Below are 71,103 nucleotides of genomic sequence, written 5' to 3' on the forward strand. Positions count from 1 at the left end.
GAGGAGGAAAAAAAGGGGGGTGGGTTGGAGACTTCACTGTGTGATTGTAACAACACTGGTGAAGCTCAATATACCAAAGGAAGTGTCAAACAATTAAGCGAGGTAGCAAGCCATGCAGGCCTAGGGGAAGAGCATTCCAAGAAGGAGAACGGCAGTTACAAGTCTTTGGATCGAGAAGAAATGGAATTTGCTTGAGGAAAAGCAAGGCCAGTGTGTCAAAAATAGTGCACCAGTGGGGAAAATGGCAGAGTAGCACGACAGAGAATGGAAGAGAGGAGGTAGTCAGGGGCCATATCACCAGAACCTTAGTTGGCAATAAATAACAACTTGTACTCCTTAGGAGCATACTTTAGAGCAAACAACAGTAACAGGGTTGATAACACTGAGCAACCACAAACACAAAGAACTAAAACATTTCATATTTTTACCACAGAAACAGAATAAGGGAGATAAGTATGCAAAAGTCTGCACATCTATTTATATATAGAAGTTTCCACCTGAGACCAGAACACACACACACACACACACACACACACACACACACACTCTTTCTACACCTAAAGAAAGGGGTTCAAGCTGAAATTTTACCAAAGTGCTTTGGCCCAAGCAAACTAACTGGAAAGGCCTAGTAAAATATTCAAAGTGCAAATCAATCAATCAAGCATTGAGCAAATAAATACAACAGAATCTACACTCAGGAAATTAAAATATGGATGATATACTCACAACAACTTTGTTATCTGTAGTCCTTCCTCCTCAATTCTAAGAGGGATGCTAACCCCTTGATGATTATACCTTTCCAGCATTTTGTGAAGGCTTAGAAAATTTAACTAGATTGAGGAGGGGGCAAAAGGAGTGGGGAGAGAGAAAGTACCTTTAAAGAGGAGAAAGCAACAGAAAAAGGGAGAGATTTCTCCTGGAACAGGTCTACAGCCAGGATCCCAGATTCCTTGAGTGGTGCACAGAGGCTGCTAGGTACCTGGGCTGGAGGTGGAGCGAGAAGGGATGGCACTAAAACATGCCTAGAGAGACTCAACTCCAGGAGCCCACAGAGGTAACCAAGGCTGCTGATGTTCAGGAACCAATACTTAGAGGGTACCCCAGTTCTGTGAAAGAGCCCTTGGAGATGGCAAGGAAAAAGGTTCCGGCAAGTATAATCACAGATTAGACAGCTGATAGATCAAATGAAGGATAATAACCCTATGACCTGATAATTACTGAAATAAATGAGACATTTCTGGCACATTGGAGTGTGTCAAGTAAGACCCAAACTCAGTATTAGTTTGAAAAAATGGGAAATTATACAAAGAATTAACTGTTAACTGTAATACATTCATGTCCAAGGCAAGATACAAAATTGCAAACTTCACATGTTCAATTAGGGTAAGACATATGTAATTGGAAATGTTAGGAAAAGTCCTATAATGGGTTTAGTCACTCTTAACTATTTTTATCCACTATTCCTACTTTTCTTGGACAACCCCATTCCAGCTTAAGGGTAAGAGAACTAAACTTAGCTCAATTCATAAACTGGACAGATTCCATGTGTTTGGCCCTTTTCAGTTAAAACTATGGGTCCAGTACAGATCAAACTATGGATGTCAGGGATATTTTTCCTTGGGAACCTTAACTTGCTTTACTGCTGTGACTGAGAGAGGTATGGCTAGTTCATTCCGACTAAAGGCCAGCCAGATGGGAGAGGTGAGAGAACAAATTCCCCTTTTGATCAGTCAAAAGGAGGTCCCCTGGCACCAGGTCCCATTCTATTAATTATCTCTACTTCCCCATCTGAAGCCAATGATACACAGTACCTGCTTGATGCCTGCAGGGGCCCCTCACTAAACATAGGCATTTTATTTTAATGGTTTGGCTTCGTTGGATGTCCTTGGGCTAGGTAAAGACAGTCCAAGACAGTGTTCCTTCTGCCTTGGCTCCAAGCCTGGAGTGAATGTGTGCCCCTTCCTCAACTGGGACAAGGAGCCACTGCTCTCCACTGACTGAATTCCCTGTTTCTGGTCCCCATTCACACCACAGGGTCTCCGTCAACTTCTCCACACCAAGGCTTTCAGAGCCAGGTTATTTTAGATCAGCACGACAGAGGCACTTCTGAGAGTTCAGCAGCAAACGGGACCATGCCATAACAAAGCCATTTCAGTCTGGCTATAGTTAATATTGAAATATTCAAGGCATGGAAAAAGTTGAAAATAAAATTAAGTTGTTAAAAAATTCTACAGATTATATGTATAGCAGAGCTTTCAAACTTACAAATAACACGAAATACAATAATAGAGGTTTTCACTTTTCTCTTTCTCTCTTCCCCCCCATTCACACACACACACACACACACACACACACACACACACACACACACACACCTTTTATGTGTTAAGCCAGATAGTTATATGAAAATCAGGTAATATATTTTTTAATAATATCTCAAAATTCAGATCAAACAATATTGTACTTCATGAGTTTTTAGAAAAACCTCATAAATGATCCATTGGTCTCACTATATTTGATGTTATTGAATAATGTTATGATTTGGATTTTTTGTTTTTAGTGGGGTTTTTAACTTTGAAGTATTTGCTTCAGATTTACTGAAAGTAGAATTAATGGGGTTTTTTTGAAATTCTACTTTTAGACCTGGGGGGTGAAGGTTCAGAATCAGATGTGTTCACAGTAATGGATGCTAATTCCACTGATCCTGGTTTAAGAGGTCCCAGTGACACTTGGATAACAACTTTCGTTTCAGGAGGCAATCCTTCCAGTTGCTTAGGCTTCTTAAACATTTGATGACACTGGGTCTTGTGCTCCATTTTCTCCTTGAAAGTTAAAAACTGTAGCCGGCATTTGGAACACTGGTGAACATTCTTTTCCCAGTGTCCTCTATAATGACACATGTATGGTGTTGCAGTTTTGAAAATTTTAAGACAAAATGGGCAAAGCAAATTCTTAGTGTTTTCGTGGTATGTTCTGAAATGTGTTTCTACATCAGCAAAGGCTGACGATCTGTAATTGCAGACCTGGCACACGTAGGGCATTTCACCAGGCTTATGATTGTCCTTCATGTGCTGTAAGAGAACCTGATCTGTTTCAAAAGACAACTCACAGATTTTACAGACTGCAGAGGGCTCCTGGAAAGTATGGACACTTTCAATGTGACACTGCAGCTGGAAGGGAGTGGGAAATTGGCGGTGGCAGTGCTGGCAGGTAGTATGGTTTTTCCAGCTGTCACTCCTCTGCTTTTCAAGTTCCAAATGGTGCTTCATGTGATTCATAAACTTGACATTTTTTAGAACTTTCAAGCAGCTGAGGCATTTAAAGGCTGTGTGAGTCTTCTGTTCTGGCTGCCCATCTCCTGTATGCTGTCCATAGTAAAAGTCACGAAGTAACACGATCAGATTTCCTTTCGTGGGATCAACAGTCTTGTTTTGACTTGTTAGACTCGAAAAGTCTGTTTTTGCCAGTCCGTTTTCCCCAAAAGGACTTACAGGCTTGCAATGAACACTGTCCTTTGGAAAAGCTGTTGGACAAGGTTCTCCATTCTGAACATGGCTTAATGAGGTATGAACACTGTCTGAGGGTGTGCTTTGCTGAGCTGTCATTGTATGAAAGATACCTGAAGGGGCCAGAGCTAAAGAGTGTCCCCCTAAGATTCCATTACTGAGTTTAGGCCTTTGGGGATTTGTGCTATTTGTTTCAGAAGTGGAAAGTCGTTTTGTTACACGAGGACTTTTATTCATACCTCCTATAGAAAGTGCTGCTCCTACTGGATGCTGCAATGAACTTGTGAAGGTAATCAAAGGAGGAGAACATAACTCTGAAGAGCTAATAGGCACGACTTGTAGTAAATTATTTTTATAATCAGGTTTAGACAAAGGCTCAATAATAATAGGACTATCTGTTGATCTTGACTCAGAGTCAGAAACTGGTAAGACAGTCATTGCTTCTGATGTAGGCATCACATGACTTACAGGCCGCAATTTGTGAGCATTATCTTTTCTGACGTGACCAGACTGTCTTCTCCTTGAACACGAACCTGGGGTAACTCTGTTCAATATGTTTGAAACGACTGGTTTTGAATTTGAGGTCATCCCAACAAAGATCAGCTCAGCATCTTCATTTACATGTTCCACCCCAACGAAGATCAGTTCAGCATCTTCATCGTCTACTTGTTTGGTTTCTTCTGTGCTTTTCTGTGGTTCTGACTCTTGTTCTTCACATAACATACATGGTGGTTCCATTTTCTAAATTTTTTTATTCTTGAAGGGTGTGGCCACAGGTCCCAGTGCTTCCTTTATATAAACTGCCACCTAAGTATAAACATACTACACATCAGTTAAGTACAGAAAAATACGTTATTTATTTCTCTCCAAAACTCTAGGGTATTTATAAACATCCTTATTTTACAGATAAGGACACTGAGAGTTAAAGAGGATAAATGACAGCTTAAAAACCTATGATTACAAGTCTGTACGACTCTAGAATCATAGCTTTGCCCTATGCTGATTCTGATTCTCTCCTATTAAAAAAAGAAAACCCAAAACTCCAACAACTGATCACTAGGTGAAATCACATGTAAAGTATGAGTATTTTTACAAAAGCACCATTGTGCAGTGTTTAGAAACATGGGGTCCGGAGTCAAAGAAGATTAAGCTGGAATTCTAACCAGCTACATCTTTTTTTTTTTTTTTTTTTTTTTTGTGGTATACGGGCCTCTCACTGTTGTGGCCTCTCCCGTTGCGGAGCACAGGCTCTGGACGCGCAGGCTCAGCGGCCATGGCTCACGGGCCCAGCAGCTCCGTGGCACGTAGGATCTTCCCGGACCGGGGCACGAACCCGTGTCCCCTGCATCGGCAGGCGGACACTCAACCACTGTGCCACCAGGGAAGCCCAGCTACATCTTTTTTGGAAAATTTATAACTTTTAAATGTGTTTCTGTATCTTAAAGGCAAAAATCCTTATTTCTCAGACTTAAAGTAACAGCTCTTTTTAAAAAGCATCGGGACTTCCCTGGTGGCGCAGTGGTTAAGAATCTGCCTGCCAACGCAGGGGACAAGGGTTCAAGCCCTGGTCCGGGAAGATCCCACGTGCCGCGGAGCAACTAAGCCCGTGCGCCACAACTACTGAGCCTGTGCTCTAGAGCCCGCGAGCCACAACTACTGAGCCCACGTGTCACAACTACTGAAGCCCATGTGCCTAGAGCCCATGCTCTGCAACAAGAGAAGTTACCGCATTGAGAAGCCTGCACACCGCAACAAAGAGTAGCCCCCCTTGATGCAACTAGAGAAAGCCGCGCAACAACAAAGACCCAACGTAGCCAAAAAATAAATAAATAAATAAATTTTTAAAAAAGAAAAAGCATCAAATATTCAATGGCATCTTGTTTTGTACTAGAATTGGAAGAAAATTTATATTAAATGCACATACATAAATTGATTCACACATACTGATTTCATATATGTTAATATAGAAAAGAAGTGTCAACTTCAAAGAATAGAATAAGAGTATCTACATATGGTCAACAAATAGCATAATTCAATGTCAAGCGCTTAGCACAGGCCTAGCAAATTGGGAATGAACTCTCTTGATAATCTCACCCCAACTCAACACTGATGTCTCCTAAATTTCTCCCTCTAATCCTGACTTCCCTACTAAACTTAAATCCAACAGTGCTTTGTGCCTCACTCCACCTGTCTCTTCACATAGCAGGCAAAGTAATGCTGTTCAAACAAATTAGACTGCATCACTGCTCAGCTCAAAACCTTCCAATGCCTTTCTGGTTCACTCAGTACAAGGCCAAGTCCTTCCAATGCCTATAAGACCACACTTCCAACCCTACATACTGTCCCCTGCAATTATCTCATACTCCTCTCCCCCATCCACTTCACTTTAACCACACTAACCTCCTTGCTATTTCTTGAACAAACTAAACACTTTACCTTACTTAGAGTCTTTATATTTGTTGTCCCTCTAATATGAATGCTCATCATTCAGATACCTACATGGCTGGCCCCTCACCACCTTCAGGGCTCTGTTCCAAGCCTTCTTCTCAGAGAGGTTCTCAAATACTCCAACCAACCTCTAATTCACATTCCCAATTTCTCTTCCCTTCTCTTCCACCTATAAGCATTTATCACCACCTAATATATTATAAACATTATTTATCTTGATTATTTTCTATTGTCTATCCAGTAAAATGTAAACTCCAAAGGGCAGGAATTGTCTTTTGTTGACTGCTGGATCACCAGCACAAAGAACATTGCCTAGCATAGTATGGGAGCTCAACAAATACAGAATTTGTTAAATGAATTAATAAATAGTAACTCTCATCAATATGAACCTTTATTTGTAGAGCAGAGTGTGCTCCATTAATTCCATGTTTTCTATCAATTTACTCTGAGAACCTTGTCTGAATCAGAAATTCACATGTTGAAGCCCTAACCCCCAATGTGATGGTATTTGAAGATGGGGTCTTTGAGGGATAATTAGGTTTAGATAAGGTTATGAGGGCCCTCATGACTGGATTAGTGCCAAGAAGAGACATCACAGAGCTTGCTTCCTCTCTATTTCCCCCAACACCCCCCCAAATGTGAAGACACAGGAAGGTGAAAGAGAGCCCTCAGTGGGGAACCAAATCAGCCAGCACCTTGATCTTGGACTTTCCAGCCTTCAAAACTGTGGGAATAAATTTGTTGTTTTTAAAAAATAAAAATAAACTGGGTTCCAATAACATTGCTGAACTTTCACCTAACTGATCTTCGCAGAATTTTTAGCTGTTGACCATACTGATTAACTTTTCATCCAACTAATCATCCGAGATGAAAAGTTAATTAAGAGTGGAGAAAGAATGATACATAAAACAAATAAGTTAATGAATTCGTTCATTTAGAACAAGAGTAACAACAGACCATGGGAATTTTCTTATCACTTCTCCTTATTTTCTACAATTACCAGAAACTTGAGAATTCGGGGTAGAGAGGTTGGACATGCCAAGACCTGCTAGATCTAAGGGATGAGTCCTCAAAAATCACTTCATTTCCCCCATCAACAAAGTTGCCAAGGGCTGTGCAAGGAGCCAATGAGAGGTTTCACTCCAAAAATAGCTGAGAGAACAGTGGGTGATGACCCACCTCCCAGGTTATTCCTGTGCATTTCAACAACGGCCCTTTAAATGGGTTTTGTTATAGCCACACAACAGATTTTTTCAGGCATCAGTCCCTCTTAAGTAACTTCCTGAGATTACACCACTAGGACTCCTCTGGTACCTACCCTCACCATCTTCCCTTGCCCGTGACTCTTTTCACCCATTACTGCTCCTCCAGATTCTTGTCCCAACCCTGTCACTCTCCACCACAGCACTCAAGTCCCTTCTCCACCACTCCTTCTTCCTGCTACTCCATTAACCCCACACAGTTGCTGCCTTAGAATTTAACATCCATTAAACACAGACCCTTGGGGGAAATGGGGGTTTCACAGGATCCTTAAAACTGCCATAAACATTTGGATTCTATCTTAGGGCAACTGAGCAAAACAAAAGTAATTTTTTCATAAATATTTTTTAACAAATATTTTTTCACAAATAAGCTCAGGATGATAAAGGAACGCAAAAATAGAGTCTAATCTAGCCTGGGAGTCTAGGAGGAGAACAACTATTAAGCCAAGGTTGTTCATGGTCAAAAAAATAAGACTATTTCTATAGAATGGACTGAGAGAAAAAGTAAGGATTTACAGACCCTCACCACCACTTCCACTCTTCTTTTTTTACTTTATTTTTGAGGTCGCCCTGACATAAACCCCTTCCTTCGCCTGAGGGCGTCTCTCTTTCAAAAATTTTATTTATTTATGGCTGTGTTGGGTCTTCATTGCTGCACACAGGCTTTCTCTAGTTGCCGTGAGCGGGGGCTACTCTTCGTTGCGGTGCACGTGCTCTTCATTGCGGTGGCTTCTCTTGTTGCGGAGCATGGGCTCTAGGAGCACGGGCTTCAGTAGTTGTGGCATGCGGGCTCAGTAGCCGTGGCTCGCGGGCTCTACAGCACAGGTTCAGTAGTTGTGGCGCACAGGCTTAGTTGCTCCGTGGCATGTGGGATCTTCCTGAACCAGGGTTCGAACCCATGTCCCCTGCATCGGCAGGTGGATTACTTAACCATTGTGCCACCAGGAAAGTCCCACCATTTCCACTCTTGCTACCTCTCTGACCTCTCCTCTCTCTACTCTAACATTCATTCACTCCAATCCAGCTACAGTGGCTTCCTTGCTGCTCTCTTCAAAGTCTCCACCTGAAATTCTTGTCTTCCAGACATCCCCATGGCTAACACTTCTACCTCCTTCAAGTCCATGTCCAAACCTACCTATTCCAAGAGACTTACTCTGACCACCTTATCTAAAATCACAACACTCCTACCTACCCAACATTAAATCCTATGACCCTACTCTATTATATTTTTCCTAATTTCATAACATCACCTTTTATTTCACAAGAGAATGTACATATTTATAATACTATCTTTCTTCTTCCACTGAACTGTTAGTTCCTTCCACGGGAGAAATTCTGTTTTGTTTTTTAGTTTGTTTTTGTCTGGTTTGTTCACTGATTTCTCCCAAGGGCCAAAAGCAGTCCTGGCATACAATAAGCACTCAAATATTCATTAAAAGAAAATAATTATCTAGAAGGGGATAAAAATAATTCAACAAAAGAAGGTAGGGTGAGGGAAAAGGTAGGAAATGTTCAAACTTGGGATATAACCAATTTTCTTCAAGTCTGGGAGCCACTGAGGTGCACTGTTACACCAAATGTGAGAGCCCTGCAATCCTGGGATTCAGGAGGATGACTATGGCCAGATCTCATCATGGGGACCAACAGTTTGGGGAAGGCTTTTCTTAGAACAGTATGGTTAGAGTACTACATTTCACCCAGGCAGGCAGGAGAGAAATTCAGCCACTTTCCCTTTTCCTTCCTTTCCTCCCAAGAGCAGCATCTTAGAAGAATCCACAAAGGAGATATGAGCAGGGTAGGAGTTCAACCTAAAAGTGGCCTGTTAGTTCTGAGGCAATTCCTTTCACTAAGACTAAGAATTTGGAAAGGGTTTGGAAGTATCAGGTGAGTGGAGAATGATTTAAAGAGAGGGGCTGTGGAGGACCACAAAAAAGACACCTTAAAAAAAAAATGGGGCTTCCCTGGTGGCGCAGTGGTTGACAGTCCGCCTGCCGATGCAGGGGACACGGGTTCGTGCCCCAGTCCAGGAAGATCCCACATGCCGCGGAGCGGCTAGGCCCATGAGCCATGGCCGCTGAGCCTGCACGTCCGGAGCCTGTGCTCCACAACGGGAGAGGCCACGGCAGTGAGAGGCCCGCGTACCGAAAAAAAAAAAAAAAAAAGACACCTGCCTGCAGAAAAAGCATTTGACTAAATCTAGCACCTTTTCATGATGAAAAACAAACAAACAAACAAAAAACCCTCAACAATTAGGAACAGAAGAGAACTTTCTCAAGCAAAGGGTACCTGTAAAACACCCACAGCTAGCATCATACTTAGTCGTGAAAGACTGAAAGCTTTTCCTCTAAGATTGGGAACAAGACAAGGATGTCTACTACTGCACTTTGAATCAATATTATACCTCAAGTTCTATAACCAGGACAATCAGGCAAGAAAAAGGAGTTAAAAAAAAAAAAAAGAAGTAGCAGCATTCAGAATGGAAAAGGAGATGACATGATTTTGTATATACAAAATCCTGAGGAATCCACATAACAAGTATTAGAATTAAAAGGTTGCAGAATACAAGATCAATATAAAAGAATCAATTATGTTTCTATATAGTAGCAATAAATGTTCTGAAAATGAATGTAAATAAACACTTCCATTTACACCGTTACAAAGAATACTTATCAGAAAGAGAAAGACAAATATCATTATGATATCACTTATATGTGGAATCTAAAATAAGACACAATTGAACTTATCTATGAAACAGAAACAGACTCACAGACACAGAAAACAGACTTGTGGTTGCCAAGGATTGTGGGGAGGGATGGATTGGGAGTTTGGGATTAGCAGATGCAAACTATTACATATAGAACGGATAAACAACAAGATCCTACTGTATAGCACAGGGAACTATATTCAATATCTTGTGATAAACCATAATGGAAAAGAATATGAAAAAGAATGTATATGTACAACTGAATCACTCTGCTGTACAGAGGAAATTAACACAACACTGTAGATCAACTATACTTCAATAAAATAAATTTTTGAAAAAAAGAATACTTAGGAATAAATTTAATAGAAATGCAGCGCTTTTTTATTCTGAAAACACTGAATTATACTAAATACATTGCTGAAGCAATTAAAGACCTAAATAAATGTAAAGACATCCCACATTCATGGATCAGAAGATTTAATATTGTTAAAATGGCAAGACTCCCACAACTGATCTATCAAAATCTTGGCTAGCCTTCTCACAGAATTGAAACTCATATGAAAATTCAAGGAACTCAGAATAACCAAAACAATCTTGAAAAAGAAAAAACTGAAAGATTCAGACTTTCTGATTTCAAAACTTACTACAAAGCTATAGTAATCAAGAAATGTGGCACTGGCATAAGGATAGAAACAGATCAATGGAATAGAATTCAAGAGTCCAGAAAAAAACCCATGCATTAATGGTGAACTGATTTTCAGCAAGATTACCAAAATAATCAGTGGGGAACAGATAAATCTTTTCAACAAATGTTGATGGAACAACTGGACATCCATATGTGAAAGAATGAATGAAGTTGGGCCCCTGCTCACACCATATATATAAAAAATAACTCAAAATGGATTGTGAAACTAAAAGTAGAGCTAAAACTAAAAAAACTCTTTAAAGAAAATTGGAGTAAATGGTTTCTTAGAGAAGACACCAAAAGAATAAATGACAAAGGAAAAAATAACAGGACTTCATCAAATTGACAACTTTTGGACTTCAAAGGACACCGTCATGAAAGTAAAAAGATAACCCACAGAATGGGAGAAAAATATCTGTAAATCATATATGTGACTAGGAACACATATATATGTGATACATATACATTGATATCTTATAAGGGACACATATAGATACTAACATATGTGATAAAAGAATATATAAAGATCTTTTATAACAGAAAAATAAAAAAACAACTCAATTAAAAAATCAGCAGAGGACCTGAATAGATAATTCTCCAAAGATGATATAAAATGGCTAGCAAGTATATGAAAAGATGCTCAACATACTAATCATCAGAGAAATGTGAATGTAAACCACAGTGAAAGATCACCTAACACCCATCAGGATGGCTACTATAAGGAAGGAAGGAAGGAAGGAAGAAAGGGAGGGAGGGAGGGAAGGAAGGCAGGAGAAAGGAAGGGGAGGGGAGGGGAGGGAAACTGTTGGCAAGCATGTACACAAACTGTATCCTTGTGTGCTATGGATGGATTGTAAATAGTGCAAATGCTGTGGAAAACAGTATAAATGCTCCTCAAAAAGTTAAAAATAGAACTACCATATGATCCAGCAATTCCACTTTTGGATATAGATCCAAAAGAAATGAAAGTGGGGTCTCTAAGAGATATTTGCACATCCATGCTCACAGCAGCACTATTCACAATAATTAAGAGGTGGAAGCAACCTAAATGTCCATCAACTGATGAATGAACTTTTAAAATGTGATATACACATACAATGGAACATTATTCAGCCATAAAAAAGAAATTCTGCCACATGCTACAACATGCATGATCCTTGAAGACATCATACATCATGCTAAATGAAATAGCCAGTCATAAAGATAAGGTCATGAGGTCCCTCATGACTGGATTAGTGCCAAGAAGAGACATCACAGAGCTTGCTTACATACAAATACTGCATGCTTCCACTTATGTGAAGTATCCAAAGTAGTCAAAGCAATAGAAAAGAAACAGAAAGGAGGACGGTGGATACTATGGTCTAGCAGGAGAGGGAAAAGTTTGTTGTTTAATGGGATGGGTAGTTTCAATTTTGCAAGATGAAAAAGTCTAGAGATCTGTTTCAAAACAATGTAAATGGGGAATTCTCTGGCGGTCCAGTTGTTAGGCGCTTTTACTGCAGGGAGCCTGGGTTCGATCCCTGGTCGGGAACTATCCTGCAAGCCGTGCAGCGTGGCAAAAACAAAAAAACAAAAAAGAAAAAAACAATGTGAATATACTTAACACTTAAAAATGGTTAAGATGGGGCTTCCCTGGTGGTGCAGTGGCTAAGAATCTGCTTGCCAATACAGAAAACACAGTTCGAGCCCTGATCCGGGAAGATCCCACATGCCGCAGAGCAACTAAGCCCGTGTGCCACAGCTACTGAGCCTGCGCTCTAAAGCCCGTGAGCCACAACTACTGAAGTCCACGTGCCTAGAGCCCGTGCTCCGCAGCAAGAGAAGCCACTGCAATGAGAAGCCCACACACCACAACAAAGAGTAGCCCCATTAGCTGCAACTAGAGAAAGCATGTGCCCAGCAACAAAGACCCAACGCAGCCAAAAATAAAATAAATCAATTTTAAAAAAATGGTTAAGATGGTAAAATTTATGTTATATGTTTTTTACAACAATAAAAAAAACCTTTTTTAAACAGGCAAAGGATTCGAAGAGACATTTCACCAAAGAAGACGCTATACAAATGGCCAATAAGCACAGGAAATACTGCTTAACATGATTAGGAAAATGTAAATCAATCACAATGAGATACTCCTTCACATCCACTAGATTGGCTATAATCAAAAAGAGAAACAATAACCAGTGCTGCAGAGGATGTGGAGAAATTGGAATCCTCATATATTGCTGGTGCAATTGCTACAAAGTGTTACAACCACTTTGGAAAACAGTTTGGCAATACCTCAAAAATTAAATATAGAGTTACCATATGATCCAGCAACTTCACTCTTAGATATATATCCATAAAAATTGAAAACATTAAGTCCACGCAAAAACAATGTTAACAGCAGCATTCCTCACAATAGCCACAAAGAGCACACAATCCAAATGTCCACTAACTGATGAATGGATAAACAAAACTGTGGTATATGCTTACAATGGAATACTATTCAGCCATAAAAACAAAGCACTGCTGTGTATCTATGACACGGATGAACCTGAAAACATGCTAATTGAATAAAGCCAGACACCAAAGGTCACATATTGTATGTGAGAGAATTGTATGTAGAGGAGAATCAAGAAAGAGAAGCATCCTGTAATCTAAATGAAAATTTTTTTCAGGGAGGAGGAAATGAACTACTTTGATAAATGCTGCCAATAAATCAAATAAAATAAAAACTAAAAATTGACCATTGAGTTAAACATTGCGGAATTCATTAGTGACCTTGACAAGAGTGGATTTAAAAGAAAACAAGAGACTTGGAGATAACAAGTATGGCCAACTCTGTAGAAGTTTTCCTATAACTAGCAAATATGAAATAAAACAAGCAGAAGGGGCATGTGCCATCAAAAGATGGATTTTTAAATGAGAGATGACATTATAATCAGCCTGTTTGCTGATGGGAACCATCCAGGTAAACAGAAAACTTAATCCGAAGAAGAGACTTGCTAGAATATCCTTGAACAAACAGGAATTGACTGGATCTAGTATACAAGAAGTGTACACAAGCCAAATAATTCACTCATAGTAACAGACCTGAGACCATATGAAGAAAGGCTGGCATGGTGGATTAATGAGTATGGTAGCCAGCCTCCAAGATGGCCCCAAATGAATCCCACCTCCTGGTATTCCCAATCCTGTGTAGCTCTCCCTCGCACTATCACAGGGTTGACTGTGAGACTAAGCAAAGACAGAAGTGAAGGTGTGTAACTTCTGAAAAAGACTGCACTTCATCTTGGGTGCAAATTCTCTCCTGAATCACTCGCTCTGGGGGAAGCCAGCAGCCATGACATGAGCAGCCCCATGGAGAGACTCAGAGAGGGAGGAACTGAGGCCCCTTGCTAACAGCCAAGTGAGTGAAGTTAGATTCAACAAAAGTCATGGAGAGACCCTGAGGCAAAACCACCCAGCTAAGCCACTCCTGGATTCTAGACCATGAGATAATATGTTTTTTCAAGCTATTAAGTTGTGAGATAATGTGTACAACACAGATATTTCAAGTTACCATATCACTCACATGTCGTACTTGCAACTCTGAACTGTCATACACAGAATAGCTCTCCTATAAGTACAGCAAAATTTAAAAAACAAGCAAACAAAAAAAACAAAACGGGAATTCCCTGGCAGTCCAGTGGTTAGGACTTAGCACTCTGACTGTTGGCGCCCCAGGTTCAATCCCTGGTTGGGGAACTAAAATCCCATAAGCCACGCGGCGCAGCCAAAACAAAACAAAACATGGCAAAATTGACATGCCATGAAGCTTGTATAGTCAAATCAAACTTGTATAGTCAAGCCAAGGACTCAAAGTTGTACCAGCGACAGATAAGTAACTGTACAACAGAGCTGTATGCACAAGTTGCTGGGCATAAAAACTTGTTTACTGCCATGAAGTGAACGCAGATACCCCGCCCATCCAGTCACATTCAATTGCTTCATGAAATAAAACCCTTAAGGAAAAGGGTACAGAAATGAACAAACTAATCCCATGGAATCATGTTAAATCACAACACATTTACTCCGAATGAACCACTTTATTTATTTATTTATTTGGCCGTGCCACGTGGCTTGTGGGATCCCAGTTCCTCCAACAGGGACTGAACCCGGGCTACTGCAGTGAACGTCCAGAATCCTAACCCGGAGGCCACCAGGGGGCTCCCATCACTTTATTATTTTAATACATTAGCTGAAACCTTAGGCCACGTGCATCAGCCCACATTAGCCTCACTGCGTGGTAGAAGTCAGCCTTACACAGCTTAAAAATCCATGGTGCTCTTACTTTTTTCCCTTTCAAAACAGCAGGTGAAAGCCGGCCCCCAGCCCCCTGCCCCTTTTTAAGGCCGCAACTTAGAGGGCTCCAGAATGAGCTGAACCAATGAGTGCCCTGAAGTCGTCACACATATTCTGGGTCGGCGCCCACCCACGCAGGAGAACGCTCTCTGGGCAGCAACGTGTTTTCCCGGGAGAGAACAAGAAAAACGCTAAGGGTAAAAAAGATACCACTCTGGGGGCCTCTCTGGTGGTGCAGTGGTTAAGAATCCGCTTGCCAATGCAGGAGACACGGGTTCGAGCCCTGATCCAGGAAGATCCCACATGCCACGGAGCAACTATGCCCGTGCGCCACAGCTACTGAATCTGTGCTCTAGAGCCCGAGAGCCACAGCTACTGAGCCCGAGCGCTGCAACTACTGAAGCCCGTGCACCCTAGAGCCCGTGCTCCACAACGAGAGGCCACCGCAATGAGAAGCCCGCGCACCACAACGAAGAGTAGCCCCCGCTCGCCACAACAAGAGAAAGCCCATGTGCAGCAACAAAGACCCAACACAGCCATAAATAGATAGATAGATAGATAGATAGCACTCAGGTTCTCATTAGAAAGACGTCTGTCACCTTACCTCAGGCGCGCACTGAAAACCTGGGGGCTTGAGATTTTCCAGGCAGGAGCAGGTCGCATCCTAGAGACCAGCAGAGAAAAGGGTCCGTGAGTCACGTGTTACGGGAACATCCTATCCCCCAGGCCCTAGCTGGTCCTGCCCTGAGCATGTTTACCAGGCGTCTCACACTGAACCAGAGAACAGAATCTCGAACAAGCCTCTTCCTCCAACATCCCCTCTCTCAGTAAAAACCACCTCATCTGCCACCTGCCCAAACCAAAAGCCTGGACCTCGGGCGCCCAGGGGGGCTCCCACAGGGGGCGGGGGCGGGCCGAGGCCCAGTCAACAAGAAAATAGCCCAGGCGCAGCGGCAGGGGAGAAGCCACTAGATCGATTTGTTTTTCGGGTTTTTTTTTTTTTAGCTGCGCCCTCCTGACAGCGCCTGGGCCCACGGCTCTCCAGAACCCCGCCGGGCCTGCGTCACAGAACTGCCCTGACATTGTGTTGTAATGTATTAGGAGACCTCGGCGGGGGCCGGGGGCCTGATACGCCCTTCCCCCGAGGCCAGCTCGGCCCACCCCTGGGGGAGGGAGGCTGACGGAGAGCGGAGCCCGCCCAGATTGGGGAAGGGAGAGCGTGAAAGGGATGCCAGGGCCTGGGCCTCACCCTCCCTCCTGAGGGCCCGCGGCCCCACACAGGCCGCCAGGGCCGTGCCAGGCCCGGCGCTCGTGGGGACCCGAGAAACCCTCCCCTCGGCCCTCAGGGACCGCTCCGGCCGCGCCACGGTCCCCGTCGATGGCGGGGCCAGAACGTCCGGCGGCTCACCGGCCCCGAGGCGCTCCCCTGGCGAAGCCTGAGGCGACTACGCCGCCTCAGGCCCCGGGCGCCGCAGACGCCGCCAACGCCCACGCCCCAGCTCGCGCGCCCGCTGTCACCTGTGATTGGCTGCCAGGTGCCGGCGCGAGGTCGGGCGCTGTGGTCTGATTGGCAGCGAGTCCGGGTGGGCGCATGCGCGCTCTCTAGCGCCCCAGCAGTTGCAACCGTTGGGAGCGGGGTCAGGGTGAACCTGTGTCTCAAAGGTCTTGGGCTGGCAAGACGCCAGAGTTCGCCAGGGCTCAGGGTAAAGAGCGGGCTCCCAGTCCCTCAGGGGAGTCCAGCTCTTGCAATCCTCAGGTGCGATCCCTCTCCCATAAAAGCACTATCTGCCGGCCCCTTGCTTAAGGAACTTTGCAACTGGGTGTTGAAGCCCGTCCTCTTGGACTTGCATTTGGGGCCAATCCAGTGCAGCCTGCCACCTGTTTTTGTACAGCCTGCAGCGAGCTAAAAAAAGAGCTTTACAATAAAAAAAAGTTCTTTTTATTTTAGAGCTTTACATTTTTTAATGGCTGGGGAAAACCACAAAGAGAATATTATTTTGTGACAAGTGAAAATTATATGAAATTCAATTATCAGAGTCCTTAAAGTTGGAACAGGGACTTGCTTGTTCCTTTAGTTATCATCTATGGCTGCAAAGTAGATTAATTGCCAGAGATCATATTCGCAAGCCTAAAGTATTATTCGGTCCTTTACAGAATCTTTTTTTTTTTAAATTAATTTATCTATGGCTGTATTGGGTCTTCGTTTCTGTGCGAGGGCTTTCTCTAGTTGTGGCAAGCGGGGGCCAGTCTTCATCGCGGTGCGCGGGCCTCTCACTATCGCGGCCTCTCTTGTTGCGGAGCACAGGCTCCAGACGCGCAGGCTCAGTAATTGTGGCTCACGGGCCCAGTTGCTCCGCGGCATATGGGATCTTCCCAGACCAGGGCTCGAACCCGTGTCCACTGCATTGGCAGAGCAGATTCTCAACTGTGCCACCAGGGAAGCCCCTACAGAATCTTTTTTAAGTGCCCTGTTCTGCTTGAATCTCCTAGTAATCGTTTGAAAAAAAAAAAAGTTTTTGGTTTAATCTATAATGCTATTTTCTTCTCTATTATATTCATTTTCCATTCTTTATTATTTCCTTCCTTCTTATTACTATAGGTTTGTTCTGTTGCTCTCCTTTACAACTTTTTGAGATAAATGCCTAACTCATTTATTTGTAACTCTGATTTCTCTTGTATGTAATGCTATAAATTTACCTTAATTTACTAAAGTACAGATTTAACTGTGTCCCACAATTTTTGCTTAATAATGTGTTCATTATCATTCACTTCCAAGTGTATCCTAATTTCCATGTATATCCTAATATCCTAATATTCTCTTCTTAAAACAAGGGTTATGTATTATATACTAATATATTTATTTTCCAAATCTATGGGATTTTAAAAGCTGTTTCTTTATGAATTTCTCATTTTGTTGCAGTATGGTCAGATCACACAGTCTAAATATTATTGATCCTTTGAAGATTTCCATTCAGTGAAGTATACCATAGTCAAAATGAAGAGGATGTAATGTAGAGAAAATATTTGCAATGTCTAAAATGTGTATATGTGAAATGACCTCCTTTAGGCCTCACAATTACTCCAATACCTTTCAGTAAGCTACCATCAACTAAGCTCCAGGCTTTATTCAAATTTCACTAGTTTTCCCACAAATGTCCTTTTTCTGTTCCAGATTGCCATATAGGATACCGAATCACATTTAATTGTAGCACCTCCTTAGCTTACTCTGGTCTATGGCAGTTTCTTAAACTTTCCTTGCTTTTCATGACTTTTGACAATTTTCAGGAATCCTTAAGTGTCGGGTATTTTGCCAAATGACTCTCGGTTTGAGTTTGATGTGTTTCTCCCGGTTACACGGGTTTATACGTTTTTAGAACTATACCGCAGAGGTGAGGTATCCTTCTCATCACTTCCCATCAGGAATACATACTATCAATATGACTTACCACTAGTTTCTCCACTGTAAAGTTACTTTTCTCCCCCAGCCATATTCTATTCATTAGAAACAAGTCACTAAATCCAAACTACACCTAGGGAGGGGCAAGGAATCTCATTGAGGGGAAACATCTATGAGAAACACAAACCATCAAGTACACAAATTAATTGGAACTCATTTTTAAGGAAGATCTGTTTCTTCTAGCTTTACCTTTTAATTTTAAATTAATCAAATTAAATAAAATTAAAAATTTAATATCTCAGTCACACTAGCTACATTTCACCAGCTCCGTAGTCACATGTGGCATATTGGACAGAGCAGATACAGAACATTTCCATCTGAAATTTCCAGTGGTTAGGACTCCACACTTCCACTGCAGTTAGTACAGATTTGATCCCTGGTCAGGGAGCTAAGATCCCACAAGCCTCGCAGCATGGCCAAAAAGAAAATTCTACAAGATGAATACTCCAACCAAAAAATGGGCAAATGATATGAACAGGTCACCTCACAGAAGAGAAAAATACACATTTATACATGTGAAAAGCTGATCATCCTTATTAGGAAATAAATGTTACATTACATTTTAGGAAATAAATGTAACAATAACATTAAAAAAAATTCCATCAGAATTTTCCATCAGAAAAATTCCGCAGAAACTTCTGTGGACAGCACTGACTTAGATCATTCTTCTTTTAAAACATAATGCACTTAAACATATGAATTTCTTCTAAGAACTGCTTTAGCTCTGTCCCATAAATTTTGCTGTTTTCAATATCATTCAATTCAAATATTTTCATTTTTTCCATAGTGATTTCTCATAGGAGCTACAAGTTATTTAGAATCAGAACCAGGACTAGGGTGAGCCTCAGACCACAACATTAAAGAGGCTTGTGAAACACAGGCATGGCACGTTTGCGCTTTGGGCTCCTAGCAACACTTACTCTGGCCCCAGCCCTGTTTGCTTCATTATATTGCTTCATTTCAAAATTTTGGGATTTTTTTCCTTAATTATCTTTCTGGTTGGTTTTTTTGTTTGTTGTTTTGTTTTGGTTTTGGCCATGCCTCAAGACTTGTGGGATCTTAGTTCCCTGACCAGGGATTGAACCCTAGCCCTCAGCAGTGAAAGAGCCAAGTCCTAACCACTGGACTGCCAGGAATTCCCATATCTTTCTGTTATTGATTTGCAGCTCAATCTTCCTGCAGTCAGTGGGTAGTTACAAAAAGCCCTATAACTCATGTCACAATTGATGAACTACAGTACACGATGAACTACAGTGTCTTGAGAACAAGATAAGAATGTTCACTATAACCACTGCAGTACAACAAAACACCTGGAATAGCCAAGATAATTTCAACACCAAAGCTGGAGAACTTAAACTCCCAGATATCTGTGTTAGGGTTCTCCAGAGAAACGCAACCAATAGGATATATACATGAGGAGGTATGTTATGGGAATTGGCTTATGTTAAGTCCCACCATATGCTACCTGCAAACTGGAGAACCAGGAAAGCCAGTGATATAACTCAGTCCCAATCTGAAAGCCCAAGAACCAGGAGCCTTGATGTCCAAAGGAGAGATGGATGTCCCTTCCTTCCCCTTTGTTCTCTTAGCAATGAACCCACATCCCATCTTAGGGATCATCCACATTCTCCTGGATGATGCCAACCCACATTGCTGAGGATTTATATTTTTACTCATTCTACTGATTCAAATGCTAATCTCTTCTGAAAACACCTCACAGATATACCCAGAAATAATGTTTCACTAGCTATCTGAGCATCCCTTAGCCCAATCAAGTCGATAAAAAAAATTAACCATCACACAAACTTAGGCAGAACCTCAGTAATTAAGAGCTATAATAATTGTGGCATTAGCACAAGACCAGAGCACTGGACAAATGGAATGGAGTCCAGAAATACATATACAGCCATCTCCCTGATTTACACAGAGCTTCCACTGCAATACAGTGGCATGGTCTTTTTAGTAAATGGTGGTTGATTTGAATACACATATGAAAAAACTAACGTTGATACCTTGATTTATCACACCATAAATAAAAAAAAAATACATTTGAGCTAGATCAGACCTAACTGTGAAAAGCTATACCGTAAAATTTCCAGAAGAAAACATGAGAGGAATATGTCCTTGGCAGACAATTTCTTAAACAGAACATTCCATGAAGCACCACTCTTTGTACATATGTACACCCATGAAATCACCATCGAGGCCAAAATAAGGGACGTTTTCATGGTCCCAGAAGTTCCCTAATGCCCTTCCCAGTTGACAGTCTATAGTTTTGTTTTGTTTTTTAAGAGGAGGAGCAAGACTTGAATAGGCACTTAAAAAAAGAGAGTAATATTCGAGTGGCCAATAAGCATGTGAAAAAAATTCTCAAAATCATTACTCATCAGGGAAATGCAGATGAAACTACAATGCGATACCACTACAACGTCAAGAGAAGAGCACTAATTGTTACTGAACAAAACTTGAGTCTGCTAGCCCGAGCACAGTAAAGCAAATCTACTAACACCATGTTGTGATGAAGGAAAGTACTGTGTTTATTGCAAGCCATCCAAAATGGGACCCAGCAAGAACAGGCAGCTCATGCTCAAAAGACCCATACTCTGGGATGGCTTTCAGGGAAGGGTTTTTAAATACAACGTGAGGGAGAGGGTGGCAGGGTGTGTGATCGGCTCATGCACAATTATTATGACCATTGGTTGGTGGTGAGGTGACCAAGGTTGTATTTCAGGAGTCAACATCATCAACCTTCTGGTTCCAGCTGGTCTGGGGTCTACATGCTGGTGGGCAGCATACAGTTAACTTCTTCTGTCTTCTGGGGGTTTTAGTTTCTGCAAAACAACTCAAGGATATGGCTCAGGATATTATCTGTAGCCCCTGAGGAGAAATTAAAGATCCTTGACTTTGTTTTATGGCTAAACTATTGTTTTGTCTTGCTTGATTGTTTTCTTTTGTTTCTGCATTTTCTCACTTCTCTAGTTAAATTCGCTTTTTGGAACATGGGGAAGGCCTAGGACCTAAAGCTTTTCTACAAATAAGAGGCAGGGACATGGGGGTGGGGGGGGTCTGTCCCTGGGAAGGCCCTGCAGGGTCCTGCTCAGTTATATACTGAAAAGGACTGACAGTACCAAGTGTTGGAGCTGTAGAAATGGAATTCACAGTATTGTTGGTGGAAATACACATTGTTTCAATCACTTTGAAAAAGTGTTTGGCCAGAAAGCTAAATCTATGCAGCTTCAAAACTTCTCATATCTATATTTAGATGTATAGATATAGATATCCTAAAGAAATTACTATGAAAGACAGACACACGCTCATAGCAGCTTTATGCAAAATAGCAAAATTATGAGCCTCAAAGTTCAGGAACAATAAAATGGATACATAAACTGTGCCATATTCATTCAAGGGAATTCTACTCGGCAATGAAAAACAATGTGCCACAGCAACACACAACAAGAATGTATCTCACTTATTTAAAAGAAAACAAAGACCAGACCAAAAAGAATCTATTGTGTGATTCTATTTACTTAAAGTTTAGAAACAGGAAAAACTAATCCCTGGTGGTTGAAGTCAGAAAAGTGGTTACTTTGGGAAGGAGAGGGTGGCTGGGAAGGAGCATGGAGACTTCGAGTTACTTGACAGTGGAGAGATGAAGCAGGTACAACCTCAGTCACTGTAAAGCCAGACAGGCGCTGACACTGCTTGCTGGCATCTACGAGCCACTACGTACAGCTGGCCTAGCCTCAATTCAGCTTTTTGGGATTTCTGGAGGTGGGTAGAACATAATTTTTAGCCAGAACCCCTGATGCAATATGTCTGGAATATCTCGTGTTCATAGCCATCCTCTTGGTAGTTTTTTCAGGTGACACTCGGGATTCAGTGCTGGTCACAATCATGGATGCTGCCTCTCTTGGTCCTGGTTGAACTGAAGTTTGGATCTTGACCTCTGTTTCAGGAGGCAGCCCTTCCAGTTGCTCTGGTTTTTTAAATGGTTGATGATTCTTGGTTTGGTGCTCCATTTTCTCCTTCAAAGTCAAAAACTGTAGCCGGCACTTGGAACATTGAAAGACCCTCTTGTTCCAGTGCCTCCAAGCATGATTTATGTAGGATGTCGCCACTTTGAAAATTTTGAGGCAAAACAGACAAAGCAAACTGTTCGTGTTTTCATGCCATGTTCTGAAATGTGCTTCCACATCAGCAAAGGCTGACGATCTGTAATTGCAAACCTGGCACACGTAGGGCATTTCGCCAGGTTTATGATTGACCTTCATGTGCTGTAAGAGAACCTGATCTGTTTCGAAGGACAATTCACAGATTTTACAGACCACAGAGGGCTCCTGGGAAGTGTGGACACTTTCAATGTGACACTGCAGCTGGAAGGGGGTGGGAAACTGGCGGTGGCAGTGCCGGCAGGTGGTGTGGATTTCCCAGCCGTCATCCCTCTGCTTCTCAAATTCCAAATGGTTCTTCACGTGGGTCATAAACTTGATATTTTTTAGGACTTTCAAGCAGCTGAGGCATTTGAAGGCTGTGTGGGTCTTCCATTCTGGCTGCCTGTCTCCTGGATGCCGTCCGTAGTAAAAATCATCAAGCAACATGATCAGATTTCCTTTCTTGGGATCAACAGTCTTGTTTTGAGTTGCTAGACTCGAATAGTCTGTTTTTGCCAGCCTTTCCAAGCTACATGCTCCATCTGGATCCATAACATGGTAACGTGCCTGGTTATATGCATGAGCCCATGGAAATGATGCCCCATTGTGAACATGGCTTGACGAGGTCGGGACGCCTTCCGGGGTCATACTCATGTTCTTTGTAGGAAGGATACCTGGAGAGGCCACAGCTAAGGCCTGTCCCCCTGGGATTCCATGGCTGACTTTAGGTCTTTTGGGATTCCCACTGTATATATCCATATCTGAAGTGGGACGTCGCTTTGAATCACGAGGACTTTTATCCTTGCCTCCTACCGAGAATGCAGCTCCGGGGAGACAATGAGGCCATGGAGAGAGCAACTCTGAGGAATTGTGAAGCACGACTTGCAGAGAGCTCATTTTATAATCAGGTTTAGACGAAGGCTCAAAAATAATAGGACTATCTGTGTCTCCCCATTCAGATTGAAAAGCCGGTGAAATGGCTGCTGCCTTTGACATCAGGGTCCTGCAATTTGCAGGCTGCAATGTGTAAGTCGTATCTTGACTCACGTGACCCTTCTTTCTTGTTGAGGATGAGTCCCTGGTCACTCTGTTCAAAATGTTAGAAATGACCGGCTTTGAATTTGAAATCACTCTGACAAAGAGGGTTTCAGCATCTTCATTGACATGCTCCACTCCAACAAAGATCACCTCAGCACTGTCATCGTCCTCGTCTCTGGGTCTGGACCCTCCCATCTTCTTCTCTGGTCGTTCGGGTGCTTGTGCTTCCTCACACAGAAAGGCGTGTGCCATTTTACAACCGCTTTTTGCTTGAAGTGGTCCCTTCTTCTACTGCTTTCTTTTGGCAAACTCCCACCTAAAGGCAACCACATGACACGGTCAGTACAGTTGTCCCCCCCAGATCCGAGTTTTCGCTCTCTGGGGTTTCAGTGAACTCTCGGTTGTTAACTGAAAATATTAAATGGAAAATTCCAGAAATAAATAACTCATAAGTTTTAAATTGCACACCATTCTGAGGAGTGTGATGGGAGTCTCGCACCGTCCTGCTTCCTCCCACCTGGGACACTCGGTTATCAGATTGATTGTCAAGGTATCACAGTGCTCGTGTCCAAGTCATGCTTATCTTACTTAATAATGGCCCCAAAGCACAAGCAGAGTGATGCTGGCAATTCAAATATGACAGAGAGAATCCATAAAATGCTACCTTTAGGTAAAAAGGCAAAAGTTCTCAGTTTGATTAAAAAAAAAGAAGAAAAAATTGTACGCTGATGTTGCTAAGGTCTATGGTAAGAATGAATCTTCTATCTGTGAAATTGTGAAGAAGGAAACGAATCTATGCTCGTATTGCTGTCACATTTCAAACTGCAAAAGTTATGGCCTCAGTGCATGGTAAGTGCTTAGCTGAGATGGAAGAAACATCAAACTAGTACAATAATATTTTTGACACAGAGACCACATTCACAAAACTTTTATAACAGTGTATTGTTATAATTGTTCTATTTTATTCTTAGTTACTGTTGTCAATCTCTTACTGTGCTTTATTCATTTATTTTTTTTGCAGTACGCGGCCCTCTCACTGCTGTGGCCTCTCCCGCCGTGGAGCACAGGCTCCGGACGCGCAGGCTCAGCGGCCATGGCTCACGGGCCCAGCCGCTCGGCGGCACGTGGGATCCTCCCGGACCGGGGCACGAACCCGTGTCCCCTGCATCGGCAGGCGGACTCCCAACCACCGCGCCACCAGGGAAGCCCTCTTACTGTGCTTTTATAAATTAAACTGCATCGTAGGTACGTTTGCATAGGAAAAAACATTGTGTATGTAGGGTTTGATACTATCCATGGTAGCAGACATCCACTGAGGGTCTTGGAACGCATCCCCCCCTCCCCATCGTGGATAAGGGGGGACTATTGTATTTATTTCAAAAGACAAAATTGGTGCCTTATTTAATCATCAGCTGAAACATTGAGATAACTATTAACACCCTTATTTTATACGTGAGGAAACAGGCTCAAACCCAGTTAAGTAACATGATAATTTTAAACTTACCTCTCTGGCCCCCACCCCCCACTTTTGCCTTATCTCCCCAGGGCGGCCCCAATGCTCCCATTAAACTCTGCAGGAGAGCTGGCATGCACCCTTTTGCTTATAGATCTCCAACCTCACTCAGAAATGCCAACCAACGTGAAAGGTCCAAGAGAGCCCTAGGCTATCGCCCGGGATGCCCCTCCCTCCCTCCACTCTGTGAGTCTGGAAGGCACCAGATCCTGTACACCGATCAAAAAAAAATTTTTATTTTGGTTGCACTGCGTGGCATGCCGGATCTTAGTTCACCGACCAGGGATGGAACCCTCGTCTCCTGCAGTGGAAGTCTTAACCATTGGACCGTCAGAGAAGGCCCCGGATCAAATTTTTTTTTTAAATTCCAGGAAGATCTTAAAAGCAAAACTTGAAGTTGCCTTGTGCTGGCAACTATATATATAGCATTACACTGTACTTAGAACTATTTACACAGCATCAACATTGTATTAGGTATTATAATGAATCCAGAGAAGATTTAAAGCATATGGGAGGATCTACTCAGTTTATATGCAAATACTACACCATTTTATATAAGGGACTCGGGCATCCATGGCTTTTGGTATCTTCGGGGTGGGGAGTCCTGGATCCAATCTCCCACGGATACCGAGGAAGGATGGTACTTTCTCAGGACTTCTGTTGCTCCCCCTGCTTTGGACGCTCTTTCTCAGGTACCCACATCCCAGCTCCTGACCTGCTTCAGGTCCATAGCTTCTCTGCAAGACTTCCCTGACCACACTTTCAAAAATCACAAACTCCCCCAACTCACATGCTATATTCAACTCCGAAGCTATTTTCCAACAGCGTTTATCACCTGCCTAACACAAAAGTATAAAATACATCTTGCTTCTTTTCTGTCTCCACCCACTAGACTATGAGCTACATACACGAGGGCAGGGAGTTGTGTTTTGTTCACTGCTGTATTCTTTGTTTCTAGAGCAACATCTGGCATGCTGTCAATGCTACATGTTTGCTACATAAATATAAAGTAACTGTTAGTAATATGATCATTTACCTGTACAACACGCCCAAACCCACTAATTCCATGCTCCCCAAGCACTTACACTTGATCTTAGCCAAAAGGCTGAGAAGTGATTTTCCAAGCATTTAATTAAATCCAAATCCTAATGATTTAACAGCATCATACAAGGGAGGAAATCAGCCTGTATGTAGTTGGGTGTGGGGAGGGGTGACTATTGAAATAAAAGTTTTGTAACGTAGTTCTCTCCCTACAATAGATTTGCTGATAGCTTCCATGCCATTAACACGTTCATTGACACTAAGGGACATTCTAATGTTGACATTTGACCATTTCTGTTATCTTGCATTTCATCAGTAGCACTTCATAAGTTTGTTTGGCTGTATATATATACACATATATATATATATATATTTTATAGTGGTATCAGAAATAATGTATCTTACAGTTGATGGCATCTTAGATTCAATGAAAAATTCTATTTCTTTTCATAAGCTGAATCCAGCCTACTAAATTGACTTCACAAGTCACTAATGGGATGCTAGCTGCATTCTATAGGCAAATGGTTTAAACAGGGATTGGCAAATTGGCTTGCCCCCTGTTTTTGTTTTTGTTTTTTTATTGCCCAGCCACCAAGCTAAGAATGTTCTTTATATTTTTTAAGGTTTTTTTTTTAACTTTTAAGACTATATTTAATTTTTTTTTTAATTTGGGGGAAAAAAACAAAGGAATATTTTGTGACATGTGAAAATTACATGATATTCAAATTTCAGTGTCCACAAATAAAGTTTACTGGAACACAGCCACGATCACTTGCTGTTGCTGGAGGCTGTTTTGCACTACTAGGGCAGAGTCAAGCCACTGCAAGAGACCACATGGCCCTTAATGCCTAGTTACTATCTAGCCCTTTACAGAGAAAGTTTGCAGACTCATGGCTTCAGAGAACAAAATGGAGCATACCAAACTCCGTAGCTCACCAGCTCCTGAAGTCTAGATGATTCAGTGAACTCTGAGCCCCAGCGAAGGGTGAAGCTGGAACGTCCTGGTCTCCATATCCAGGAGAGATTTCTCTCAAGTTCAGCAGCGCTACTTCCTGAGTCCTCTGTCCGTGGAACTCCTACCTGGCTCTCTTCAGTGACGCTGAATCAGAAGATTCCATGCCTTTTAAAGCCCATTATAATCCAATCCCTAGCATCCAAACAGGGCTCCAATCATGTTCCTGAACCAGTTTATCCTGATTGGATATTCAGCTAGAAACCTTTCATCCAAATTGCCAGTGAAAGGAAAGAATGTGGGTGGGGCTTCAGGGCCAGGCCCAGAAGCTGCCTTCCTGATCCCCATGGCAGGAGTCCCCACTCCTCTCTCTGGCGTCCACAGGGTCACCACCTCATCTCTAATTTACCTGCATTTTAAGCTATTGGGGGTCAGCAGGGGCAAGGGAATGTGGTCCACACAGATATTCCAACAGAACGCAGGCTGAGGTCAGGAACCTGAAAGGACAGAGGTCCTTTTCCAACGCCAGAAAATTCTCCATCTGCAGAGAGCAAAACCCTGCTCTCCTCCTGTCCCTGGGGGATCCAGGGGGCAGGGCTCACTCCCAAGTGGTCTGCACTTGAAGACTCAGCACCCATGGGACTCCCGGGGTCCTCATTGTAGGTCTTCAGGCTGAAGCCCAGGAGCTTTTTCTAAGCAAGGGCTCATTCTTAAACCAGTTCCAGGGGTGACAGCTCATACCCTGGTCTCCCTCTCTCTCCCCTCCTCCCTCCCTCCTCCTCCTTCACTCTCCCTTCCCTCCTCACCACCTAGATTATATATGAAAATTTCCCTCCCACTGCCCTTACAGCCCTCTGCATACAGATTCTTGGAGATAGGGAGGGCTTCTAACAACTCCTCACTGGCAAGAATTATTTGTATTTCCACTCGTAATGCAACAGAGTCACTGAATTAGAACAAAAATGTTCACTAATGAAAGCATACTAAAGTGCCATAACCTGATATAACATCAAAAATACCTTTCTGGGACTTCTGGCAGTCCAGTGGTTAAGACCTCGTGCTTCCACTTCAGGGGGTGCGTGTTTGATCCCTGGTTGGGGAACTAAGATCCCACATGTCATGCAGAGCAGCAAAACAAACAAACAAAAACCACACACAAAACAAAACAAAACAAAACAAAACCTTTCTTATCAAATCAACATGCTGTTCACCTTAAATTCACACCATATATGTCAATTATATCTCTCTGAAGCTGGAAAAATAAGTATAAATGATCTGACCATTAGAAAGAGCTCATTTTATACTTTTTAAAACGGATGGTGGTGAGTATCAAAACCCTATGCTATTTACATTCTTTTGGATACGTTTAAAAGCATGATAGTAACAGTTTTATTTCCTTTTTTTTTTGGCCACGCTGCGCGGCTTCCCGTAGGATCTTATTTCCCTGACCAGGGATTGAACCCCGGCCCTTGGCAGTGAAATCGCCACCAGTTTTATTTACTTAAAGGGCCTATTTTTATTATACGCCAGAAGCTACATCCTTTGCAGTGTTTACACTTATGATGAAAACATTGTTTTTTTTTTTTTCCCAGTACGCGGGCCTCTCACTGCTGTGGCCTCTCCCGTTGCGGAGCACAGGATCCGGACGCGCAGGCTCAGCGGCCATGGCTCACGGGCCCAGCCGCTCCACGGCATGTGGGATCCTCCGGGACCGGGGCACGAACCCGTGTCCCCTGCACCGGCAGGCGGACTCTCAACAACTGCACCACCAGGGAAGCCTTGATGAAAACATTTTTGATGTCAACTTTAAAATGTTTGCAAAAACTTAAGGGAAAAGAAGGAAAACTTTGACTATTTGATACGTTTATAAAGATTGCTCAAACCTCAGAATCACCTGGGACATTGTGAAACATACAGATTCCAGGGCTGCATCTCACACCTGGGAAACTCAAATTACCAGGGCAGGGGCCTGGGAATCTGAATGTTCAATATTTGCCCCATTTGATTCTGAAGTGAAGGGTGGCCCAAGGTGTAAAACCCTCCAATACTTTGGGAAACACTGGTCTCTCCTATGATTAAAATGCCCACGAGTCCACTCCTTCAAGGGAGCCTGAGGATGGGTTGAGGGTCAGGAATTCATTTCTCTTTCATTTGACACACTGAGCACCTGCCTTGGGATGAGCATTTTATTGGTGACTCAACAAACCAATCAGGGACTTCCGTGGTGGCCCAGCAGTTAAGACTCCACACTCCGAATGCAGGGGGCCCGGGTTCGATCCCTGGTCAGGCAACTAGATCCCGCATGCCGAAACAAAAAAATAAAATAAAATAAGAAACATCCCGCATGCTGCAAATAAGACCCGGCACAGCCAAGTAAATGAATGAATGAATATTAAAAATATATAAAAAATAAACCAATCAGAGGCTGGAGCTTGAGCTGGGTGCCTCCCCCTCCCCCTCAGAGATTCTAGGACCCCCACCTGGGATATGTAAGCAAAGTCCAGAGATCAGGATTCAGTTCGGGCTGCACTTTTGAATCACCTGGATTGTGCTTCTTAACCCTCAGTGAATCTAAGGAGTCACCTACACGGTGTTGTGAAAATGTACATTCTGGTCCAGCAGTTCTGGGTAGAGCCTAAGAGTCTGAGTTTCTCACAAGCTCCAGGTGATGCCCAGGCCACTTGGCCAAGGACGAAATATTAACCAGTAAATACTAGGGAGCTATTGCAAAGTACTTATGTCCTGGTTGATTCTGCCCATCTTACTCCAAGCCAACAGAATCATATCTTCAGAAATGGGGCCAGGGAGTCTGTATTATGAAAGGGCCCAGGTCTTTGTAAGGAGCAGGTGGGGTACAAATGCCCTGCTCCAGATGATGACAGCACCTGTGCAGCACTCACCAGGTGAATCACCCCTACCATCACCCCCTGTTTTGGGCTTCATTGTGTCCTGCAAAATTCATATGTTGAAGTCCTAACCCCCAGCACTTCAGAATGTAACCGTATTTGGAGATAATACTCTTAAAGAGGTGATTAAGTTAAAACGAGGTTATTAGGGTGGCCCCTAATCCGATCTGATGGGTCTCTGCATAAAAAGAGGGAGGGGAATTCCCTGGCGGTCCAGTGGTTAGGGCTCCATGCTTTCACTGCCGAGGACCTCGGTTCAATCCCTGGTTGGGGAACCAAGATCCCAGAAGCCACGCAGTGTGGCAAAAAGGGAATTGGGACACACAAGACATCAGGGATGCTTGGACATAGAGGAACACAGGGACACAACAAGAACACTCTCTCCATCTGCACGCCAAGGAGAGAGGCCTCAGGAGAAGCCACACTGCCAACACCTTGATCTTGGACTTCTAGCCTCCAGAACTGGGAGAAAATAATTTCCTGTTGTTTAAGCTCTCCCCCACCCCCAGTCTGTGGTATTTGTTATGGCCGCCCTAGCACTCTTACACACTCTTTAGATCAGGAGCCCATGGAGAGGGCTCACCTCAGGTATAGGTAGGGGGTATGCAGGTGATAGCTCAGCTCCCAGGTGACTGCCAGCCATCAACAAATGCCCAACCACCCTGAGTTTCCAGGAAGCAGTCTGTTCTTCTTGTGGATTACTTCCTGAAGACCACTGCTGCTAGGGGCCCCACTCAATTCTCTTTCTGGCCCCAACTCTCTTACTTCTCACTCTAGACTGTGATGGACAGAACCCTGAGGACAGAGCGAGTCCCATTCTCATACCTTCCTGAATGTGAGGGGAAGTATCTGTTTTGGCCAAGAAAAGGAAGAAAAACAAACCACAGCTGTATAACAGAATACTCTGGGACATCCCTGGCGGTCCAGTGGTTAAGACTCCACGCTTCCACAGCAGGGGACGTGGGTTCGATCCCTGGTCCAGGAACTAATATCCCACATGCTGCGTGGCCGGGCAGAAAAAAAAAAAAAAAGGAAATGACCTGTTCTAACCTTTCCTTCCATGGACAGCCCCATGGCCAAGTCCAGCCCAGGCCCAGTGCTGTGGAGACAGCTCCCTGGGACTTGTGGTCATGATAGTGGAGTGATACGTGGTCAGCCTGATTATCTACCAACAGGGCTGGGCATCTCACACCATCTTAGAACTTGTACCCAGGAGGAGATCAGGCCCTCAGGACCACAGGCTGTCCTCCTGACATGCAGACCAGAGCTGTGTGAAAAGTGGACTCTACTTTACAATGTGGCCCAGGAAGCACACCTGTTCCTGAGGACGCTAATCCAGATGGCCAGCCTCTACCCCTTCCTCCGCCTCCAGGGGAGAGCTTGGCTCTACCATTGTTCTCCAAGCTTTTTCCTCTTCCACTCTCCCTGGGAGAGCTTTATCTCAAGAGATTAGGGCTTTCATAATCAGTGGCAGAGCCTTCAGCTTCCTGCTGCTTCTGAGCTCAGCTCTCAGCTCTGAGTTAAATGTAAGCGTGTGGCAGAGAGGGACCAAAAGGCAAGGGACCAGGACACACTGAAAAATTCAATCAGTGATGACTTATACCACCTGCTTACCCAAAGCAAGGTGATGTTAATTTCCAGGGCATTCCTAGAGGAAAATTTCCGTGGCCCATGCTAGCCACAAAAAGGGTTTAGTGGGAGCCCCCAACTCTAACGGGTACCCCTAAGGAAGGGGACTTGGTCACAGAAAAGTGCTCTGATGGGCAAGGGGAATTAGTTAAAACCTTAGCTCTGCCAGGTTGGCAGAGAACCAGAATTCGGGGGAAATTCTGTCTTTACCACATGGATTAAGGTAAAAACTCCAAATTACAGATGAATCATGCCAAGGAGAAAAAGGTCAAGTTACATCTAACGCTGAAATCCTGAAATCAGATGTGACTCTTTTTTTTTTTTTGACAATTGAGAATGGATTTTGGTCAGCCTTTGAATAACAATCATGTACAAGTTTTTATTCATTTAAAAACAAAACAAAATAAAACCTGTGGGGATATTAGTGGCATAAAAGCACAGTTAGACAGTGGATCCAGGGATAACGTATTGTCCCTTAGAAACTCCTTTTCTTTTGGCCTAGCTCTGTGGCTTGAAGGATCTTAGTTCCCCAACCAGGGATTGAACCCCTGCCCCCTGCAGTGGAAGCTCAAAATCCTAACCACTGGGACACCAGGGAATTCTCAGAAACTACTTTTCAATTAAAAATCATACTTATGCAGAGTTAACAATAAAACCTAACCACGCAAAAGAGCATTCACCCAGTGTACAGCAAGTCTCACTCCTGCCCCAGACCACAGTATCTGTCTCTGTTCCCAAAATAAACTGTTGCTGAGAATTTCTCAAGTGTCCTTCCTTGCATGTCTTCCTCATCCACAAGCACACACCCCTCTTCCCCTGCTTTTATGTAAATGGTGGATATTATTTGCATACTCCGCAAATTTAAGTTGTGTTTTATTAACATAATTTTACTGAGTGATTTTAACTGGGATGGGGAGAAATCGATCAGGGAGTTGGATGATTATTCTCATTTGCTTTCAAATGATCAGAAGCAAACAAGAATGCATCTTCTGTGGAGGATGTGAGGGAAGGACCACAAAGGGAGGCATGAGATGCTTCGTGAACACAAAGGCATGGGCGTCCCAAATTCAAAGTCGAAGCAACTTACAGATAAATGTCAGAGTGCTCTTTGGACATATCTGTGTTTTCTGGTTGTATGTTTCTACTAGAAAAGATCCCAAGCCTTTTCCAATGGTGGCTTAAAATGCCACTAGGTCTTATCTTTACCCTGAAAACGACTGAGTCACTGAAAACCTCATCGGAAGCGGGAGATATTGTTGGGAATAATAATACCAATAACAGCAATTAATGTTTATTTAGCACTGACGATGAGCCAGCCCCTGTTCCTGGATCTCTGTTTTTTATTCCATTTAATCAAAGTTATGGGACTTCCCTGGTGGCATACTGGTTAAGAATCTGCCTGCCAATGTAGGGGACACCGGTTCGATCCCTGGTCTGGGAAGATCCCACATGCCGCGCCACAACTACTGAGTCTGCGCTCTAGAGCCCACAAGCCACAAGTACTAAGCCCGAACGCCTAGAGCCCGTGCTCCACAACAAGAGAAGCCTCCACAATGAGAAGCCTGCGCACTGCATTGAAGAGTAGCTCCAACTAAAGAAAGCCCGCGTGCAGCAACGAAGATGCAACGAATCCAAAAATTAATTAATTAATTAAAAAAACCAAAGTTATGAGAAGGTATGTATATATTATTATTATATCTAATTATTATAATATGATATACTATAGTACAGATTTTTTTTTCATGGAAAGTCATTTTCTTTTAAATACTGCTGTGTGTACATGTCAATTCCAAACTCCCAATCTATCCCTCCCCCCAATCTTCCCCCCCCCCGTAACCATAAGCTCGTTCTCCAAGTCTGTGGGTCTCTTTCTGTTTTGTAAATAAGTGCATTTGTATCTTTTTTTTTTTAGATTCTGCATATAAGCGATATCATATGATATTTGTCTTTCTCTGTCTGACTTATTTCACTTAGTATCATAATCTCCAGGTCCATCCATATTGCTGCAAATGGCATTATTTTATTCTTTTTAATGGCCGAGTAATATTTCATTGTATATATGTACTACATCTTCTTTATCCACTTCTCTGTTGATGGACTTTTAAGTTGTTTGCATGTCTTGGCTATTGTAAACAGCACTGCAATAAACATTAGGGTGCATGTATCCTTTAGAACCATGTTTTTCACTGGATATATGCCCAAGAATGGGATTGCTGGATCGTAAGGTAGCTCTATTTTTAGGTTTTGGGGTTTTTTTTAGCATCTTTATTGGAGTATAATTGCTTTACAATGTTGTGTTAGTTTCTGCTGTATAACAAAGTGAATCAGCTATATGTATACATATATCCCCATATCCCCTCCCTCTTGAGCCTCCCTCCCACCCTCCCTATCCCACCCCTCTAGGTGGTCACAAAGCACGGAGCTGATCTCTCAGTGCTATGCAGCTGCTTCCCACTAGCTAGCTATTTTACATTTGGTAGTGTATATATGTCCATGCTGCTTTCTCGCTTCATCCCAGCTTACCCTTCTCCCTCCCCGTGTCCTAATGTCCATTCTCTATGTCTGTGTCTTTATTCCTGTCCTGCCCCTAGGTTCATCAGAACCATTTTTTTTAGATTTCATATATACGTGTTAGAATGCGGTATTTGTTTTACTCTTTCTGACTTACTTCACTCTGTATGACAGACTCTAGTTCCATCCACCTCACTACAAATAACTCAGTTTTGTTTCTTTTTATGGCTGAGTAATCTTCCATTGTATATATGTGCCACATTTTCTTTATCCATTCATCTGTCAGTGGACACTTAGGTTGCTTCCATGTCCTGGCTATTGTAAATAGAGCTGCAATGAACATTGTGGTACATGACTCTTTTTAAATTATGGTTTTCTCAGGGTATATGCCCAGTAGTGGGATTGCTGGGTCCTATGGTAGTTCTATTTTTAGATTTGTAAGGACATCCATACTGTTCTCCATAGTGGCTGTATTAATTTACATTCCCACCAACAGTGCAAGAGGGTTCCCTTTTCTCCACACCCTCTCCAGCATGTATTGTTTTGCAGATCTTTTGATGATGGCCATTCTGACTGGTGTGAGGTGATACCTCATCGTAGTTTTGATTTGCATTTCTCTAACAATTAGTGATATTGAGCATCTTTTCATGTGCCTCTTGGCCATCTGAGATATTAAGAAACTTGCTCACTATCCCAAAATAAATCGCACCCCAGGCCTGGACCTTGGCAATGGGTCTATAGAGCCTGAGCTCTTAATCCCTCACGTGCATCTCTCTTTCAATAAAGTCTCAAGTGTCCGGGGTCTGCCAGACATGACGCCAGGTTCTGGAGCACAGAAGTAAATGGTAACTCCCTCCCTGGATCGTTATGACTATTAAATAAAATAATGCCTGCAAATAATTTTGTACTATTGTGAAACCCAGCCTTCAAGATGGCCCTCGGTGATCCCTGCACCCTGGTCTTCACACCCTTGTATCGTGACCTCTCACAAGGAGCAGGGCACCAGCAGGATACTGTGGAGTGCTGGTGTGTGATTTCCAAGATTAGATCACAATGGACATTCTGCCTTGCTCTCTTGAATCACCCGCTCTGGCGGAAGCCAGCCAGCAGCCATGTCATGGGAACACTCCGGCAGCCCTCTGGGGAAGTCCACGTGGGGAGGCACTGAGGCCTCCAGCCAAAAGCCAAGGGAGACAGCCATCCTGGGGGAGGATTCTCCAGCACAAGTCATGTCTGTCAAGTCTTCAGACGAATAAGCCGATTAAGCCAGTATTTTGAGTCGACCCTCACAAGAGACTCTGAGCCAGAAACACCCGGCTAAGCCACAGTAACTGTGCAACAGGAAACGGTTATTGTTTTAAGCCCCTACGTTTTGGGATCATTTATTTTGTAGCCACATCATTGGCCATATGGGGGGTAAACTGAACCCCCAGCCCCTCTCTCCTCCCTGGAGGTCATCGGGCTGGGACTGATAGTTTCAACCCTCTAATCACAGGATTGGCCCCACTGACAACCACCCCCCAGCCTTAGGCACTTTCCTGAAGTCACCTCATTAACAAAAGACACCTTGACCACTCTCATCACTTAGGTAATGCCAAAGGTTTTAGGAGGCAGTCGGGTTTCATCTCTGTCCTGAACCGTTTTGGTCCATTTAAGGGATTGCCTGGAAGCACTTCTCTGTCAACTAAAACACTGGGGGAACTGAGCTGGAAGAAAGAAGCAAGTGGAGCTGGATCTTCACCAACGAGTTAAGTGAGGAAAATATGGGTCCATCTCCTCAAAGGAAGATAAGATATTGAATATCCTGTGGACAAGAACAAAGCCATGCAGGTGCCCAACGGGGCCATGAGCGTGGGGAGTATGTAGAGGTCGGACCCCGGGCCCCACAGGGCACTTGTGCTTCTCACACAAACCCCACTCTGGCACTTTTGGGTCCACATGGCACCCACCACCGCATTTCTGCAGTTCAAAGTATCCCACGACACAGACTCAGCGTCTCCAACTCCCCTCCAACTTTGTGTCAGCTGCAGAGTCTAGGCTATTTCTCTCGGAACCTAGCTGTATAAGCCCCCTTATTAGTACCCCAGTGCAGTTTTGATTTGCATTTCTCTAATAATTAGTGATGTTGGGCATCTTTTCATGTACCTATCTGCCATCTGGATGTCTTCTTTGGAGAAATGTCTATTTAGCTCTTCTGCCCATTTTTCAATTGGGTTTTTTTTTGGTTAGTGAATTGTAGGAGCTGTTTGTATATTTGGGAAATTAATCCCTTGTTGTTCGCATCGTTTGCAAATATTTTCTCCCAGTCCGTAGGCTGTCTTTTCATTTTGTTTACGGTTTCCTTTGCTGTGCAAAAGTTTTGCTATGCAGTAACTTTGATTAGGTCCCATTTGTTTTTGTTTTTATTTCTATTGCTTTGGGAGACTGGCCTAAGAAAACACTGGTACGAGACTTATGTCAGAGAATGTTTTGTGTGGCCTTTTTTTTTTTGGCCGAGCTGAACAGTTTGCAGGATCTTAGTTCCCAGACAGGGATGGAATCCAGGCCAAGGCAGTGAAAGTGCCGAGTCCTAATCACTGGACTGCCAGGGAACTCCCATGTCAGGCCTGCTTTTGGTCTTGTTTCTGCCCGTGGCTATTTCCCTGTGTTAGATTGCTCTCTGGCTCTTTCCTATTCAGCTTCACCCCTCTCACATCCTACCCCTCAGCTGCCCTAACCCTCCTGCCTGGTCGACGTGCAGCTGGGGCTGCTCCTGGGTAAATGGTTACTTCCAATCATCCCACCCTATGTGCCATACTCTCCCTGCCTGCTTCCCAACAGCTGGAGACCCCGCTCCCCCCTGCCCACACACACCCAGGGCCTCCATCCACATGGCCCCCGGGCCCCTGGGCCCCCAGCAGTCACTACCTCCCCATGCCCCATCCTTACGGATGAGCTTCCTCTCCAGCCAAACTTGACTTTGAGAACCTCACTGCATTGATAGCATATGCCTCTTTGAACATGTTGATGACAAAATCTAAATTCTGAACAAAGACTCTTGTAAGATTTCTTTCTCAAGTGTGGTCTCTGGGCCAAATAAAGTCCCAAGTGCAGGGCACCCTGCTTGAGAAGCAAGAGGCAGTGTTCACTTTTGTTTTTCTTCCTTTACTTGCATCGGGCAGCTAATAATCACCACTGTCCTATATGGGGCCATCCATGACCGGGGCAAGTGGCTTCCATAGGTTAGCCCTGTGAGCGACCTCACTGCAATGTCATGAGGCCAGTGTGATTATCTGTTTTGCGGCTGAGGAATCTGGCACTAAGATCACACGATCTCTGCCTCTGTTCTTCTTCGTGGAGAACCTGCTCGTCCTGTATACTTTTCCTCATATCCCAGAGGTGCCAGTTCCCGTTCCGGAAAATATGCTCTGTAACTTAGGGATGCTTGGGGATGCTGAGACTGGGTGCACACTGGGGAAAAGTAAGAGAGATCTTTTTCTGACTCCCTTCTTCCCAGCACACCATCACTTATACAGATTTCTGCATTCTCTCTTCTTTCAGAAATGGCAAAGCATGTCCACAAGCCGAGGGGTCCATTTCTTGTTCTTTCTTACAGGGGCATAGGGTAGGAGGCTGGAAAGGGTGGGGCAGAAGAAAAGAGGGTGCCTGCTAGGGGAAGAAGATAGAGAAGGGCCAGTGGCTGTGCGGCAGGATAAGGGATTGCTGACAGTTGGCCACACCAGATAGACGGTGGAGGATGGCTCATGGTCAGGGACATGCAGACGAGCCCTGCCCCAGCCTTGGTGTGTGGCCTTCTCCCCAGGTCGTGTGTGGGAAGCCAGGTAAGGCAGCCCAGGGACACAGGGCGGACTCCACTGTATGACATGTCCCTTTTTTTTTTTTTTTTTTGTAAATTTATTTATTTACTTATTTTTGGCTGCGTTGGATCTTTGTTGCTGCGCGCGGACTCTCTAGTTGCGGCGAGCGGGGGCTGCTCTTCATTGTGGTATACGGGCTTCTCACTGCGGTGGCTTCTCTGCTTCGGGGCATGGGCTCTTGGCACGCAGGCATCAGTAGCTGTAGCGTGCAGGCTCAGTAGTTGTGGCGCACGGGCTTAGTTGCTCTGCGGCATGCAGGATCTTCCCGGACCAGGGCTCGAACCCGTGTCCCCTGCATTGGTAGGTGGATTCTTAACCATTGCGCCCCCAGGGAAGCTCGTGTCCCTTTCATTTGGATGGGCTGTCTTGGGGGGTTCAAAGGGTGGCCCCACCCCACCCCCAAACCAAATCTGACGTTCACCTGCTCTATCTGAGTGCTACCAAGACCAGGCGTGGGTTTGTTCTCTCTTGGGACCCAGAATCCAGGGCATCAGAGCTGGCTTATCACCTCCTTGACAGGGAAGAAGGAGGGTCTTCCCGGAAGAAGGGCATTCTCACCCTGGTGTGACCTACCTCCGCACAAAACGATGAACTCTTTTCAATGTGGGAAACGAATAGTAAACAAATGTTATTTGTCTATGTGAGCTTACTAGAATTTTGCTAGCAGGAATTAGGATGTTTTTACAGGACACAACTAACTGAATTCAAGGGGCTGGACGCAGTGGGAAGGCGGGTATGCGCTGGTGAGTCCCAGAGGCTCCAGATGGTCTGTGGGTGGATTTTGCCCCCAGGACTCGGGGCCTGACTTTGCACATTGAAGCCCTATCCTGGCACCACCCAGGGCCAGGGATGGAGGCTCTGTATCTGCTGGATCCACTGGGGAGGGTGCTAGAGTCCAGGGCCTGGATGGAGTTGGCAGCGAGGGTCCCTTGGAAGAATGTTCCCTCCAGTGGTGCTCACTATTGGACACTTAGTACATTCCAGGCCCTGAGGACGCACCTTGTGTGCGATGATAGACTGAACGGCCACAGAAGAAAGTGAGGAGCTAACAGATGATCCAGAAACAAGACCAAAGGGAGGGAGAAATGGTGCTGTTAACTCTTGGGGCCGAACCTTGTCCAGCCTAGGGTGCCTGCGCCTCACACATGCTGGCTTCTTATTTAGTCACTAACAGGAGATTACTGAGGTTTAAACGGGAGAATCACGGTCACAGATCACAGCGAACACCAGGTGAATGACACTGAGGTTCTCTTTATTTCTGACCATTTCTTTATAACTATCCACGTAGGGATAACGCCCCCATCTACTTCTCAAGCCTGAATCCCCCTCTAGAAATTTAGATTCACATTTCTAACTCTACAAGATGCATCTCCCCGAAGATCCCATCAACCCCCCAAGTCACCATCCCCCCCGCCCAGCTCTGAATCACCTTTCCTTTTCCCGCTAACAATGAACAACTGTCCGAAACTATAGCTTGTGTTTCTTCGAGATGCTCTGACGTCTGAGCGGCAGTGTCCGCGTGCCCGCGACAAAGCCTGCGGCTCGTTCGTTGGGCTAGGCGGCCATGTAACAGGGGCACAGGATGGGCTCGGGGCTGTAGAAGGTCCTGTCGCCACAGTGCGGACAGGGGTTGCCGCTGAACCAGACCATACTGGGAAGCCCCAACTCCTGTAGCACCTGCTTGAGCCGGGCGTGCAGGTGCGCCAGGCGGCCCAGGTGGACGGTGCCGTGCACGTCCTCGTAGCTCTCCAAGGGCGCGGGGTACAGCACGTGGCTCAGCTTGCTCAGCCCCACGGTGTGGCGCAGCAGGCTCTCCAGCACAGCCATCGAGATGGGGTTGCCGCAGAAGCTGAAGGTGGTGAGCTGGGAGCAGTGGCTCAGGGCGGGCAGGAGGGCGCTGAACTGGGAGTCCATGATGCCACACTCGTCCAGGTCCAGGTCCTGGAGGGTGGCCGAGGCCTTCTCGATCAGGACCCAGAGGGGCTTGGAGCTTATGCTGGTCAGGTTGACCCCGCTAAGGCTCAGATCCTTCAGCTGGCTGACGCTCGGGCACTGCGACAGATGCATCAGGTCTGCCTCTGAAATCAGGCAGTTGGTAATCGACAAGGTCTCCAGGGGGTTCTTCAGACACCTGGAGAGAGACAGAGCAGTCAGTCCCGGGAGGATGGAGGTGGTGGGCGGAGGGATGTGGGGTGGCCCAGGCCTCAAGGGAAGAGAGGCCCATTTCACCAGATCCCAGTCTTCCGGAGGATGCTGCATGGTCAAGGGAGAGGTGCCAGGCCAGCCCAAGGTTGAGCGGGGTCCTTCCCCATCCCTTATCTGCCGTGTGACGGGGTCAAGGGAAGGAATCCTCAAGTGCTCCCTGTGCTCACCCGTCAAGTGGGGGACGACATACCCCTGCCAGGTGTTGTGAGCACAGGTAAGGTAACAATGGCAGGTGCCCACCGGGGAGCCTGACCCCAGGTCCCAAGTGAGAGAGGGGATCAGCAAACTACAGTATTGGCAGACATGACCTACACTGCTTTTAACTCGGGCTTCCTTCCTGCCGCCTCCTGGACCCCATCACCTGTTTCTCTGTTCCCAGTGAGAGTACTGGCATCTGTGCTTAAAGGGCTAAGCCAGGCAACGTCTGGCAACGTCCACAGGGGTCCAGCCGGCAGGGGCTAACTCTGGTCGCTGTATCAGCCACAAACCATCCCTCACTTTCCACAACTCTTTTTTTTGTTGCTGTCCTTGTGTCATGAACACGTTTATTCTTAATGCTTTGAGTTTGCAGTTGCCAGAAAGGAAATCAATCCAACTCTTTCACACAAATAAATCGGGCTGCATTCTCTCATCTTTCATCATTGTGTTCCAGGTAAAGCTATGATTCTATTTTAAGAATGAAGAACAAATTTCTAGAAGAAATAATTTGTTACTGAAGAATTCCTATATAATCAGAAGCCTTAGAAGCAAATAATAGTTGTAATTTGGACTCGAGATTGGAGCCACTTCAATAACGATACTCATCTGACTTTCTGCTTCTCTTCTCTGGACTATGTAGGAGCAATAACCGCTTAATGTCCTGATGGACGCCACAATTCTTCACTCCTGCTCCCTCCCCGTCATTTCCAGAATCACCCATTTCCCACATCACACCTCACCTGGAGCCTAAAGCAACCCGGGACAGACAGGAAAGTGGGATAGGTGGGAGGGACAGGCTCACGTGGACCAGCTGCTCAGCACAGAGCTTCCGATTTGAAACCTCACGTTGGATGGGCTTTCCCCTGGTTAATGTCCTCCTGCTTAGTTATTTTCCATCATCTCAGCTTAGACATCACTCTCTCAGGAAGAATTCCCAAAGCCACCCTCACCTGGCCCAAAGCCCCCACGATGCAGGTTCCCAGCAAAGAGCCCCCTTTGACAGGCATCTAACTGAAGCCACACCTCTGACCCTAACCCGGGAGGCTATGTGACAAGATGCCGGGGGACGGAGTGGCGGCATCGTGTGGACCTCTGAGTGGCCCGTGCACCCTGGCACCATCCATGGCAGGCAGACAGTAGACAGACACCCCACGGATAACGAAACGAGAGAGGCCTGCCCTGGTCTGCAGACAGACAGCGCCACGCCTCACCTGAGCACCTGGTCCAGGCGGCCCTCAAGGAAGGAGATGGAATCCAGGTAGAGCTCCTGCAGGTGCTGCAGGCTGGGAAACTGGGAGGTGAGCTGGCTGACGCAACGCTCCTCCATGCCGGGGGCGGCGTGCGGTGTCATGTGGATGTGCGAGAGGAGCAGCCGGCGCAGGTTGACCATCTGGCCCAGGTGCGGCGCGAACCTGCCCAGGGTGGCCAGCTTCCAGGTGCAGTTCACCTCCAGGTCCTGGACAGAGTCGAGCTGCACCAGCTTCAGGATCTTCCTGATCCTCTGCATCGGCATGGAGAAGACTCTCAGCTTCTGACAGCACAGGCGGAGTGAGCCCCTCCTCTGCTTGACCTTCTTCAGGAGGTAGCTTAGGGACGCATCGGGGGTGCCCTCCTTGAGGCACAGGTCTATGAGCACCTCCATGGGGGCCGAGGTCTGCTTCAGCCACGCCCTTGCATCTTCCACCCGGCGCCTCTTCCTCACGGGCCCGACCACCTCAGGCTCCAGCGGTGAGCACACACCAGCCCTGGTGCCGGACCACACGGTACAGAAGTCCTGGTGGGCGTTCCGGCGCAAATCCAGCACCTGCAGCTTCCACCGCCTGCGGGACAACGGGAGACACACTGAGCTGTGCGGAGACCCACGGGGACCAGGACCGCACGGCTCAGAACCCAGGCAAGGGTGCTACACCCCAGACACCAGCTGCTCCTCGAGCTTCCGGGGCCCCTCCTGGTCCCCACTTTAAGCGCCACGAGAAGGGGGTGAGCCCACGTGCCTTTTGTCACCTCTGCACCTTAAGTAGCCCTGCACGCCCGAAAGCCTATTCCCAGAGTGGCCCAGCCACGGCCCCAAGGCCTCCCCGTGGCCCCGCACCCCCACCCCCGCCGATGCCGGCTGCGTCTTGCTCAGATCCCCAGGCCCCACCCGCCTGCTGGGTCGCCCTCACCTGGGGCGGACCTCCTGGGCAAGCAGGACGTCCAGGCCGTCGACTGCAGCTTGGAAGGTCTCCAGGTGAGGCTTGTGCTCCTTCATCAGGGCCCCCAGCGGGAGGCAGGGGAAGGGCCAGGCCTGCACCATCGCCTTCACGGCCTGGCTGTGCATCCCGGCAAAGGCCGCGGAGAACAGGGGTGGGAAGAGCTCAGCGGGCAGCTCCTCCAGAGCGGCGATGGCCAAGGCCTCATCCCTCAGCAGGCTCTGCACGGCCAGTTCCAGGAGTTTCGACGGGGCCCGGATGCCCACCCTGAAGAATCTGCTCCAGAGTGAGTACTGGAGGGACACCAGAGAGCAAGGGGTGGGTCCTTCTCCGGCCAAGGACCGGCGACCCTGCCGTCCCTCCACCCTCTAGGGGACCCAACGCAGGGCCAAAGACACCCCTCTGGCCACAAAGCCACAGCTCTGGCCCTGCTGGCGCCAGGCCCCAATGAGGGGACAAGGTGACCTCTCGCCCTATCCCATATCCACCCATACTGCATTAAACCCCAGCCCCTCTGAAAGGTGGGTACCTAGAAGCCTGACAGCTGACCCCACCCTCTCCGGAGAAAAGCTTCTGATTATCACTCAAGGACTGAAAACAACAGGAATAAGGAGTTTAGCCCAACATGGCCTCTTCCTAAACTCCAACAAATAACCCAGATGGGAATGATGGAGGAGCACCACACAGTGGGTACTGTTACCCCATTTAAAACTCTTTAAATCAGGGCTTCCCTGGTGGCGCAGTGGTTGAGAGTCCACCTGCCGATGCAGGGGACACGGGTTCGTGCCCTGGTCCGGGAAGATCCCACATGCCGCGGAGCGGCTGGGCCCGAGAGCCATGGCTGCTGAGCCTGCGCGTCCGGAGCCTGTGCTCCGCAGCGGGAGAGGCCACGACAGTGAGAGGCCCACGTACCGCAAAAAAAAAAAAAAAAAATCTTTAAATCAGAAACCATAAAGCAGCATGACAGTATTTAATAGCATGTGATGTTAGAGATTAAGAAAAAAAAAACTGATTCCAGGATGTACCTATGAGTATTACTATTATGGAATTGTTTTTATTCCATGGAATTAAAAAAAAAAACTTTTCATTTCTAAAATGAAAACAAACCAAAAAAGCCCTTTAAACTAGTAAAAATCACAAAACCATAAATGATATGAACTATAATTACTAGTCACAAACCAAATATGTAAAATGTCATCCAAAAATTCCAACTAATTAGATGTCTTACATCAAAAAAAGAAAAAAAATCTATTTGGTTAAGAAATACTGTAACTGTCTATGAGTGGCATAAACCAGAGCAGAAATCAAAACGTTTGGGATTAAGGCAAAACTTCACATAGAAGCAAAAGCAAAGCCTGCTACTGCAAACGTGTACAGAAGGCGAAGAAAAATTCTCTACAGGACCTTGGCCTGCATGGCCTGTCCTGTGGAGACCCTGGCTGGGGCAGTGGTCAGGGCCCGAGGCCCCCGATGCCAGGGCGGGTGTGGTGCAAGGAGCAATGTGCTCAGGCCTCTGAGTCCCTCCTCTGGCTCCTGAGAAGCCATGATAGGCCTTCCTGGCCACACTTTTCAGATCCCAGCTGAAATTTCCATTTCAAATGGAAAGCGAAATCTTATTACTGGAAATCCATCCAGCTAACGCTGATTTGACTTTCTCCTTACACACAACTGATAGGATCCTCTGTCCACTCGTGAAAGCAAAAGATAAAAGAAGAAAACCAACCTGCAAGCATATTTGCTCGAAGAGCATGGGCCACGTCAAAACCATCCCAATGTCTGAGTTAAGACAGCTTTGTGCAGACCTAGTGGTGTCACCCCAAAGGAAAAAGAAATATAACAAAATTCCTGAGAATCACACAGTCACTTATACGTAACCTACAACTGCAAAACGTGTGCCCGTTCATGGCGGAACAGAGGTGACACTGAGGGATGGCGGGTCCTCCAGATTTTGAGGGTTAAGGCTTCCCCAAAGGTGGTCAGGTCAAAACTACAACTAGGAGCTGGCTGGGAAGAGGGAGGGGCTGGGCGTTTGTAAGGAGACCAAGGAAATTACCCAAGACCAGGGAAAGTGTGTTGTGTTTGGAGGAATTCAGAGACTTTTGTCAGGATGGGCCTGAGAAATTGCCAGCAGGAGTGGCTACGGGGGGACCTGGTGGATCCCTTAAAGCCAAGGCAAACCCAAGACTCAATCTTCCTCCCTCTGTCCCTGGAGGCAAAGGGTGTTTCCTCCCAGAAGCGGGGATATGCAAATTGGCTTGACAAGATGAAATGTAGGCATGTGGGCTGGGAGAGGCCGGAACTGTGCTGGTGGCCAAACCTGGGACACACCTTACTCAGCCTGAAAGCCACTGAGGGGGTCAGGGCCGTGGGCTCTTTGGGCTCTTGGAGGCAGGGAGGGAAATAAACGTGGGCCAAGCACACATATCGGTGTCAGCAAAGGGCTGCAACCAGAAGAGGACTTGCCCCGAGGCTCAGGCGTCCTCTTCCACATCCCAGCCCAGGCTCTGTCCAGCAGCTTCAACCCTCATCATGACCTTCAAAGGCCCCTTCCCAGTGTTTGTGGATAACTTAACATTTCCTCAATCCTAGGAAACAAGGAATGCAAAGCGGCTTCAAAAAGCCCCCCGACCCCTCCCCTAAGGCTTTCACTTACAGGGTTTCTGATGCGAGAGTGCCATTAGGCCCACAAACAAAATTCAGCTTTTCTCTTGCTCTGCGTTAAGCATAGCTACTCTAACACCGAACTTCTCCTCAGGGGACGTGAAGCTCTGCTCGGTATTGAAGGGTCTGGGGGCGATGCCCCTGCTGGGCTGGCTCACACGTTGGTTCTGTTGAGGTTTCAGAACACAGGCTGAGGGAACCTCTCCACCCCCTGCATTGTGGCGCCCCGACAATTCTATTCTGTGGGCGAGGTGGCAGCATTGTCTGAAGGATGCTCTCTGGTTTAGTAATTTCCCAGAGACTGCTTTCTCCAAATTTCTACCGTCCCTATCAGCAGTTTGCCTAAAACAGGGTTAAGCTAGAATGTGCTCTATGGACACTCAACTCCCAGACCATCACCTTGACTGATCACCTGCAGGAAGTCGAGATTAGTAAGTTAAGCAGAATGTTCCTGATTCTGGAGCAGCCACTGAGTGGTGCTCGCACTTTTCACCCAGCACCTCAAATAACCTTCAGAGAAAAGCTGAAATTCAGTTCGTTTCCTTTTCAGCCTGGTGAGCCGGGGACTTGGCCAGGGGTGGACACTGCCATGCTCCGCTCAGGGAGTAACCAGAAGACCTGCTTGGGGGAGGGGTGTGGATGGATCTGCCCCACAGAGCGTTAGGAAGAGATGACTGACTTCACGTGGACCTCGGGGAAACAGGAAATGGCAGACATCCAAGCCTGGGATCTTTCCATGGGAACCCAGCATCCAGGAGATCCAAGGAGGCAGGAGCAACCACTGCCTTCGAATGATGTAAAAATGGGAAGTATAAGCCGAACATTCTTCCCCAGCGAGCAGGGGACATTCCCCTGTCCACCTGCACCTACATGCAGAGCCTGTTTGTCCGGAGGCAGAAGGACCAGGGGCACAGCTGCAGGAAGACCTGTCCTTCCTGCCCAGTGTCAGGACTGGCCCAGGACGACTCTCAAGGCCCAGGCATGAGCCAATTGGGGGGACGTTTCTACCACGTCCTGGTCACCTGTTCTCATGCTGCACAGGCCAGAGCAGCCTCTGAGCTCATGGTGGGGGGCTGTCCTGTCCCCCTTCCCATCTCCAGTCACAGAATTTCTACTGGGATCGCAAAGCATCTGCCCCCAGGGCCTTCCTGGAGTCTTTAGAATGCATGTGTGTCCCCACGTTCCTGCTCCTGGCCTGTGCTGACGGCGCAGCCCCCTCTTTCTGCATCCCTGGCAAGTCAGCCCACCTCTCCCAGAGCCTGGGGTGTGGCCACGATGCGGGGAGGGTGGGAGACCGGACATTCTTCCACTGGCATCAACAGAAATCACGGATTTCTCCCCGATTCTTCTGACATAACAAGTGTAGAAGAAGGTAAAGAAAAGGCCAGCTACTTTTCTGCATTCAAAGAAGCACCAGAAATGCTGGAAGATGACCCTTCCTGGCTTCCAGAGGAAGACCCCAACCCTGCTGGTCTTCAGAGGCACGAGGCTGACAGAGGCCCTGGGTGCCAGGCCGATGCTGGCTTCTCCTCCTTCGGCTCTCTTGACCCAGCCTCGAGCAGACAAGATCCTACTCAGGATCTGGTACGTCTCCTTGCCCTCTGCAGTCAGATCTCTTCTTGCCCTGGAATATTTTGCCCTCTGGGCCTCTTGAAAAATCGAAGGTCTCTGTCAGCCCTCTCTGCCTCTTCCTGCACTTGGCAAGATGTGGTTCCACTTCACATCCAATGACATCTAGACCGAAACAAGCAAGTCTCCCCACTTCTTCCTCCCCAGTGAGGACACATCTGACATCCAGGTCACCCTGGGTCCAGCCAGTTAATCCTGAGGGAAGTGCTTCTAGAGGCAAGTAGGGGTGCGGGAGGCTGAGGGCCCACTCCAGGCTGGTTGGGCGGGGAATGGCCCAGGACGAGGGGGGAGGAGGGAAATGGCAGCAGAGCCAGGGGCCTGGTTTCCTGGCTCTCAGAGCTGTGTCCTTTATATGCTGAAGCCATGTCTGGGACCACTAAGGGCACTTGGGGACTGGGAGTGTCCCCAGGATCTGGCTCTGTTTGCCTTGGCCTGGGGGAGGTGCCAGTGGCTGTCCCCCTTGTCAACTCCAAGGGACAGAGAGGGAGCACTGACCCTAGGCACAAAGATGAGAGAGGTTCAGAGAGAAGGGGAGGCCCCAGTCTTGGCCTTTGGCCCCGGAGAGGATGCTTCTCAGGACTTTGCACGGTCAACCTCGTTATTGCCTGAGATGGTGGGAACTGTGCTTTTGGAGAGAGGAGGAGAGAAGAGGGGGCTGGTGTTGCATCCCTGTCATCAGCTGACCCCAAATCTCCAACATGAAGCCGTAAGCTTACTGTGGATCAGAGTGATACCAGGTGCGTTGGGCTGTCCGGCCCTTTGCACTGGACCTTTTTCCACTGGAGGAGGGTCGGTGAGCCTCAGGACTCGGGGAGCACTGGCTCCACCTTTGAGGGGACAGCCCACCCTGTGCTGAGGGCTGGCAGGAGGCACCAGGCAGAGGGGACGCGCTCACAGGGAGGTCTCCCGCCCAGCTGGTCCCCTCGCCCCCATACCCAGACTCCCCCTCTATCGGCAACCCTCGATTTACTCAAAACATTTACAGAGTGCCTGGAGCAGACCATCCACTGCTGTTCTGGGGAGGAACAGCCCAGTGACAATGTCATGGTCGTCTTCTAGTTAGAAGTACATACTAGGGAGATGATGTACAACAGGGTAAGTATAACTGACACTGCTGTAGGTTACGTATGAAAGTCATGGAGAGAGTAATCCTAAGAGTTCTCATCACAGGGGAAAAACGTGCTTTCTGTGTAATTTTGTATCCATATGAGATGATGCATGTTAAGTCAACTCACGATGCTGCACCCTTTAAACTTATACAGGGCTGTATGTCAATTCTATCTCAGTAAGACTGGAAGAAATAAAATGTCATGGTCTTCCACTCAGGGTGTCTCTGAGGCACGGACCTTGCATTCAACTAAGCAGACAAATGAAAAACAAGCAAGTTGAAAAAATGATGACAGGCGGACGTGGACTGCACGGTGGGGCAGGGCCACCAAGGCGACCATGCATGCTGGAACTGCAAAGCCAACCTTCATAATCTAAGGCAAAATATGACTTTTCCTGCAGCCGTTACATATTTTTTGAAAACGTTAAGAACCCTCTTAACACGATCCACTGTAATGTTTAGAAAAGTAAAAATAGTAAAGCTATTTTTTTTTTTTTTTGCAGTACGCGGGGCTCTCACTGTCGTGGCCTCTCCCGTTGCAGAGCACAGGCTCCGGACGCGCAGGCTCAGCGGCCATGGCTCACGGGCCCAGCCCCTCCACGGCATGTGGGTTCCTCCTGGACCCGGGCACGAACCCGTGTCCCCTGCATTGGCAGGCGGACTGTCAACCACTGCGCCACCAGGGAAGCCCAGTAAAGCTATTTTTTTTAGTACACTGTGATTTTAAGCACTGAGAAAAAGTGTTTTGTTTCTTTGCGAAAAACTCATCAAGAATCCTGTCAACACTGCTTCCCTGCTTCTCATCACATAACTTTCAGTCGGGGCTGAGTGTCCTTCCTACGCCCGGGCAACCTGTCACTCTGCCTTTTGTTTTTTTTTTTTTTAATTTATTTATTTACTTTTGGCTGCATTGGGTTTTCGTTGCTGCATGCGGGCTTTCTCTAGTTGCATCGAGCGGGGGCTACTTTTCGTTGTGGTGCGTGGGCTTCTCATTGCGGTGCCACTCTGCTTTCTAAGCCTGGATCTGCTTCCAACATTTCACCCTTTGTGTTTTCAGGGCCTGACATTAACTCCAGGTTCCTTTACTGTGAAGATGTTTGCTGGCATCACTGCCTCTGGGACATCTTCATTTTTTTGTCACAACCATGTTCTTCATTGAAGCTTCTCCAGGAGATGGGGACAAGGAGGCTGAAGCTGGATTCTGAATCAGAATGATGAGTCAGTCAACCATTCCTCATGTTTCGTAGAGCTTAAATCACCAAAGCGTTTCACTCTCCTAGCCTCGGGTTCTCCCTCAAGATCTGAAATGTCGGCAGGGGTCTTAAATTGCTTTTTCCTTTCCCTGTGCAGTGGCTGAGGCTCAAAAGGGCGAGTCCTTTGCACCTGTGTCACAGAGCCAGCCACGAGAGGGTGACACGGGAACGAGGCCCCTGGCTCCTGGCCCAGGGCTCGCTAAGCCATCAACGTGCCAGCCCAGTGGGAGTGTGCCCGGGGAAGTCGCCTGTGGATGGGCACAGCCCACTCTGTTCGTGGACAGTGGACAAGGTCACGGACGAGAGCGGAGGACAGGAGCCTCCATTCAGGGGACATCACCCACCACAGTCTAGGCACTCAGCAGGTCTGTGGGTCCTGCCAGGTCTTCCAGGAAGATGGGGGGAGGGGCGATATATCGGGGAGAAATCCAGAAAGGCCTGCACTCACTGGTACCTCGGCTCAGCAGCCGTACCCCGGGAGCTCAGGCTCCAGGAAACCTCCCAGCACTGCTTGCCCTCGGCAGGAGGAAGTAAGCAGATTTGCTGATACGGTGTCGCCTGAAGAATTTGGGAAGCAGCTGTGCACAGAGGTCCCTCCCACAGGTGAGGCAGGGGCTAAGAAAGGTGTGGGGAGCCCAGCCTGGCGCCATGGCTGCAGAAGAGCTTGTGGGGGTCTCCGCCATGGCCTGGGGTCTGCTCATGGTCTGTCTGCACAGCTGAGAGGCACTAAGGAGGGGACCGTCTGGCAGCCCAGGGCTGACCCCCTTTTCTCCCTTCACCCTGAACATCTCTGGAGTGATGACCTTGACCTCTCCCCTTTGCACATGCTGCTCCTCTCTGGGTCCTGAGCGCAGTCTGTCCTGAAACAGCTACTCAGTTTCTGTGGTTCTGGGACAGAGAGGCCACATTTCCTGCTCTGGAGGCAGCAGTGATACTGGGGGATACAGCCCGGTGTGCTGGTATCAACAGCACCCATATGCTGCCCAGCACCCCCAGGGCACGAGATCGTCCTCGCTCCTGGGGTCCCTCTCCATCCTCCAGCTCCAGGTCTGCCTCCCTGGCCTCCTTGGGCTGCAGCTGGAGGACTCGTTGTGCCCTCTGTGTGCTTTCTTTCCGGGACCGCCCCTAGGCCCAGGGGTCCCAGCCCACCACTTAGGGAGACCAAAACCTCCCTGGGCTCACCCACCCTGCCCCTGCCCAACACCACACAGGAGTCAAGTCTCTGGGGGCTGATGCCAGCCTTGCTCCTTCACCCCAAGCACAGGTTCTGAACGTAACCGTGGCTTCGGGAATGGGACCCCAACACATTGCAGCTGCTTCTTCTAAGAAGGCAGCAGGATGAAAGCTCTCTTGGGAAAATGACTTGGAAAAATAAAGGCTGCTCATCCTCCTCCCGCTGTGAGGGCTTCAGGATGCAGATTGCATGCAGCTCCACGATTAACAGCACTAAGGGGGCAACAGGACATCCTGGGACATGATGAGGTGCAGAAGACCAGTTTACCTGAAGATGTCTTCCACCGCGCTCGTCCAGCTCACGCTGGCCTCAGGTCCTCCGACACCTGGTCTCCCTGGTTTCCTACCGTCTCAGTCACCCGTCTCCACCCAAGTTTGAGAATAAGAACCCAAATTCTCGGGTTTCCCTGGTGGCGCAGTGGTTGAGAGTCCGCCTGCCGATGTAGGGGACATCGGCAGGGTTCGTGCCCCGGTCCGGGAAGAGCCCACATGCCGCAGAGCGGCTGGGCCCGTGAGCCATGGCCGCTGAGCCTGCGCGTCCGGAGCCTGTGCTCCGCAACAGGAGAGGCCACAGCAGTGAGAGGCCCACATACCGCAAAAAACAACAACAACAAAAAAAACAACAAAAAAACAAGAACCCAAATTCTCCAAAAAACAAAGACACGGTGTGTTCACACGTGTAGTTATGAAGCCACAGTGAGAACTCTGCTGGGTGAACTGAAAACCGGAGCCCCGACCCTGCCGTTTCAGTGAGAATCTCTTCGTCTCCAAACCCGAGAAATTTCTCATCGGCTGAAGCAGCAGACAATCGAAGGAAAGACCTGATGCTCGGGTCTAAGGGACCTTCCTCTAAGGGCACTAACCGCCGTCCTGCAGCCCCAGTTCTGCCCCTTTCTCTGGCCCCCACACCCTGGCACCTCCCGAGGGGACCCCATTTCCAGCGCAAAGCAGCGCCCAATGACCTCTGGCCATCCCCGCAGACCCGGGTTCCCTGGATTATTACGTCCCCTACGCGGCGCTGCGGCCTCTTCACGGGGCACGTGGTCGGGGTAGGCCCAAGGCGGCCCCCCACCGCGTGTGGCCTCCGCTCCAGCCCCAGGTCGTGAGAGCTCGTTTTCCGCTGGAGAACAGGAGCGGGGGCCCGCACGGGGCCCCGGGGACTAGCTCAAGGTCACCCCACGGGAACGCGGGGGCACCAGGACGGGAACTTACCCTTCGGGCCACAGCGCCACGCCACACGATCCCCCGCTTGCGCTCTGCGGACAAACAACCACGAACTCAGCAGCGCCCCGCCCGGAAACCACGCGGCCCGACCAATCCTGGTTTCTGTTTCCTCCTGGGGCAAATCTCACGAGATCCTGGGATCGCGAGTGGGGTCTTCCAGGGAGTCTAGAAGGGGTTCCGTTTAGTAGGCGGGGAGGGAGTCGGGAGAGGGGGAGGGGTGGCGTCTGTGGCCATGCCCACTGGACGGCCGGGTGGTGAGAGTGGGGATGGGGTGGGTCAGGGGTGGGATGGGGGAAAGGTAGGGTTGGGGGGATGGGGAGGAGATGGGGGGATGGGTGAAGTGGGGGTAGGAGATGGGATGGAATGGAAGTGAGGTGGGGGAGGAGGAATCCTGGAATGGGGGAAGGGAATGGGGGAATGGGGTAGGATGGAGAACGGGGTGAGGTGGGGATGGGGTGGCGGTAGGTGGGGGGGGTGGGGAGGGGTGGGCGTGGGCTGGAATGAAGGGGCTCTTGAGATCCGGAGGGAGGGGTCGAGGCTTAGAACCCCCCACCTCCAACTCCTCCCCCACCCCCACCTCTGGGCCTGTTCTTCCGCAACCCCTTCCTGTCTGCGGGGCGTGGGGTGCCAGGGCCGGCTCCGGGGCCCTCGCTCCACTCCCACCTCCCTCTTGTAGATAAGATGTCCCTGCCCTTGGCCAGTCCAGTGCCCCCTACTCTCTCGACTTTACCACTTATGTGACCCCTGGGGCGGCGGAGACCCCAGCCAGGGTTTGACTAGATCGTCCTCCCTCCAGATTGTGCTTCCCACTCCCCCAGCCCCCCATTTGGTTTTCTAGTTTTTTTCAGAAGCCAAACAGTTGCTGCGTCTGGTCTCTTCCCCTCCGTCTGACCACCGCAGCCCCTCTGATGGCCTCAGCTTGTGCTGGTCCTAAGTGCAGGTTTCACCTCTTTCCACCAACGGACCCCTTCGGACAAAGTCAGGAAGGGGCCTGGAAAAGGAAGTGGGGGCGGGGCGGGGCGGGGCGGGGCGGGACCCTTCCAAGCGGTGCCCCTCAACCCTGGGGATGTCGCGTCCGGGCCACCAGGGGGCACTGGAGACATGGAATCCAGGATGGTTTTGGCACCTCCTTCCTCCCAGCCCCCCTAAGGGAGAAAGTCGGGCTTCTGGAGAGATGGTGAGAGCCAGGTGGGTGAGGATTCTTGCCTGGAGGGGTTAAGAGCAAAGCGGAACTCCAGCCCTGTCACTAACGCTGGCCTGGGGGACCTCCTTTGGGTCCTTTGAATTCAGCTTCCTCACTCAAGCCCAGTAAGTGTGAGGCTGTGTCCTTGTCATCCAGGTGACCCTAAATCTTTAACCACAGGCCACCAGAAGGTAGTGGTGGCCAAGAATAACAGGCAGGGCAGTAGTGATGGCTATCTTTCGTGGCTCAACCCTGCCATTCCCCCACACATCCCCCGTGCCTGTGAGCTAACAGAGCTTAAGGTGTGCAGCTACACCCATGGTTGGATGGATGGATGAATGAATACATAGGTACATACGAATGAGGGAATTGTGTTGATCCCCCTGGACCTGGGATTGTTACCTGGAACAGGGCTGGTAAAACCTCAGTTTTTTCACTTTGGAACTGGAGACTCAGCCTCCCCCTCCTTCTTCTTGTCCAGACTCATTCAACAAACATTTGTCCTTGAGAGGCTGCTGATGCAACACTCAAGGAGATAGTGCTCATAGGTTTTAGGATGGAACCAGAAAAAAGCCAAAACAAAACCAAAACAAGAAGACCATTGTTTTAAAGTGGCAGGTTGTAACTAATTCTCTGAGAGGGCAAGGATGCATCTGTGGGACTTGAAATGGAAAGGGGATGCCTTTGAAGATTGCCGAACGTTATTTTCATGATTCGATGGCTGATTTAAGGCCTGATTTCAGGTTGACACACTGAAAAGATGACGTCGGACATATTTGAAAGCAAAGGTCACAGCATTGCTTATATTGTATGATATAGTCCTATTCATGTACAAGTAAACATGAAAGTAACATTGATTCATTTCATTGCTTCAAGCAATGCTCACAATGTTTACCATGTTCCTGGGGCTAGACTAGGCCTGGAGTAGAAGAAGCAGTGAAAGTTACAGGGACCGGCCCCCACCTCCTGGAATACATGTAATGCTTTTTCCTGAACATTGTACTTAAGCATGTCAAGATGTCCAGAAGATGGTCACTAAAATGATAACGCTGGCCATGGTAAAATAATTTTCTATATTTTGGGGGGTGTTTTTGCTTGTTTTTTGTGGTTTTGTTTTGTTTTGTTTTTTGGCCTTGCCACACGGCACGTGGGATCTTAGTTCCCCACCACCCAGGGATCGAACCACGCCCCCTGCAGTGGAAGCATGGAGTTCTAACCACTAGACCGCCAGGGAATTCCCAACTTTTCTATATTTGGGAGTAAACTTTTCCATCATAAATGTTTTCCTTGACCAGTGATTTATTTTGGAGATATGAAGAAATTCAGTCACCCCACACAGCCCCTAGTCCGCCAGGCGGCTGCAAGATTAAGCTGACAAGGAAGGTCTTGGAGAGAATCCAGGATGGATGGTCTGCATTCCTAATGCCGTATGTCCTGATTTGGGGGAACCACCACTTTTGAAAATCCTTTTGGGGGACTCTCCTGGCGGTACAGTGGTAAAGACTTTGCCTTCCAATGCAGGGGGTGTGGGTCTGATCCCTGGTTGGGGAGCTAAGATCCCACATGCCTCATGGCCAAAAAACCAAAACATAAAACAGAAGCAATATTGTAACAAATTCAATAAAGACTTTAAAAATGGTCCACATCAAGAAAAAAAAAGAAAGAAAATCCTTTTGGGGTAGCTATGAATGAGCTCAGAGGGAAAGGCAGGAGCCTTCAGGTAGAGGGCAGCATCCTTCCATCCCAGACTCAAACTCAGGCCTCCTGAAGTCAAGGGCCTTGCAGATGCAGAGGGCAGGAAGCCCCTCCCCAGGTGTGTGTGTGTTGGAAGGGGGAGATCAGGTGTGGGGGGAGGGGAACACATCAGAAGGCCAGGTGCTCCGTGTCCCTCAGAACCAGCTTCAGAACAACTTCTTGGGAAGAAGACATCCTCCCCCCTGCCCCTTCCTGGCTGGGCCAGGGCATCTAACCACTCCCCTGCATGCCAAGCCTCAGGACTTGGCGCAAAGGAGGAACTGAGAAGCATCCAGTCCTTTGAGGGTCTGGATAGAACACGAGCAGAGGAAGGAGGAGTTTGCCCCTTTCCTGTCTCGCTGCTGAGCGGGGACGTCTCATCTCATTTTCCTCCGTCCTCAGCAACTTCGGTATCAGGTCTTTGGACTTGGTCTGAATCACACCAACAGCTTTCCTGAGTCTGCAACTTGCAGACTGTGGGACTTAGTCTTATCTTTAATAACAGACATTATTATTTTAACCAGTGTGTAAAATAAAAAAGCACAAACATGTTCAAAACACACTTAAGCAATAGTCATGAATCAAAACTGATTGCTTCGCCCAAACATCTTTCTCCTTTTCCCTCAATCCCCAAGACAAGCCTTTAGCTTTCCCCACCATTGGCCATAGAGTCACCTCTCTTGGGCTCCTGAAATGTCTGTCACTTGGTATGAAGAGCTGCCTCACAGGCATAACCTGGCACCAAGGCTGTGGTGGGTGGGCTATATAGTCCTGGGGTGAGGGTCCAGGCCACCTGGTGCGGCAGGTGACACATCCCATCGTGGAGGGAGTTAATGGACAAAGGGAAATGAGGTTAGAGGGGATGGAAGGGATCGGGGGCCTGGTGCTGAGCTTGATGGGGAAGGAGGGAGGAGGGGAGGGCGATGCAAGAGGGATTTCCAGCCCCCACTCAGCTACCTCCCAGGGGCTTGCTTGGCACCGTCTGCAGCCACCAGGGGGCAGCAAGGGCCAGGATTTCGGGAAGGTACTTGAGGGTTACACTGTCCTGCATGAAGTTTCAAGAGGGGCTCCCCACGGAACACTTCTTATGTCCCAAAGCATTTGTACCCCAACAAATCATCTTAAAAAGTGCTAATAAATGGCCCAGGGCTCAGGCTCGGGCCTCAGACTCAGAGCACTGCAGAGACAGAGGCTGGAGGGGAATGTGAGGACCCTCCAAACTGAGGGGGATAAGAAGGGGTTGAGGGGTGGGGGAGGGATGGATTGGGAGCTTGGGACCAGCAGATGCAAACTATTATATATAAGATGCATAAGCGTCCAGGCCCTATGGTATAGCACAGGGGCCTGTATTCAATATCCTCTGATAAACCATAATGGAGAAGAATATGAGACAATGTATATAGAGTATAACTGAACCACTTCATCGAACAGCAGGAATGCACACAGCATTGTCAATCAAGCACACTTCAATAAAAATGTTCAGTGTCTTTGTTCTTTTCTTTCATTTTTCCTTTTTTCATTTTTCACAGCACTATGCGGCATGCAGGATTGGAGCTCCCCGACCAGGGATCAAACCTGCACCCCCTGCAGTGGAAGCACAGAGTGTTAACCACTGGACGGCCATGGAAGTCCCTTCAATAAAATGTTTTTAAAAAAGAGGGAGTTGAGGGGTTACTGGTCCCCAGCTCTGCCTCTGACTCCTGGAAAGCGGGGCAGTTGGATCTTTCAGCCGCCTGGGCTCATGGCCTCTCCTTTGTCCCAAGAGCACAGAGGGGACCTTCTGGGATTCCTCCCCCAGGAGCCATGATGACTTTCACACCAGGAGAGACAGGAAATCCCGGCTGGATTCCTTTCTCACATCCTGTCATGGACTCGTTCCGTCCTTACAAACCATGTGAAGGAGTTAATTCTCCAGTATTGTCTGCTGTCCAGGGATGTAGAAGAATCTAGAACAAACCATGTCAGAGGGGGTGAGAAGAAGGGATGAGGACAGGCAGGTGCAGGAAGCAGATTTGCATGGAAGCCCCTCCCTCCTCTGGGGGGAGGGGATAAGAGAGGTCTAGGGGAGCAGGCCGAGGGCTGGGGGCTTAGAAGGCAGCATCTGGGGCGTCTCCACCATGGCCTGGGCTCTGCTCCTTGTCACCCTCCTCACCCAGGACACAGGTGAGGCCTCCAGGGAAGGGACCATAGGGACATCTGGCTGATCCTTTGCGTCTTTGTCCTCAGGGTGACCTGGGCCCCAGCACTGAACTGACCAGAATGTGTTTCTCCTCTCTCCAGGGTCCTGGGCCCAGTCTGGCCTGACTCAGCCTCCCTCAGTGTCCGGGAATCTGGGACAGACAGTCACCATCTCCTGTGCTGGAACCAGTAGTGACATCGGGGGTTATAACTATGTCAGCTGGTACCAACAGCTCCCAGGCACGGCCCCCAAACTCTTGATTTATGAGGTCAATAAACGACCCTCAGGGATCCCTGATCGCTTCTCTGGCTCCAAGTCTGGGAACACGGCCTCCCTGACCATCTCTGGGATCCAGGCTGAGGACGAGGCTGATTATTACTGTAGCTCAGCTACAGGTAGTAGCGCTTGGCACAGTGGTCCAAGGTCATGGGGAAGTGAGACCAAAACCTCCCTTTAGCTCCCTCCAGCCCCTTCACTCTTAAATACAGCCTTTCAGTTGTTGCTTGTTTGTTATTATTTTATTTGCCAATAATTACAAACTTAAATGAATTTGAAGATTTCATAAAGAACTGCTTCATACCTTTTCCCCCGATCCATCATTTTTAACTATTGTCATCTTCGCTTTTCATTATATCAGCTTATCTCTCATTTTCTCTCTCTGCCTATATATGTGTGTGTGTGTGTGTATATGTATGTATTTGGATGTGTATCCATAGATAAACATCCATAAATATACATACTCAACACACCCACACACGTAAACAAAACATTCATTTTCTGAACCACTGGGAATAGGTTTCATCCATCAGCATCTAAGACTTAATACGTTTCGTTTAGAGAGAGTTCACATGAAATCACAGTCAGCATTTAAGGTGTAGAATCAGGGTTTTTAATGTATTGACAAGTTAGTCCATCCATGATCACTCCAGAGTCCAGATGCTTCCTGCCCCTCAAGACACACCTCAACCACCTGCAGTCACTCCCTGTCCCCCTTGGACCTTTGTGCCAGGATCCCCCCACATAGCCTAATGTTTCCAGGCTCATTCCTGTGGAAGCATATTCAATACTTTCCCCTTCTTACAGGCGAATAATACTGCATTATAAGGATGTACTTCATCTGATGGATCAAGTAATCAATTCACAGATTCACATTCATTTTTTCTCTCTCCTGTCACAACCCATCACAGAGTGATCCTTTCGGGGCCTAGGGAATGAAAATTCTAGGTTCACCTCACTTCCCGAGATGAAATGAAAACACGACATTCCCCTCAAGGACGTCTTCAGGAGGCAGTCAAGGCTTCACCTTCTCGCCTTCTCAGAGCCTCCTAAGGATCCTGGATGGGGACATCTCTCCTTCAGTCTATGTGCTGTTTGTATGTGTCCTGGATGAGCTGGAGGGGCAGGGAGGGGGCACGGTCTCAGCTGCATCAAACAGTCTGAGACGGTCTTTGTCCTGACGATGACTCTCTTTTCCTTTCCACTTTGTTCAAACGTTCCAGGTGCCTGTTTCTACCATCTGCAAGGCTTCAACGGCAGGTTTGCATCTTACACTTGCAGTTTTTCGTGAAAATTTCCTCCATGTCTGAGTCCTGGTCTATGTAGCTAAGGAGAGGAAAAGTAGTCATGTCTCTTTCAGTGTATTTTGCACAATTCCTTTCATTATGAAATGCAGCATTCCTGAAGAAGAATGTGTGAAATGCACACTCACAATTTAAGGAGGAATAATTAACAGAAACCACATAACCCCAGACGAAATCTACCCCCCAAAGCACATCTGTCTACCCCACTCCCCGATTAGCTGGTTTGGTGACTCCAGGGTTAATCATTCCATGGCCTTTCTTTACATTCCTGCCCCAGCCTTCCTAGACATGCATCCCCCAAACAACATAGTTTGAAACAGTGGGTACAAGCATCCAACCCGCGGAGTGAGGAAAGGGTATTGTGTCTACAGGTGAGGCCCCAAGAGACATGGACCCTAACAGAGGCTCAGCTTGGTCCTGGGCGGGGCTTCCCTGGATTTCCTGGAGCCCATCCTGAAGACGGCAGACAGGGTCCCAGAGGAAAGACAAGGAAGCCTAGAGTCAGGCAACTGGCCTTGTGGGATGTGGGTGGGTCCTGTATTTCTAAGGCGAATATTGTCAGGGTATCAGCTGTCCCACATTTCCTGCTATTCAGCGGGACGTGGACCCCAGGAGCTGTCTGAGATCACTTCACTGGGAGGAAGCGAGAGAGATTGTTCCTGGCTGATCAAGACCCTAGAAAATTGTTCATGTCAAGACAATCCTAGCCAGCAATACAGTACAAATCAGAATCCGGGAGACACGCATCCAGCTTTACAGGATGGTGTCAGGTATGTCAGCACCTGGATGATGTCAGCTTCCTTGTAGGTGAATATTTCTGCCGGTTGCCCATTGGAGAAAGGCCTCCATGGGAGATGGCCATTCCAGAGAGGTGGGCAGAGGCTACAAAACTCTGGAGGCACACAGGCTTCTCCTCCTGACCCCCACAGAGTCAGCTCTGCCGTGCCCCCTTATCCAGGACATGTGGTTCACCCTCTCCCTAGAGCAAATCTGTCAGCGGGGTTAGTGGGCAGTGGTCTACCAGCCTCACGACTAAAAGGAGAGAGAATCTGCAGATCCACCTGCATCTGTAAGGACTCACACTCATTATAATTGTCAAGTTACCTCAGCTCATCACGACCATACTCACCACCCATCACGACCTAAGGAATGACAGGTCTACTTAGCACCACTGCAGACCTGGGACTGGCCTTTCTCAGGAAAAAGTCAGTAAACACTTGTCGACATGCATCTTGGCTTCCATATTTGTGCTTTTCTGTACTCCTATGTTCTTTGGACTCTTCCTAAACTCTGATATATGACTCTGACTATCAGTATTGTTTGACTTGGGTTTAAAAGAAACAATCATACTTGTGCATGTGCTCCACGCACCCAGAGTGAAGAGCTCTGGGACAGGCCTTTGTGTTGTGAGGTTGGGGAGAGGGAGAGAAAGGAGGAAACATTGTGGTAGAATCTGCAGGGACCTGGGGTTTCTTTTTTTGTTGACCCCACCAAGTGGCATGTAGGATCTTAGTTCCCCAAACAAGGATGGAAACCGTGCCCCCTGCATTGGAAGCACTGCGTCTTAACCACTGGACGACCAGGGAAGTCCGGAAACTATTTCTTTAGCTGACATTTTCCTAGCATACCAATAGTCAACCAACCTGAAGAGGGGTCTCAAAACGTGTCCACACCTCAAGATTTCATTACAATGAAACTCGATGTGGTTGCCCTCACGTTTCTACACCCTGAGGCTTGTCAAGATTCTGGATGTGAGGGATTCTCTGTGTCTCTCTGTCTCCTCTCCTTTGGGAACTCCAATTATTTGTGTATTAGGTCAATTGAAGTTCCATAATTTGTGGATACTACTTTTTTCTTTTAAATTCATATTCCCCCCTAATGTTGAACAAGGGACTGTTTCCATTGCATGTCTTCAAGTCAGAAATCTTTCATTATCCAGTGCTCTGCCTGTCGTTAATCCCATCTGCTGGAATTTTCTCTGTAATAGATTCATTGTGCTTTTTTCCACCTTCCATTGCATACCTGAGATTTTCTTTATTAAAAAAATTTTATTGGAATATAGTAGATTTACAGTGTTGTGTTAGTTTCTGTCGTCCAGCAAATTGAATCAGTTATACATATACACACAGCACTCTTTTTTAGATTTTTCTCCCATATGTTGGCTGACACTCTGTATCTCTCTATTGACTTCAGTAGGTTCTGTCCTTATTTCTTGCATCATTTTTAACAAACTGGATGAATATCTTTGTGATATAATTCCAGCAGATCTGTGAGACACGCTCTGTTAACTTTCCCTTCCATACAGTTGAGATGTTCTGGTTTTCCATCTGCCAAGTGATTTCAGTCTATCCTGATGTGGCCAATATTATGTGATGAAACTATAGGTCTTTAAATCCTATGTTGACATTTTGGTTTAATCAGACTGTCAGCCCGGTTGAGTCCAGGTGGTTAATTCCATCCAGCTTTTTGTGAACTGTGCTTTCCATGTCAGTTCATTTACACAAACTTGGACCTGCTCTTCAGAAACGTCCTACAAGGAGCTGCACAGCAGCCAGTCTGGGGACTGGGTTGTTTTCTGTCCCTCAGGCTCCAGGGTGTTGGTTGGCACCATCTGAAGTCACCAGGGGGCAGCAAGGGCCAGGATTTGGGGAAGGTACCTATGGCTTATACTGTCCTGTGTGAAGTTTCAAGAGCTGCTTCCTGCGTAACCCCTCTTAGTCCGAAAGCATTTGTGCCCCAAGAAATCATCTTCAAAAGTGCTCATAAATGGCCCAGGGCTCAGGCTTGGGCCTCAGACTCAGAGCACTTTGGAGACAGAGGCTGGAGGCGAATCTGAGGACCCTCCCAACTGAGGGGGATGAGAGGGAGTTGGGAGTGGGGGAGGGATGGATTGGGAGTTTGGGACCAGCAGATACAAACTACTATGTACAGGATGGATAGACAACAAGGTCCTACGGTATAGTACAGGGAACAGTTTTCAATATCCTATGATAAACCCCAATGTAAAAGAATAAGAAAGAGAATGTATATATAAATGAATAAGTGAGTCACTTTGCTGTACAGCAGACATTCACACAAGATTGTAATGCAACTATACTTCTATAGAATTTTTTTTGGTTCTTTTTTCTCTTTTTTTTAATTTTTAAAAGTTCTTTAGTTGCGCCATGCGTCATGCACCACCTTAGTCCTCCGATCATTGATCAAACCCACACCGCCTGCAGTGGAAGTGTGGAGCCTTAACCACTGGACCGCCACGGAAGTCCCTTCAATAAAGTTTTTTGTTTGTTTTTTTTGTTTGTTTGCGGTACGCAGGCCTCTCACTGTTGTGGTCTCTCCCGTTGCGGAGCACAGGCTCCGGACGCGCACGCTCAGCGGCCATGGCTCACGTGCCCAGCCGCTCCGCGGTATGTGGGATCCTCCAGACCGGGGCAAAAACCAGTGTCCCCTTCATTGGCAGGCGGACTCAACCACTGGGCCACCTGGGAAGCCCTTCAATAAAATTTTTAAAACAGAAGTAGTTGAGGGGATACTGGTATGCAGCTCTGCCTTTAAGTCTCAGAAAGCGGGGCAGTTGGATTTTTCAGCCGCCTGGGCTCAGGGCCTCTCCTTTGTCCCAAGAGCACAGAGAAGACCTTCTGGGATTCCTCCCCCAGGCAGCACCAGGACTCTCACACCAGGAGGGACAGGAAATCCCGGGCTGGATTCCTTTCCCACATCCTGTCATGGACTCGTTCTGTCCTCACACACCATGTGAAGGAGTTGAGTCTCCAATAATCTCTGCTGTCCAGGGATGCAGAAGAATCTGGAACAAACCATGTCAGAGGGGGTGAGCAGAGGGGGGGAGGAGAGGCAGGTGCAGGAAGCAGATTTGCATGGAGGCCCCTCCCTCCTCTGAAGGGGAGGGGATAAGAGAGGTTTGGGGGAGCAGGCTGAGGGCTGGGGGCTCAGAAGGCAGCGTCTGGGGCGTCTCCACCATGGCCTGGGCTCTGCTCCTTGTCACCCTCCTCACTCAGGACACAGGTGAAGCCTCTAGGAAAGGGACCCCAGGGACATCTGGCTGATCCTTTGTGTCTTTGTCCTCAGGGTGACAGAACTGACTAGAGTGTGTTTCTCCTCTTTCCAGGATCCTGGGCCCAGTCTGGCCTGACTCAGCCTCCCTCAGTGTCCGGGAATCTGGGACAGACGGTCACCATCTCTTGTGCTGGAACCAGCAGTGACATAGGGAAATATAACTATGTCAGGTGGTACCAACAGCTCCCAGGCATGGCCCCCAAAACCCTGATTTATGATGTCAATAAACGGCCCTCAGGGATCCCTGATCGCTTCTCTGGCTCCAAGTCTGGGAACACGGCCTCCCTGACCATCTCTGGGCTCCAGGCTGAGGACGAGGCCGATTATTACTGTAGCTCAGCTAGAAGTGGTAACACTGTGCACAGTGGTCCAAGTTCATTGGGAAGTGAGACCAAATCCTGCCCTGGCTCACAGGCTCCCCGTTGCTGTGACTCTGCTGGTTGCTCATTTGCATCTGTGGTTGAAGCATTTACAGCTGAGAGGAGATCTGAGGACCCTGCAGAGGGATGAGGACAAAAGACAATGTGTGATTTTCCTGTTTGTTGTCCCTGCTCTTTGACCTGCATCTGAGTGGGCTGAACCAGGGAGGGTTGGGGACACACTCTGGGTCTCAGAATTGTCTCTGCCCTGGTATCGGTGAACCTTGTCCAGGGACAGCCCTACAGGAAGACAGTCTCCAAGTACAATGGGCTCTTTGCAACATGGCTCCAGTATGGAGGGTGGGTTGGAGGGTATGTCCTCCCTTCCTCAGTGATATCAAGGTCACATGTTTCCATGCAGCTTCCAGGTGGAATCCCAGCACATCTAACACCTGTGAGAATTCATTGAAAAACAGGTGTGAGTGTTGTGGCTTCAATATTAAATTTTTCTTGAACCTGAAAGACAGTTTTCAAATGGAAACATTACTAAAATGTAAATTATGTGAATTCAGTAGTTAAAAAAAATTTTTTTTTTATGTTTTGTTTTGGTTTTTGTTGTGTTTTCTGAGGCCATGCCACGCAGCTTGTGGGATCTATGTTCCCTGACCAGGGATCGAAACTTCACCCCCTGCAATGTAAGTGCTAAGCCTCAACCTCTGGACCGCCAGGGATATCCCAAATTCAATAGTTTAGACGAAAAAGTACGTTGGTTGGATTCCTCAGGACACTTCATCCCCAGAGTAACAAGTGAAGAGGAACATTTGATAACTGTGTTTTCAGGCATCCAGGACTGGAGAGCAGCTCTCTCTTGTGCTCCTGGCTCCTGGCTCTCGTGAAGTTGGAGTCACGTGTCAATCGGGCTGTTTTCAAGTGTCAATCGGTCCTCTACCTTTGGAAGGCTCGTCATATATGGCTCACTCTATGCCGGTCCTGGGCACGCTTTTCTTGTCTAAATCATCTTCCTGAGAAACCTGATTTCTTTTAACCCAACCAATTAGGCCCCTTATTTTCCAAGTCTAGGTTAGTCTCAATCTGTGTATTCATTTGTCTTTATCACAGCATTTTACAAATGACCAGAATCTTTGGTCTGTCTATCTATATCATCAGAGCTCAAGTAGAGTGTAGAAAATATTGACCAACTTCATTTCGAAGTCCTACTTTCATTGGGATTATAGCTGCTAATAAAGGTGCAGTGCGGGAATCAGTGTTTTTACTCTCCTGAAATAGCCTCTGTGATGATTTCTACCCTCCACCATTATTATGGAAACAGCCGTTGCTCCTTTGCATCTGTCCTGTTATTTCTTTCTTCTTTTTTTCTGTTAAACATATAGCTGCATTTATAATCAGTGTTACATTTTTCAAAGCAAGACTTTTTCTTTTAATGAGAATGACCTGAATATGGCTTTCCACATGTTCAGAAGTCACATTCTACAAAGTAGACTGAGCTGTGATATCAAATATTCCCCTGAATATAGTAACCGTGAGCTTGCAGTTTAAACAATCCAGTGTGGGTACTTGTAGGCAGATGTGTGTGTTCGTGCCTCACAATCAGAGCAAAGGTCACCTTGTGTCCACACACGGACCCCTCCCCACTCCCGTCCTCACTGCAGGTACTAACAGCTCTGTCACTGTGAGCAGGATATGGATGAGTTTTCAAAAGAGCACGATGGGATACACACTGAATCTAGAGGATCATTGATTCCCTTCTGTCTGATGAGAAAACTCCTGGAGAAGTTTTGACCCAATATTTTAGGTGGGTTTGGAAACATATGTTTGACTAAGAAAAAAGGTACTTTCTATCATAGATGATATTTTGATTCTCGGAATCTCAATGAAATGAAAATCTCGGGACACAAAGCAACAGACTCAAGTCAAGAGCATCTGTTGCCATTTTGTGCCCCGTCCAATGTGATGCCCAAACATTATTCCAGACAGCATGTGGGACCCTGCTCTGGACTGAAGGTGTGTCTTGTTTTTTATCCACATCCTGGAAGTGGGAACAGGAGCCCTTGCTCAGGTTTGGGGGCGGGGTGGACAGAGAGGAAATTTCCTAAGAGTTCACAGTGAATGAAGGGTCAAGGGATATCCGATGGGTTATGTTTTCTGGAGCAGAGATGAAGAATCTCTGAAAATTCGATTAAATTTTTTAAAAATCTCCATACTCTTTGCTCTTGTAATATGTTCAAGGCAGAATACGACTCATGGGAAATCCAATAAGGATTCACCATCAAAACTGGGTAGGCAATAACTTTTCTGCAGGTGGTTTGCTTTGGTTATTTTCCCACTGCAAACGTATGGCATACTTAAAGGATAAACCAAGAAGGAAGCAGTGGACATTAGCCTGTGTTGTGGAGAAAGAAGATCTGGACTATTTGTGCATTTTCTCCCTAATGAGGACAAAACACGTGCTAACTGGTAAAGGATTCCCTCCTGCTATATGGGCTCCCTCCTCATGGAGGCTGGGTGGCAGCCTGAGGCTCCCTCAGAGTGGAAGCTCTGGCAGCTCTTAAAATCCACAAGGCAGAGGCTCCAGACCAGCTTCCTGGTGTGTGTGTGTGTGGGGGAGTGTGGCCGCATCTGGGGTCCCTGCCTTCGGATCAAGGAGCCACAGAGAGAAACCAACAGGGGTGTAGACAGGAGCTCACACTGAAAGTCTGGAGAGCAGGAGTTCCGAGTGTGGACCTGATAATCCTCTCACTGGAGCTTGTTCCAAGGGTGGTGGGGAGGTGTGGGGAGTTTCCAGTACTCCTGACTCACTGCTTCTCTGGGTGGTCCTGGGCTGTCCACGGAGGGGTGGAGTTTAGTGCAGACCCTGACTCCCATGATGACTTTTACCCCCTGGGTGCAGACGGCAGGAGACGGAGGGAAACCCTAGACCCTGGGTTTGCTGCTTGTTTTCTCAGATCGTCCTGTGTCGAGTGTCCCCAAGACCACAGGCAACTACTTTTGTCCTTAAGAAGACCCACAAGACTCAGTAGAGAGGTGTCCTAATGGCTGTGATTTCCTTCAGTGAAGGGAGACCAAGCAAAACCAGCAAAGGGCTTGGTGGATGAGGTGAAATCTGAGGAAACGAGGATAAACTTCCAGGAAACCTTTTCCAAGGTCGGGCTTCATCACCACAGTTAAATGGCGACAACGTGTGTGAATTGTCCCCCAGGGAGCCTCCTCAGACCCACAAGACTCTTACTGGAGGCTGGTCTCCTAGGCACCCTGTGCCTGGCATCGACCGAAATTCCAGATTCCCGCTGGGGAGCAGGTCAGGGCTTCAGAATAAACCATAAGGTTGCAGGAGAGTGGAGACTCAGGGGGTCATTCTTCTTGGGGAACAGCCTAAACCTTCCTGAAATCTAATCACAAGACACAAACCAAGGGCGAGTCCTGTGGGCAGGTCTCTCTAAGGACATTAGTCTCAGGCTGTGGGGTAACTCTGATGCGCACAGATCCTACGTGTATTCCTGCGCCTGAGTTCAGGCCCTGGATCCAAGGGAAACCCAACATCTCACCATCAGGTCCAGGTTATGTTCTGTCGCATGATGTGCTCTGTCTCTGTGAAGAAACACACACACAGCCCCACACAAATGCAGACAGACAGACACACACACACACACCAAGCGCCATCACACCTGGGTCCCCTCCACAGTACCCAGGAAAGAAGCAGGAATCTGTTCTGTGGGGACCTGGAGCTCCTTCTGCATCACCCCCGGGGCCCTGTGCCCAGAGGCAGGAGCATAAACCCTGGGATGCAAAGGACAATTACACCAATTGTCAACTTTCCTCGTAATCAGGAACTAGACATTTCAGATACTGAGAAAGTGACAATCTTGGGAAACACCAGTCAGCCCTGATTCTCTGTCTAGAAAACACAATGGGTCCAGCATCTGGACACAGGTGTCTGACCTCAGGGAGGCGCCAGCTCTGGGGTGAGGACCTCCCGCTGAGGACAGAAGAGAATCCTCCCTTGCACCACGTGGCAGACAGACCTGCCTGAGGAGAGGTCCCTGCGGCTGGGCCCTGAGGCCGACTCTGACCCAGTCCCCCCTCCCAGCCCTGCACACCCTGGCATCTTCCTTCATTTTCCACTAGGGCTCCCTCCATCCTGAGGGAACTAAAATCTTTCTTACATTATTCGTTTTCAAAGCGTTTTGAGAATTCAGATTCATCTCATGTGCCCATATTTCTCATCCGCGTACCTATGGGGGTGGAGTCATTTATCGTGTGAGGTTCCCCTGCCCTGAGCTGAGATCTCCTCAAGGTCACTGTCCCTGAGACAAGGTCATGCTGAGACAAGATTAGAGACCCTGCAGGGGCCCTTCTGAGTCACCTGGGGAGGAAGGTGACAATTCTGTCCTGATGGGCGTGCAGGACAAAGGATGAGCCCATGGAGGGGATGAGGAGGGACAGGGTCGCTGGTGCTGAGCTGGGACGAGGAGGAGGAGGAACAAGTTGGGGGGTCAGAGCTGGGGGCTCAGCCCCACTCAGCTGCCTCCCTGGGGCTTGGTCATCCCCATCTAAGGCCACCAGGAGGCAGCAAGGGCCTGGGTTTGGCGGGGTTCTGGTCTGGTTTCCTGACCTGTATGAAGCCCCAGGTGCTGCCTCCTGAGCCCCCTAAAGGAGAGTGTGGGGTCAGTGTCCTCAATCTGTTCTGCTTCATTAGCCCTTTGCTAGGAAGGCCAATAAGGGTTCCAGGGCCCCTCCTCCGAGCCCTGCAGAGGCAGGGGACAGGGGGGCAGGGAGCCCGTCCTGCTGAGGGGACAGGTGAGGGACAGGGATGCACACCCCCAGCTCCCCTGTGGTGCCGGGAGGAGACGGGATGCAATCTCTAAGTCACCCCAGCCCCTTGGGTCCCTGTCCTCACCTTCCACCCACAAAACCCAAAGAGTGGTTATCGGGATTATTAGCCAACAACACCTTGACTCAAATAGTGCATGACAGTGACATCTCAGGATGGCCCCATTTCCTGGGCCCTGTAATGGTCAGTGTCCTGGCTAAAGACAAGGTGTAACAGAGTTTTCATCCTCTCAGATAAGCTTTGCTGTCCATGGATGCCTCCAGAGCCAGGTCAGAGGGGTGAGGAGAGAGTGAGCAAGGGCAGGTGCAGGAAGCTGATTTGCATGGAGGCCCCTCCCTCCTCTGGCAGGGAGGGGATAAGAGAGGTCTGGGGGTGCAGGCCGAGGGCTGGGGGCTCAGAAGGCAGCGTCTGGGGCGTCTCCACCATGGCCTGGGCTCTGCTCCTTGTCACCCTCCTCACTCAGGACACAGGTGAGGCCTCCAGGGAAGGGACCCCAGGGACATCTGACTGATCCTTTGTGTCTTTGTCCTCAGGGTGACAGAACTGACCAGAGTGTGTTTCTCCTCTTTCCAGGATCCTGGGCCCAGTCTGGCCTGACTCAGCCTCCCTCAGTGTCCGGGAATCTGGGACAGACGGTCACCATCTCTTGTGCTGGAACCAGCGGTTATGTCGGCTGGTACCAACAGCTCCCAGGCATGGCCCCCAAAACCCTGATTTATAATAACAATAAACGGCCTTCAGGAATCCCTGATCGCTTCTCTGGCTCCAAGTCTGGCAACACGGCCTCCCTGACCATCTCTGGGCTCCAGGCTGGGGACGAGGCCGTTTATTACTGTAGCTCAGCTGGAGGTGGTTACACTGTGCACCGTGGTCCAAGTTCAGGGGAAGTAGAACAAAAACCTGCCCTGAGCTCACAGGCTCCCCGTTGCTGTGACTCTGCTGGTTCCTAATCTACATCTGTGGTTGAAGAATCATGAGCTGAGAGGAGAGCTGAGGACCCTGCAGAGGGATGAGGAGAAAGAACAACGAGCGGTTTTCATGTTTGTTGTCCTTCCTGTTTGACCTGCATCTGAGTGGGCTGAGCCTGGGAGCGTTGGGGACACAGTCTGGGTCTCAGCTTTGTCCCCTCTCCTGGCATTGGTGAACCCTGTCCGGGGACAGCCCTGCAGGATGGTGGTCTCCCCAGTACGATGGGCTCTTCGAAATGTGGCTCCAGAATGGAAGGTGGGCTGGAGGGCATGTCCCGTATTCCTCAGTGATGTCAAGGTCACGTGTTTCCATGGGGACCAGTGCAGTTTCCAGGTGGAATCCCAGCATATCTAAGACCTGTGGGAATTAATTGAAAAACTGCGCGAGTGTTGTGGGTTCGATGTTATTTTTTCTTGAACAGTTTTGTAACGCAACCATTACTGAAATTAAATTATGTGAATTGAATAGTTTGTTTTTAATTTGTTTTTGTTTGTTTGGGGGTTTTTTTGCCCATGCCACATGGCATGTAGGATATTAGTTCCCTGACTAGGGATGGAACCCCTACGCCCTGCAATAGGAGGTCTAATTCTTAACCACTGGACAGCAAGGTATGTCCCGAATTCAATAGTTTAGATGAAAAACAAAGTACATGGGTTGGATTGCTCAGGACACATCATCCCCACAGTAACAAGTGAAGAGGAACATTTGATAGCTGTGTGTTCAGGCATCTAGGACTGGAGAGCAGCTCTTTCTTGTGCTCCTGGCTCCTGGCTCTCTTGAAGTTGGAGTCACGTGTCAGTTGGGTTGATTTCATGAAGATCCTCTAACTTTGGAAGACCCCTCCTATATGACTAACTCCATACTGGTCCTGTGTACACTTTTCTTATCCAAATCATTTTCCTGATAAATCTGATTTATTTTATTTTAGTTTTATACATTTATTTATTTTTAAAATTTATTTATTTTTGGCTGTGTTGGGTGTTTGTTGCTGCGCGGGGGCTTTCTCTAGTTGCGGCAAGCGGGGGCTACTCTTCGTTGCGGGGGGCGGTTCTCACTGCGGTGGCTTCTCTTGTTGCGGAGCACAGGCTCTAGGCGAGTGGGCTCAGTAGTTGTGGCTTGTGGGCTCTAGAGCGCAGGCTCAGTAGTTGTGGCACACGGGCTTAGCTGCTCTGCGGCAAGTGGGATCTTCCCAGACCAGGGCTCGAACCCGTGTCCCCTGCCTTGGCAGGCGGATTGTTAACCACTGTGCCGCTAAGGAAGTCCCAACCTGATTTATTTTAACCCAGCCAATTAGGCTCCATATTTTCTAAGTGTATGCTAGTCTCAATCTGAAGAATCTTTTGTCTTTATCACAACATTTTACATTTGACCAGAATCATTGGTCTTTCTAACTATATTGTCAGAGATCAGGTATAGTGTAGAAAATATTTACCGACTTCATTTCTAAGATCTACTTTCATTGGGATTACAGCTGCTCCTAAGGTGCAGTGTGGGAATAAGAGTGTTTTTACTCTCCTGAAATAGCCTCTGTTATAATATCTACCCTCCCCCATTATTATGGGGACAGCCATTCTTCCTTTCCTTCTGTACACTTATCCTGTTATCTCTCTCTTTTTCTCTACTAAACATAGAGCTGCATTTATAATCAGTTTTACATTTTTCTAAGAAAGGCTTTTCTCTTTTTAATGAGAATGACCTGAGTCTGGCTCTCCACTTCCTCAGAAGTCACATCCTATGCATTAGCCCGAGCTGCGATATCAAATATTCCTCTGAATATAGTAATCTTGAGCTTGCAGTTTCAACAATCCAGGCCAGGTAATTGTAGGCAGATGTGTGTGTTTGTGCATGAGAATCTGACCAAAGGTCCCCTTAGGTCCACACATGGACCACTCCCGGCTTCTGTTCTCCCTTCAGGCTCCAGATGCTCAGTCACGGAGCAGGACATGCATGAGTTTGCAAGGGCACGATGGTGATACACACGAAATCGAGAGGGTGTTTTACGCCCTTCTCCTTGACGAGAAAACGTCTGGACAAGTTTTGACCCAATATTTTAGGTGGATTTGGAAAGATATGTTTGACCAAGAAAATAGCTGCTTTCTGTGATCGATGATATTTTGATTCTCAGTCTCAAGGTAATGAAAATCTCAGAACACAAAGCAACAGACTCAAGTCAAAAGCATCTCTTGCCATACTGTACCACATTCGATGTGATGCCCAAACAGTGTTCTAGACAGCATGCCGGTACCCAGCTCTGGAATGAAGGTGTATCTTGTTTTGTCTCCTTATCCCAGAAGTGGGAACAGGAGCCCTCGCTCAGGTCGGGGGTGGGGTGGACAGAGAGGAATTTCCCTCAGAGTCCACAGTGAATGAGGGATCTGCACCACAGATGTCAAGGGATTTCCAATGGATGACCTTTTCTGGGTCAGTGATGAAGAATCTCTGAGAATTCCGGGCTTCCCTGGTGGCTCAGTGGTTGAGAGTCCGCCTGCCGAT

The 71,103-nt window shown here is 47.4% G+C and overlaps 3 protein-coding genes and 1 long non-coding RNA gene across 4 annotated transcripts; 1 reads left to right on the forward strand and 3 right to left on the reverse strand.

Moving 5' to 3' along the window:
• Positions 1–2,409: 2,409 nt before the first annotated feature.
• On the reverse strand, positions 2,410–16,366 carry ZNF280B (zinc finger protein 280B). Its single transcript, XM_089894776.1, has 2 exons — positions 15,533–16,366; positions 2,410–4,313 (listed from the first exon to the last, which is right to left on the reverse strand). Exon 2 carries the CDS (start codon positions 4,242–4,244, stop codon positions 2,610–2,612), a length of 1,635 nt encoding a protein of 544 aa, XP_089750902.1. The 5' UTR covers positions 4,245–4,313; positions 15,533–16,366; the 3' UTR covers positions 2,410–2,609.
• A 5,606-nt stretch (positions 16,367–21,972) lies between these two features.
• On the reverse strand, positions 21,973–23,884 carry LOC111162801 (zinc finger protein 280A-like). Its single transcript, XM_022550989.2, has one exon. It carries the CDS (start codon positions 23,824–23,826, stop codon positions 22,129–22,131), a length of 1,698 nt encoding a protein of 565 aa, XP_022406697.1. The 5' UTR covers positions 23,827–23,884; the 3' UTR covers positions 21,973–22,128.
• A 15,038-nt stretch (positions 23,885–38,922) lies between these two features.
• On the reverse strand, positions 38,923–44,361 carry LOC149747575 (melanoma antigen preferentially expressed in tumors-like). Its single transcript, XM_089894777.1, has 4 exons — positions 44,302–44,361; positions 42,552–42,871; positions 41,598–42,233; positions 38,923–40,114 (listed from the first exon to the last, which is right to left on the reverse strand). Exons 1-4 carry the CDS (start codon positions 44,344–44,346, stop codon positions 39,538–39,540), a joined length of 1,578 nt encoding a protein of 525 aa, XP_089750903.1. The 5' UTR covers positions 44,347–44,361; the 3' UTR covers positions 38,923–39,537.
• A 23,498-nt stretch (positions 44,362–67,859) lies between these two features.
• LOC149747576 (uncharacterized) lies at positions 67,860–69,075 on the forward strand. Its single transcript, XR_016387558.1, has 2 exons — positions 67,860–68,111; positions 68,215–69,075. It is a non-coding gene; the product is annotated as an uncharacterized LOC149747576 (long non-coding RNA).
• The last annotated feature ends 2,028 nt before the right edge of the window (positions 69,076–71,103 follow it).

The sequence above is a fragment of the Delphinapterus leucas genome, chromosome 14, assembly GCF_059928025.1.
Source record: "Delphinapterus leucas isolate spDelLeu-1000000601 "Yukka" chromosome 14, BTC_Dleu_Yukka2, whole genome shotgun sequence".
Lineage (NCBI taxonomy): Eukaryota > Metazoa > Chordata > Mammalia > Artiodactyla > Monodontidae > Delphinapterus > Delphinapterus leucas.

What these genes read in the sequence shown, in the direction of transcription:
- ZNF280B (XM_089894776.1), bottom strand. Translation starts at nt 4,244, where the DNA reads ATGGAACCACCATGTATGTTATGTGAAGAACAAGAGTCAGAACCACAG.
- LOC111162801 (XM_022550989.2), bottom strand. Translation starts at nt 23,826, where the DNA reads ATGGCACACGCCTTTCTGTGTGAGGAAGCACAAGCACCCGAACGACCA.
- LOC149747575 (XM_089894777.1), bottom strand. Translation starts at nt 44,346, where the DNA reads ATGGTTTTGACGTGGCCCATGCTCTTCGAGCAAATATGCTTGCAG. An exon ending in TCGAGCAAATATGCTTGCAG is followed by an intron (nt 42,872 to 44,301) that starts GTTGGTTTTCTT and finishes GTGTCCCTCCAG; the next exon opens with TACTCACTCTGGAGCAGATT. An exon ending in GCCCAGGAGGTCCGCCCCAG is followed by an intron (nt 42,234 to 42,551) that starts GTGAGGGCGACC and finishes GTCTCCGCACAG; the next exon opens with CTCAGTGTGTCTCCCGTTGT.